The sequence below is a fragment of the Lepidothrix coronata genome, unplaced genomic scaffold (assembly GCF_001604755.1).
Source record: "Lepidothrix coronata isolate B3197 unplaced genomic scaffold, Lepidothrix_coronata-1.0 Scaffold25, whole genome shotgun sequence".
NCBI classification, from domain to species: domain Eukaryota; kingdom Metazoa; phylum Chordata; class Aves; order Passeriformes; family Pipridae; genus Lepidothrix; species Lepidothrix coronata.
In genome coordinates, this window is record NW_016690205.1 from 1,296,324 (window position 1) to 1,359,010 (window position 62,687).

The 62,687-nt window shown below is 44.5% G+C and overlaps 2 protein-coding genes across 3 annotated transcripts; one reads left to right on the plus strand and one right to left on the minus strand.

Annotated features, from left to right (window-relative positions):
* The first annotated feature begins 20,204 nt into the window (after nt 1–20,204).
* On the plus strand, nt 20,205–20,990 carry NANOS1 (nanos C2HC-type zinc finger 1). The gene has a single exon (XM_017809158.1). It carries the CDS (start codon nt 20,215–20,217, stop codon nt 20,986–20,988), a length of 774 nt encoding a protein of 257 aa, XP_017664647.1. The 5' UTR covers nt 20,205–20,214; the 3' UTR covers nt 20,989–20,990.
* Nucleotides 20,991–27,742: 6,752 nt separating this feature from the next.
* On the minus strand, nt 27,743–60,682 carry EIF3A (eukaryotic translation initiation factor 3 subunit A). Of its 2 annotated transcripts, XM_017809274.1 has the most exons (22): nt 60,497–60,634; nt 60,159–60,295; nt 57,616–57,779; nt 54,166–54,365; nt 52,773–52,981; nt 51,632–51,803; nt 50,543–50,647; nt 49,672–49,770; nt 48,860–48,976; nt 47,712–47,897; nt 44,702–45,049; nt 44,007–44,111; nt 42,107–42,220; nt 41,733–41,855; nt 40,599–40,752; nt 39,409–39,593; nt 37,629–37,717; nt 32,718–33,355; nt 32,439–32,687; nt 30,952–31,126; nt 30,343–30,512; nt 27,743–29,013 (listed from the first exon to the last, which is right to left on the minus strand). In XM_017809274.1, the coding sequence occupies exons 1-22, from the start codon at nt 60,632–60,634 to the stop codon at nt 28,772–28,774; spliced, it is 4,119 nt and encodes a 1,372-aa protein (XP_017664763.1). In that variant the 3' UTR covers nt 27,743–28,771. The 2 variants fall into 2 exon arrangements, with proteins under 2 accessions (XP_017664763.1, XP_017664762.1); XM_017809273.1 differs by having other exon boundaries at nt 32,439–33,355; nt 60,497–60,682.
* Between the last annotated feature and the right edge of the window lie 2,005 nt (nt 60,683–62,687).

Consider the following 62,687-nt stretch of genomic DNA (forward strand, 5'->3'; position numbering starts at 1 on the left):
TGTCCTACACAGTCACCTAGACCCCTCCTGTGGCAATCCTACTGCCTTTATGACTAGCAGAACAAACCAAGACTTCTGAGGTGCAGTTCTCTTGCACTTTTGGCAGCATTGGATCTAAGCAGTCCATGTGGATCTGCAGCTGTTATAAAGCAGAAGATGACAAGCTTACAGCTCAAATACTGCTGTATTTGACTAAACAGCAGGGCCCTGGGAGATCACTTCTCTGCAATTAGAATTCCATCTGAGGCAGGATCTGACCATGAGCAAGTGCCATTTTCCTCCTTGAGCTTCTGGAAGCTTCACCAGTAACACTTCCTTTATGTTTCCCTCTCTGCTGGATCCTGGAGAGCATACTCTATTTCCTGATTTACATTTAGAATCCCTGGGTTAAAGTTGCTTTGGGATTCAAGCTACTTTGTTCTTTATGTTTAAGAGCAGCAAGCATAATATTGTATGAAGATGAACAGTTTTTTAATCAGCAACACCAATACCTAAAACCACTAAAAGTCTTTCTACCTAAACTCAACTCGTAAGGACTCAAATCAAACAGCAAAAGACCACTGGGCTGAGACATGAACATGAAAAAACTTCTTTCCTAAAAGCAATACTAGTAAAATTGAAAACAAACTAATGTGGACACAGCTCGTGCAATGCATCACTGATCAAATGCTACGACCCTCTTTGAGAAGCTGCCTGTCTTGCCACATGTGTCCATTCCCTTCTGAACTTCATTAAGGTCTAGTAAAAAATAAATAAGATAAATATCATTTGCATTTATTATACGAATTAGAAGAGCTGGCCAGATGGGGGGCTCTCCTCCAGCAGGGCTGTTGTTTTCCAGGAGAGAAAAGCACGAGCACTACCCAGCTGTTTGGGGCCTGTGATGTTCCCACTCCTAGAAAACCATGGCCCCTGGCTTCTCCCTGTAATTAGTTAGTGCTAATACCCTTGGCTAGTCTGTGGAAAAGTCACATTCTGAAAGATCACCCCCGTGAACAGCTGTACTCATGAGACAACACGTCACCACTCCAAGCTGTCAGACAATTCATCTCCAGCGGAAGGCAACCGGGCCATAAATTGGGAGTTCTTTATCTCAGGACAGCAGACCGAGCAGGGTTTAATTGCTGAGCTATGCTAATGAGCCTTGTTTGTGACACAAGGTGCTTCGCGGTGGCTCTGTTTGAAAACACGGTGTTGTAACCCCCCCGAGGGCACGTACAATCAGCTTAAAAACGGGGCTGTCTGGATACAGAAAAGAAATCATGTAACGGTGGCACCTTATCAAAGGCATCGTTAACAGCTGCTTCGTGGAGTGGCAGGAGGCTCTCCTGGGTCAGCTGAGTTCACTTCCCTCTTATTCTTTCCTCCCCTCTCGTTTTTTTCTGAATCATGAGTTCTGCAAACCTCTCTGTCAAATCATCTGCGGGGGGGGGGAAACAAAAAGATATCAAGAATTTAGTCTTTCCTCGCAGATAAGAGCTGTGTTTGTTTTTAAAAGGAATTAAAACAAGACAAAACATACCCAAAGCAAACAGATAAAAGAATAGCAAAAAGTCTTTCTTTCTGACTTTTGAGTCAAACCCTACTGCAGCCTGGATTTCACTTTGTTCCTTTTGGGTTAGGGGCTGCATCAATGAAGACAGTTATTTTAACATTCACAGTTCAGAAAATCACCAAAGAATCATTGAATGGTTTGGGTTGGCAGGGGCCTTAAAGACCATCTAGTATCAACCCCACTGCCATGGGCAGAGAACCTTCTGCTGGACCAGGTTACTCAGAGACCCACCCAGCCTGGCCTTGAACACATTCAGGGATGGGTAATACTCAACATCCCTGGCCAAAACAATAGCCTAGGTGGACACAAGGCTACACATTTCCTTGTCCAGAGATCACACACTGGTTTGTTGCCCTAATAACAATAAGACCCACAATAATCCCAAGACACGTTTCTGTGGGTAGGGCCGGTGCTCAGCATCCTTAAAAATCATTACTACTTAAATGTGGCATTATTATGCTTCTGGTAGTACCCAGGGAGGGGTGACAGGCCTTGCAGCCCCCATGTGTTAGACACTCCACAAATCTCTATTTCCCCAGTCTCTGCGATCTTTTAACCCGGGGGCCCGACCTTGCATGTGCTGACACACTCCAGTAACCACCATGGCCCTCCTCAAATCAACACAACTGATGAATGGAATGAAATCAGTAATTACCCATGTGCTTAATTATTTGCAGAACTGGGGGCTAAGTGCTTCATTTTTAGCTTTATGCTTGAAAATATTAGTTCTAATCCGGTGTGCCTCCCTTTGCACTCAATCCCACGAGGAGCGGCGTGGTCTGGCCTAATTAAGCAAAAGCATTTAACGAAGTGTTTAAGCATGTGAACAAACCCATTGACTGAACACTGTGTTGCTTGGGTTGGCACGCTCAGCCCCTGGCAGGATGGGACCCTTTAACCCAGGTATTAGAGGCTGGGGATGAGGACCACGACTCAAATCCCAGACCTGTCCGAGGTCGTGTGTGCAGTGTGGTGGGTGAGCCAGGAGCTCTGACAGAGCTGAGGATCCACCAGTGGGTCCCTGGTTCCCCTCCTGGATGGCATCCAAGTCTGCCCGTGGAAGAGGGTGCAAAGAGGCAGTGCTGGGATTTAAAGAGCGGCTGCAAATGTTCGCTGTAATTAACTGACTGAAAGTCTTCACGCTCAAAAGCACACTCCTCATTTAACATTGGCCACGGCTCCCCCTCTGCAGCCACAGCCTGGGCCAGGGAAAGCAGAAAAAGAGCCCTGCTGCAGCTGCTCCCTGGGGACCAGAGCACAGTGGACCTCCCTCGCTGCCAGACTGGAGAAGCACAGGACAGGGATGGGGACATGCAGCCAGAACCTCTCTGCACCTCTGTTTCCATCTCTTTTTTTTGCCAGGCTGAGGAGTACCTGGAACGGAGCATGTGCATGACAAGACCCAGCTCTGCTGAGACCTGGGCTGCCTGGGATGAAGCCTCCAACAGAGGCTTGCTTCCTGCAAGCCCTAATTTTAGGCCCTTTAGGACACAAAATAATGATAACACACTCCCTGGAAAAAAAAATCCCCTTGGGCCAGTGTAAAATTAGCAGTGTGCTGACTGTCCCACTTTCACTCCTGCTATGTGGGGCAGCCTGGCTTATTAATACACTGGGCTCATTTCAAGATCCTTTGCTTTCCCCCTTGCAAAGGGAGCCCAGAGACAGCCAGACTCCTTCTCCCAGCAGTGCTGAGGATGCCCCTCTCACCCTGACAGACAAAACCTGCTGCGCTCCACCTGGGAAGGTAATGGGAGAGGACAGAGCAACGTGGAGAAGCTGCAGAATGCCCTGGCTGCTGCAGGGGAGGAAGAGGAGGGATGTGCCCTTTGTTGGCACAAGAGACCCCCAGCAGTGAGGCTGCAGGGTGGGGGACAGCTTGGGCTCTATGAGGGAGGGAAGATAAACCACACATTCCCTCCACCCTTTGCAGCCTCTGGGAGAAGTCTGGCAAGGCACCAGGGACTTCAATGCCACTTCTGGAAAGGGCTATCCCTTTATCCTACACACGCAGAAACCCACACCTGGAAACAAAGCACAGCTTTAACAGGAAAATTCCTCCAAAATGGCATCATTGCCATAATCCAATAGCAGTACAAAATACAACCCTACTCAGGAGCTCAGAGGAGATCAGTCCCCTGAGACCTGTTGTCTGCCCAGGTGAAAACCTCCTGAAAGGACTCCCCAGGGCAAGGGAATGTCAGAGCTGCTGTGAGATTTCTTCCAGTGTGAAAGAAAAATCCCAGCAAAACTGCAATGTCCAAGGAGGAACCTGGGGAGAAGAGAAAAGGGAAGGTGACCCCCAAAGACATCTACAAGTGATGTGGCTGCACAGGTTAGAGCAATTCAAGGAGAGGGAACCCCAGCTAAAAGAACAAAGATCTCAGAAATAAGCTTTTTCATAATGTCACACAGCCTGTGCTTTCCTCCAAACTACATACAATCTGCTCCAACACTGTTTGATCTCACACTGCTCACAATGAGTGCTGTGGGATTCTGATCCTGACCCAGCTTCCATTCAAAATACTGATTTAACCCCAACTCAAACAAAACCTCAGAAAAATAGTACTAGATTTGACTCAGATGTGAAACACAACAAAGGATGAAGATAGAGAGAAAAGGAAAGGTCTGGGGGGAAAAGATGCTGTGTACCTTAAACAAGAGGAGTATATAAACTGCCCTTGCCCCTCACAGCCCCAAGAAACAAACATATTTCAGTAAACAAAAATCTAATGGAATGGCACTGTTTTCTCTGTGTAGTTTTTTTTTTTCCTCCCATGGGGATGGCAAGTAGTGGTGCTTTCTTTTTTTTTTCCTTTCCACGAGGTACATTATTCCATTTAAGTGCTTGTGCATGTTTATTAATAGAGCAAAAACGAGTGGATGAGGAGCTGCTCTGGGGAGGCTGAAAGCCTGCACTGGAGCACTGAATCAGAGGCGCAGATCCACCTAGGAAAATGCTCATTTTAAGACATGTTCCTTTCACATCTGAGTTATTTTCCTCTATGCCCCAAACATCATCAGACTCCCGGTGCTATCACTGCTGTGTAGTACATGCAAGACAGGAGATACTGAGATGATTCTGGCCCTCTGTGTCCTGTGTCCACAGGTGAGCCCCAGGGCTGTGAAGACCTCCTGGACTGATGGGGGCAGTTCATAGCTCCTCTGCAGAGGCACAGGTTGCCATCACCAGAGCAGGGACGCAGCCCCACTGTGCCCAGTGCTGCTGACAAACCCAGGGGAAAGGCAGAGGAAGAAATGCACGCACAAACACAGACACAAACGTGGGCACAATTCCCAAAGCAGTGGAAAACCAGGTCCTCTCAGCTGGCCTTGAAGAGAGAGTCAGAAGAAAGTGAGGTACACCAGGAAGATGGGCTGGCAAAGGGCACCAGAGAGGGAATAAACACGTTGCTCACTTGCTAATGAAAGGAGTTCAGTAATGTGAGAAGAAATATTTCAAGACCAGCTCATCACTTATTATAAACACTTTGTCAGTGACACCTGAACTCCAGCTACCTGGGGGCCACAAAGCTCCCTGAGGACACCAAAGGTCAAATGTGTTTTATTCATTTGCTGTTTCCAAAGGGCATTGTTATTTACTGGCTGTCAGTAGCTGTGTGCTCGGCACTTTCAGCTCTCTCTTGGCTCTGCTAAAATAGTTTCCCAGCCAGTGGGAGGCTGCTGCTGGCTTCAGCAGAGCCAGGACAGCGTGTGATGTGGCCGCATCCCCCGGCACACCCCGAGCACCAAACCCCTGTGTTTGCAGTCTCGCCGCTTCCATGTTCCCTCAAACGAGATTAGCTGACTGCAGACAGTGCCTAATGAAAGCTGAGTTTTTCCATGCCAGCATTCGCCTTTCCAGCCTGCAAACACAGGGCTGGAAGAGTGGCCTGGCACTCAGTCTGCAGCATGTGACTGTTTAATGAGGGAGGTCTATGAACTGCAGGACTAATGCACACAGCGCAAAAGCAGCTACAGGACGTGACTTGCTTCACTGGAGTGGAAGGATTTCTTTTTTTTTTTGTGATTAAGGCCCACCATGGGGAAACAAACCTATTCTTGGCACTTTCACAGCCCTAGCAGGTGACTGTGAACAAATTCTATAACCCTGTTCTACCTTAGGAGTCCCCCACCATAAAAACGAGATCAAAATTCACTTTCTCACAGGAGGATGCAGCAGGTTCAGGTATTAGTGGGATGAATGTCACAGCAACACTTGCAAAATGTGAAGACTAAAATTGGAGCAAGCCCTGCAGTGTTAGCTTTAAAAGCCTGTGTGGAATCACTGGATCACAGTGGTCTTTTGGGTCTCAACAGCACCTGCAGCAAACGAGGCTTCATTGCTTCCCTGTGCCCTGCCATCCCACCCAACAGCAGTCTGCTTGGGAAACATCAGGAGGGAGAAGCCAGTAAGTGGAGAAGCTGTGACAGGCATAGCATGGCTGGGTGTCAGTGAGCATTTCATGCCCATACAGGGCACCAAGGGGCAGATGTTCCCTCGCTCCCACCCTCGGGCACCACAGCCTGGGCTGTGGCTTCTCCTGCACAGGGGCAGAGGGCACTGAGCCCCTGAGCCCCTTGCCCAGGCTGGGCAGGGCTGGGGGATATCCAGAGGTCCCTTCCAGCCACTCAGTGACTCCCATTTTCTCCTGAACCTCGGTGACTTGCCCCTTATTCCGTGAATGTCCAGCAAGGCTGTGTTCTTGAAAGACCATGGTGAAAATGAAATTACAGCCTTGGAAGGAGACAGGAAGTCACAGTGCTCCATGACCCATCCCAGGCCAAGCAGATCAGGAATTCTTCACTCCAGCAGGTTGGATGCCCTGGAATTGTGTGTCCATCTTTGATCTCTTTCCCCACCTTAAAAAGCAAGGAGGAAATAAATTGAAGAGACAGAGATGCTCAGGCATCAAGTGCCTGAGACACAGGAAAAGTGTCTTTTTTCCCATTTTTCTTTAGTATTTGCATACTTATGCCAACAGACATTGCAGCTAGACCTAAAGGTGCTGCATTGCCCCAAGACTGAAGGTATTCCCTGCAGCAACAGGTATTTCCTTCATACAGACCATGTCAAACCCTTTCATCCCAGCAATGAGAAGTGTCAGGCACCACTCAATCCATTGGACACTTCCAACAGTTCCTGTCGCCTTTATCTAATTTGCTTCTGAAAGAAACAGTGAAATAACATTTTCCCTCAGTGTTGCCAGGAAAAAGCCACAAACAAACAAGAAGAGTAAGCAAGTCACTAAGTAGAAATCAGTAAAGCTGGAGCTGCCCTGAGGGGCTGAGGAGGAGATGCCCTGCTGCAACCTCAGCCCGTGAGCAGACTGTGTTACCTCAGTGAAACCAATACAAAATCAACTTTGTCTGGTCCACATTAAATGTCACAGCGTGCCAAGTGACACTTTTGAACAGAAGTTTTTGCTGTTCTCCCATCATTCTGATGCAGAAATATTGTCCTATCTGCTTTAAATTGCTTCAGACTGGTGGGTTTTTTTGTTCTGGCTCGTTGCTACATCTCTCTCCTCCTTGTTTATGAGCGTTATCTCCTGGTTTTCCACAGAGCGAGTAGAAGCCAACCCAGATTTTCATATTTCACACACTTTTTTTTTTCCCTTAAATGAACCACTTCAGGACTCCCACTGTCCTGGGATTAGCCTGGCTCTTTTTGTTTTTTTGTTTTTTTTTTTTTTTTTTGCGGCCACAGAACAAAAATATTATGGTTACATACAAAAACAGGGCTTTCTGTGGGCCAGGAGCCACGGGAAAGGGAGGAGGGCAGGGTTGGGCCACGGTCACAGCCGGCGCTGCCGACGTGCCTCGAACCACGCTTGAGCCACTACCAACGTGGGCACCTCTGGGGCTGCAGCCACAGGAACTTAACAGTGAAGTTATGGCTGCAGAAGAATTGCCTGAATGCTGACAGGCTGTTATGGAATGGTCACTGGAAAGGGGAGAGGGGCACCTGCCCCAGAGCGGCGGGAGCAGCACGGCTGGACGGGCAGCCAGAATTCCCGACTCTGCTCCTTGTCCCAAAATGCAGGTGGATTTCTGACCTTAAACTGTTTGACAGGCTTTCCCTGGAGCATCCAGCGTGGTTTCCATGGAAGTATCCTCTTTACAATGAGACAAAAATATGTCTGATCTCTTCCTAACCTGCTAGCAGTCGGGGAAGGAAAACAACAGAAGCCTCCATGGGAAAATATTTTTGCAGTTTTGCAAAGACATAGAAATCAGTGATACATAAAATGCTACATGAAACATCTTAAAGATCCAACCCACCACCTCTTTTCTCATTATGAAGAATATTTTACAAAACAAACAACCTCCTTCAAGTAGGTGCAGCTGTCTGCATCTAGCAAGCAAGGGGTACAAAGCTTGCCCTCAGACAACATTTCAGGTAACATTTAATAAAAACCTCAGAGATTTGGGTGCTGTTTTCCACGCCATACAGTGTTTCCAGGAGTGGATCTCTCCGAACAGCAGATTAAAGATGGGATGGGTTTTTTTAAACATCTCTGTCCTGTTTTAAAAGGCTTGAAGTGCTGAAAGCGTGGTTATGTTTTATCTGACGTGAGCCTGGAAGGAAAAGGGGAGAAGGGCAGCGATGGAGTGAGCCAGTAAGAAGCACAGTAAAAACCAGTCACCACCACCTAGACAGTCCAGAATGGATTAGAGAGTTCAGCTGTGGATTTATACATTAAAATATTAGCATGGTGTCACTGGCAAAATTGAGTCATGGTAAGTCAAAGACACCATAGCTGCCTCCGTGTGAGTCTCAGAATTTAAGAACCATTCATTTTATTTCTATTTGTTCCATTTAATAGTAACTTTGGCCCTCACATATCATTATATTACAAAGCACGTTGAACATCTTTGAATTCCAGTGAGGTTTTGTGAACAATGAAGTGGCTCTGTCTGCTGTCTTAAGTGGTCATGGTTCAAAAGAAGGGCTCCTGGTACTTGATAAAATTCCACTAATAAGAAGTAACCCTGTTCTGGGAAGGATTTCACCTCTGCTTTCACTTGCAGATGAACGAAACCCTCTCTCGTTCCTGGTCCCTCTTTTGCAGGCACTGTCATTGCACCAACATTCCTCCACCACAGCCACGGCCACAGCCAAAATAACCCCCTGAATGAAGCCATCTGGGTCCTGCACAGGCAAATTTATGCTGGGAGGTTTTCAGGAACAACAGCACAATGTACCTAGAGATGGGTGAAGCTTGGCATGTGCCAAAATAAAACAGTGACACTTCTAAAATGTCTCAAAATTCCTGGGAAAAAATCAGAAATGGTAAAATGAGCGGGTTTAGATGTTTTATTTCAGCAAGGCCGAGACACTCGAGGGTTCTGACAGCTATGGTTGCTGAAACAACACTAAGAAGCATTTTGAACCAACCATAAGGTTTTGAAACTGTTGTTCAAATACTGATGAATTCCACGTGTGTGGAATACTTCCACTTCGGTAAAAGCTTACAAATATATAGTTTTCAAAGGGTACATTTTGGTTCCAACACACATGTAACTCATATCTAGGCTCTCAGAAGCATCATAAATTTAAAGAAAAATCCAACTAAATCATAGCACTGTTTAATTTTTATTATCATTGTATTATTGATGCCATCAGTCGCTATTTTTTTAACCTTGCATAAAATCAGTTTGATAATATTGGCTTTCAGTAGCATGCACCTTCAATTTTTATAAAATCTGGGTGTTAAACTTAGAGAAAAGTAGTTTATTAGTTTAAGAAATGATGGTGTTTATTTGCATTCTCTTTATTCCAAAAGGGAAGAGCATTCATATTCCTCCAGAAAGCAACGATAATTTGGTACCAGGACAAAACTGCAGAGGAAATCAAAGATGATCCCTCCAGAATCTCACAACTGAACATGCTTATGAACAGATATTTTTGCTTTTGTCAGCTGCTCAAACAAAAATCTGAGTGCCCAGAATTGGTAAATTATCAGAAAAAAAAAAAAAAGGCTACAAATGGATACAATACTTATACCAAAAAAGAAACCAAATCCCCAAATTAATAAAATCCTAGGGGAGGTTCCCCACCCTGGGGGTTCCCACCTTCCTTTCATACACCAGGGGAAAAAAGGCACAACTTGGGGGCATGTCATTCACCCTCCCCTGGCAGTGGGAAGAAATGACTGTGATTTTTGCTCTTTTTGCCCAAGCAACAAGACAAGAAAAGTGGAATATGTTGTCACTATGGCTCTTTGTGTCTCAATTATCTCGATAATATGATTACAATAAATGAATAAAGAAGAATAAAAGTAGCAGGAGCCTTCTCATTAATTTCAGCAAGACCAGAATGTCATGAGCTTGTCTTTTCAAAGGATCAAGATGCAGGGGGACATACTGTAAATCTGCAATTACAATTGTGCATGTGCATTTACATCTGAGTGGCCTATAGCATCAATTCTTTTGCTATTCAGAAAACGGGATTTAAATGTTTTAAGATGGGTTTTTTCTCTGTGTCTCATCTCTACGTTCTCTGCGTCCCCACCTGTCTCTGTTCTCACTTTCAGGTCCTTAAAACAATGGCTTTTCTGATCTCCTTCCCCAGCAGTAGAACACATTCCATTATCACCAGTCTTTCCCACCACTAGCAAGTATGTCTTTGACTATCTGCATGCCAGCAATGGCTTGAAATGCAAACATATCCATTTCTCCCTCCAGCACTGGCTCTCTCCTTGGAAAGCTTGCTTTTTCCATGGAAGTTTCATAAACAAAATTCCATGGCACTGAATTATACCTCGTTTTAAGTAATCTGCTGCTGGAGTGGCTCAAAATGCCCACCCTTTCCTTCTCCCAGCAGCCTGAGGGCTGTAGTGAGACAACAGTGCCTAAAGATGAAGTGTCCAAGGCCAGGCTGGACAGGGCTCAGAGCAGCCTGGGCTAGTGGAAGGTGTCCCTGCCTGTGGCAGTGTGGTTGGAATAAGATGATCTTTAAGGACCCTTCCAACCCAAACCATTCTATGACTGAAACACAAGGCCTGTGTCCACAGCAAGCACGTTCTCCTGAGCTGGCTTGGTGTCTGCTGGCTGTGAGGTGAAGTGTGTTGGCATGTGTGCTGACACTGATGCCACAAAGTGCTGCACAACACCCAACCCAACAGACTGCACTGACTGAGAACCTGCAACGGCACAGAACCAACCTGGTGCACAGCTTCTAACCTGCAAAGGGGCTGACAAAGCTCCAAGTGCAACTGTAAACAAGGAATCATCAGCCAGGAGTTTCCAAGAAGCTCCATGGTGATCTATTCTCAGCTATGTGACACCCTCCCTGGAAGAAAACATGAAATCATGTTCTAGTAGGGCTGCAGGTGACACAACACGGCAGAGCAATCTCTGAGGGAGAGGATTGTCACTGCCAAGGGGTTGGCCAAGGGGAGGCAAGGAAGTCCCTCACACTTCAGTGGGGCCGAGCTGTGCTCCCCAGCTCCACGCTCACAGGAGGCAGGGATGTGTCCTGGGAGTCAGAGATGCTCCAACAGGTTTGGGGATGGTGGTGGTTCGTTGGAAGCTGACAGATGGGGAGGCCGGGCTCCCCAGCACCAAGGACACTGCAGGAGCTGCTTCCCTGGCACCCAGGCAGCTGCTGTCAGAGCTCAGCAGTGCATGCAGAGCCCCAGGTCTGCACTTCGGGGGTGCCAGCCCCTGGCAGTGCAGCAGGCCCATCAGTCATGGCCAGCCATCCTGCTGAGGAGCAGCAGGACGTGTCCTCCTGTCCCCACGGAGCAGGGACACGCTGTCCTTGTGTCTGGACCGTGGTGCTCGCCCTGCCTTCTCAGGGCCCTGCTGTGATTTAAAAATATCCCTTCCCAGACTCTCAGCAAAGACACAAATCTTCTGGTTTGCAGTTTAACTCCTAGGGCAGCACTTGATACAACTGCTGAAAAGCTACAGGCGTAACAGACCATTTAGACACCAAAAACGTATGAACACCCAAGGCTTTGCGTGGAATTTCACATTGTATCTTTATTTTTAAAAGATAAGGGGAAAGCTATGCAGGGAAATACCACCCTTCAGTATCCACCCACTACAAGCTACTGTCAGAAACAGAACGCTGAGCTAGATCAACCTTTGGTCTGAAACTATTTTTATGCTCCTGTTCAGTTGTACACAGTGTCTGAGGGTAGTACTGTAGGAAAGGATGCAAAGCTTTCTGTGCTTCTGGTATTACTGGTGTAATTCCCACTGGAGGGCCAGTACATTTAGAGCCCACAATTCATAAAGGATGTTGACAAGTTGCAGAGAGTTCAGAGAGGAATATGAAGGATGAAAAAACAGCCTTTACAGCTACATATCCAGGAGCTCGATCTATTTTGCTTTTGAAGAGAGGAGGTTAAGGGGTGACTTGGTTAAAGACTATCAGTGAGAATGAAATGTTGAGATCAGGGCCCTCAATTAGCAGAGGAAAACCCTGACACCAAAAACAGACAAGTTCTGACTGGAAAGATGGGGCACATGTTTACCAGTGCAAATAATGAATTTATTACCAAAGCCAGAGCTGAAGCAGATAGGATGACTCTTCATTATAGGGTTTTTTTGAATAACATTTGGATGCTTTTTTCCTGAAGAGACATGCTGAAACTCAAACAAGTGCAAACAGAAGCAGCCTTATACCTCTATCATCCAAGGCAACAAACAGTAGTGCTTCCCTTTTTTTAAAATTGACAGCCTTCTCTCCCTTCTATCAGCAGTCCTGGCAGCAATTCCAAGTGTGTAACAGGTGAGAGTTAGTTCTGATCACAGATCCTCCTGGCAGATCTGGTCTGTGTTTGTGCCAGCACCAAGCAGATCTCTTATCTCTCTGCTGAGAGCCTCTCGCCTGCACGTGCCTTGAGCCACAGTGACACTGGTGCTCCATCTCCTCACCACTGAAGCCAGGAGCACTGCACAGTCCACCTCCACCAGTGCCTCCCCCACCTCCTCCTGGTGCCTGCCAGCAGCAGAGACTCCTCTGACGCACTCTGGTCCAAGCAATCCCAACCAGTCCTTAGTTACCCACCCTCGTTTCCCCGATACCCAATGTCAGCCGCCCTCACTGTGCTTTAAGCCCATTCCTCTGTGTCCTATCCAACAGGATCATGGAGAACAGATTATCCCCTCCTTTGAAGGCATTTAAGACCATTTTCATGCCTCACTACAGTCTCGTCCTGACTCGACAGCACCAATTCTTTCTCCCTTTCCTGGGAGGCCCCAGCTCTCATTAGTTTGCTGCTGGACTCCTTCCAAGGGCGCCTCCTCTTGCTTGAAATGCCACTGCCCAAACTCTACATGGGGCTACAGGCATTCCACAAACACACACCAAAACCCCAGGGTCTGTCATGTGTGTCTGAGAGCAGGACTTTGCCCTCTTTTAATCCCATCTCGTCTCTCAGCAATATAGCATTTTGCACATTATCGCCCCAATTATAAAGGCTCGTAGGTGATAATGAGATTGCACTGGATAGATTCCAGCAAAGCACATTCTAGGTTTTACTAACTTCATTAACCAAGAAAAGCTGGTTAATGGCTGAAAAGTGCAATGATGCACATAATCACACCAGTTGCTTTGCTCCTACAATTATATTATTAAGATGGATCTTTGAGGTACAATTTTCATGTATAATTAGTGGTTTATCCCTCCAGGAAAAAAAAAAAATAACTAATTCAAAAGCACCCAAAGATTTGAACAAAACAGTTCTTACTGCAAACACAAATGAAGTCATGCTCTCAGGGTCAGACTGCAAATGGGATTTGTGAGAAAACAGGAGTGCAAGAATTTAGAAGCTTAGCACAGGCTCCTCAGGGATGTGAAATGCCAGAGTGCAGGTTGCAACCCACTGCACACTGGGAGCACCCAATCTCACGTGGTATCCGTAGGTATCCATTCCCAGGGCTCCCAGGGGTAAGGAATGAGCCAGATACACCCCAAGCTCTGTGCAGGAGGGACCCCACAGCCCAGAAAGCCTTGGGGGCAGATGGTGTTTGTGTCCCAGCCTGAGCTGTGAGCACAGGCACGAGCTGGGGTGGGAGGAGGGCAGCCAAGGAACAACTGTGGCTTCTGAGAAGAATTTGATCCCAGACTGTACCAGAAATGTAAAACATTTAGGCTGATTCAAAATTATTTCCTGCTGCTTTCTTGACTTCAGTGTTCTTCAGTATTTTATTTTCTTGGTCATCACTGTTCTTCCCAATAGAGGCAACTGCAATTTCAGATTAAGAAAGTCAGCACCACCAAGCAGGCAGGGCATTGAAGAATCCTCTGTTTACTCCTTTCACCAAATAACAAAACATAAAACCAGTGCAAATTTTCACACATAGTTTTTAAGTACAAGCCTGATTTTGCCCAATTCCTTTTCTCTTTCAGCTAAGTTGCACTTATCAGCTTGACAAAAAATGCAATGACTGTTTTTCACTAGGAATTTTTTACAAATTTAATCAAGCTGTCAGAAGAAATGCTATTATCCTCACCGTGTGAAACTAATATATCAGGAACTTATCTACTGTCTTGCATGTGTGTATGACATTTATATGGATCAACTAACATATATATCTTCTGCTCAGTAAAATTTCACACAATAAAAAAATCTTCAGAACTGAATTTGTGGTTGTCTTAAAAGTCCTTAATATGGCTGGCTCTGCCTAGGAGCTTAGTGGGAGACTTTGCTGGATTTAATCAGCCAGGCAGGCCTCAGAAATTCTGCTGGAATTCTTGTTGCTATTAGAAATATGCACTAGTGTTTGCTAACTCAGGTTCAGAACTGATTCAGAAACTAAAAGCAATAAATCCTCGTGCAAGTATCAAACTCTCTCAAGTATATCCTGCAGCAGTCATTTTTGGAGGGGAGGAATACATAAAGGAATGTAGAGTGTCTAGCCAAAATTTCATTTGAAATACTCTTTTCAATGAACCCAAAGATTTGTCCAAAACCGAAAGCCTCTGATTTTTCCCAAACGCTTTGTCTTGGCCTTCCACTTCCATGACCCTAAGCACTAGACCAAGTTGCTTAGAGCCTCATCCAGCCTGGCCTTGGACACTTAGAGGGATATCCAGAGATATTCAGTAATAAGAAAGTTCAGTGATACAGAGTTGATTTGATTCAGTACCAAACTGTAAAGCCAGCACATTTTCTGTGACATTTCAGGTTCACAGGATCTTCGCAGAAGAACCTGGTTTGCAGTTTCAGCATGAGTCTGATTTGCTGTAAGAAGGAAACCTCACTTGATATTTAGAAACTGAAGTGCTTATAGCATTTCTTACATTTCCCTGATGTATTTATACAATGCATAAACACAAATTGTTCCTAAGCAAAAAAAAGAAAAACTTTCGGTTTTCAGAAAAAACTGTTTGATTTTCTCATAAACAGCATGTATGAATTTCTATGCCACTTTGACATTCCTCTCCATGAGTTACTATATCCTCAGGAAAAATATGCTTCTGCTGATAAACATTTGGCTCTTGGCTTGTACTTGTGTTCTGCAGTAGTTTGGATGGGCAAGTCAAAACCCTGGCTGGTTGTCTACGACCTTTGCATTCTCCTTTAAATTCCAAGCATTTGCAAGAGGTGATGGAAGAGCTGATAGTGTCTACTGTTTATCAGCCACGATAATTCAAGTGGGTACATTTTCGATTGTAAAAATAGTCTTGTAATGGATTTTTTTTTTTTAACAGCTATTTCCAACACTCTCAGCAGCGCTCTGCATTTGAAGATTTAAAAAGGTCTGTGTCCAGAAAGCACTTTGCCTCCTGATAACCAGCTCAGCTTCAGCTGAAAAACTTTTTTGGAGGAGAGGAAATTGAGTTTCTCTTCTGTCTGCACTGTCAGCCCCCAGAGCATGAAGTCTGTTCTGCCCCTGATTGCTGTGCCCTGGAGAGGGCTCAGCGGTGTCCTTGGACCCCCACACACCCCTGTGCACTTCCATGGCTACAGCCACAGCCAGGCTGGTGCTGCCAGGGGGCAGCTCTGGCTCTGCTGAATGCCCAGGTTCAGCTGCTCTGGGTTCAAGTTGCCACTGCTGGAGATAAAACAAAACAGGGAAAATGATGGCATTTTGCTGGAAAATCAAGCACTCAACAGTCAAGCAGAGAAGTATTGAGGTTGCCCATATAATTTCTGCTGTGGTGGCCACATTACTTACTCAATGCCAGTGTTGTGCTCCTGTGAGCACCTTTATTTTCTCCTCTCACCTCTTTCCAGTTGTCTGCATGCAACGAGGTGGAGCAGTAGTTCTTAGAGAGCTGGCTGCTGCTGTGTGCTGGCCTGCATTTTCAGTGGCTGAATCAAATTAAGAGACGGCTACAAATACACAACTTCCCCCACCAGCTCTGTGTGCCTGGGTAACCATTTGCTGCAGTTGCCTGAGGACTGTCATGTAACTCTCGGGTTGAGGATGACTGATCTGGACAGTCTCTCCTGCCTCCAGCAGGAGCATGGAAGCTGTGGTCTGCAGCATGGAGGAGTTTAATACCCTGGTACAGAAACACCTAATGTGCTCAGTTATGCAGAAATAGCCCACTGTGCTCAGCACAGATTACAGGAAGGCAGACCATCACTGCCCCCTTTGCAGTCCGCCTCCTGTGTGGCTGCTTCCACACAACAAAAGAAAAAGTACATCTTCAGTGAAACATTCCCACAACCAAAGTCATTTTTCATGGCTGGTTTTACATCCCTAATCCTCCATCCCAGTGAGGTTTTGCCAGTAAAAAGGGCTTTACCTTTCTTACCAACACCCTCATGCCAGCTCGAGCCCTCCTTTCCTGAAGCCTGGGAGCCACTGTGCCTGGGGTCCTCACACCAGTGGCCTGGAGCAGGGGTTTCTTCCCCAGACCACCCACCAGTACAGCCACCCCACATCCACTTATGGCACAAGCCTTGTGCCCCTCTCCCCTTCCAGAGGGAAAACACCAGGGAAAGCACTTCTCCCAGGGGCACAGTGAACGTGGGTGCTGGAGCCTCTCAGCAGACTCCAGGCTGAAGCTCTGCTTCCATGGCTTGTGTTTGTATCCACTGAAACCTAACTCACCCCTGTTAGTCCTGCCAGCTGCTTCCAATCTTCTAAACAGAAGGATCTCTCTGTGCTATAAACTTCAGCTTTCCAAACACAAGCATCATCTGTTAAGCCAAAAGCTTTAGAAAGGATCCCTGAACACCAGGCTGAGTCCAACCAGCACAGGGTATATCTTCCCTGTGTCAGCAGACACCTAATGTATTTTTAGTGCTGTCAGAAACAAACCACTCCTTGATACTCCAGAGGGGGGGGGGGGAAATCATGCAGAAGTGGCGGTGAAGCCAATATTTTAAAAGACCCTTTCGAGAACTTGCCAGCCTCCTGGGGGAGCTTGTCAACATCTCCCACGTTAAATGAAAATCACTTTAAAATCCACAGGGGTTTTAAAGAAAAGCTGGAACATATCAAAGCTGCTGGGATGGCAAGCTTCATAACGTGCACAGTACATCAACACTTACAGACACTAAATCCTCCCCGGCCTCAAGGGAGCTCACAGCCCCCTGGAGCAAACCCTTTCCTAATGTATCTCTCAAATGAACTGCTAATCTCCTCTCTAAACTTGACAGCTGTCCTGCATGCTCTCAAACCCCCCTGTGCGTAAATCCTTCTATAGTTCTTGTTAAATCACTTGCTGGATCATTTTTCCTTTAATATGAGGAAAGAAATCTTTCCTCCAACCCCATACAAAGACCTCCCTCGCTGGCTGTTGTATATATTCCCAGGGGCCATCTTGGGCTTTACAGACTCCTCTGGCCAGTGGGATGTCCTACCCCAGTCCCCCCAGGCAGATTGCTCCCTCCCAGCAGTTCTGATGGGAGCTGATCCCGTGCTCAGATCAGCTTGAATCGCTGACACGGTTTCTCACTTCTCTGAGGGAGCAGAAAACTTTCCCCTTTGCTGGGCAGAGTTTGGCCTGTGGTGTTGAATCCACAGTGCCAACAGCTATTTGTCTCTTCTGCTCCAGATGATAGTTTTCCAGGGTTGCTGTGCAGCCTTGCCACAAGAACTCATATGAGACACCACCAAGACATCTGTGGTCTTACAAGTCCCAACTGGGGTTGCTGAAAGGGTAGTTTGGGATAGGGTCAGAAATAATCCCAATTTCCATCTGAGGACAAAGCAGTAGTTTTTCATGCAGTCCTCAACGTTTCCAATGAAAAACATTACAAATGAAAAACATTTCAAAGAACTCCAAAGCACCAGTGCTGTATCCTTCCTAGAAACAGCTACTTGTCCATTAGCTGTTCTTGACCACATATTTTGTTTACTGCTTGAAACTGGTAAAGAGCTTCACTGAGACATTGATTTGTTCCAATGTCAATAGTGGCATTCCCTACTCTTGCACCCAACAAACCAGATTTTTTGTGACATGACACCCAACAAGTTGGCACAAGGTTGGTGCAAGGCTGATGATCCCCAACAGAGGTTGGTCTCTGCAGAGACCTAATGCCTGACTGAGCTGTTGAGTCTTTGCTCAACACCTGGAATGCGAGGGGCCATTGGCAAAAATCTGGACAGAGAAAACATCAAAATAACTTTTGCAACATATCTTGTACACTTGGATTGGCAACACACACGAGCTCTGCCAAGAGCTGTCAGAGGGTGCTGTTACTGCAGTGTTGGTGATGAGTGTCTATCCTTCACAGTGTTTTTCTATGAGGATATTTTTTGTTTTGCTCCATGTTCTTCATCCCTCCCTGCATTAGCAGTGAGGGGAACAGGGCTGTTTACCTCTCTGCCTGTGCTACTGACACTGCTACAGCATGATTTGAAATTACTGCCTCTCCAATATTGTCTCTTAAAATGTCCACAGAAGAAGATGAGCCACAACAATTGCCCCAGGATGTGATGCTCCACCACTCTGACCGATCACCCCGCACTGTTTCACCCAGTTGTTACCTCTGTTTTATTGTATTCAAAGGCAATGGCCCCAATGGACCAGCCACAAAATGCTCCACTGAAGAGAGGAGAGGTGTGTCACATAACTGCACCTCAGAGACTGAGCTCTGGGCTGAGCCTGACACCACACAACTGTGAAATGTCCCTGCGGTCACCTGGTGCAGAACCGTGTCCCACCGTGAGCACGGTCTGGAACAGGATTTCCTTTGCAAATGTTTTCAGTACTGAAGCAAGTCCCATTTTCCAACCAAAGAATTCACACTCCAGCCAGCTCTATTCCCTGCAGCCATCTGCATTGTTCCTTGGTCCTTGATACACCCACTTCCCAGGCATTTCGCATGGCTGGAGAAGCATATCAAACCCTGGAGAGGTGTTTCTGATATCTGAGCTCATGAAACCTGCCGATTTCAGGTGCAAATAAAAGCACACTGTGAAGTTGCTCTACCTGCCAGAGGAGCACCTGTTAGATCGACTTATCAGGGCCTTGCACAGGGGAGACAGATTCCCCTCTGACAAAGCTCCACCGGCCGTGTTCAGCCCAGCAGCTCTTACTGGGGGCTGGAAATCAATAGGATCTTTACCTGTGGCTGCATTGCCAACTCTTCTTGCCCAAATGGAAGAGCACACGTGTGATGCTTCCCAAAGGAGGATCTGTTTCCTGGGTGGCCAGACTGGATGGGAATCATCAGGGTCAGCGAAGGGGGGACTTGCCTGTCCCCACCGCGGCCCCTCGTCCAGCAGCACGGCAGCTGCTCTGCGAGCACCGTCAGCGAGGGGAGGGCTGGGCCACCCGCACTCACCAGGCTCGGGGGGGTGCTGCAGGACACCCGTGCCCACCCTGCTGCCCAGGGTCCCTCCACATCCACCCACTGCACGCAGTGCCCTCACAACCTCAGTGTAGGTCAGGCCTGGCCCTTTTTTGGGCTGAATATTCCAGATTGGTTCCCCACACCTTAGCAGCACTCCAGTGAGTGCAATGTCCCTCCACATACCTGAGACACCATCCAAACCTTTTATTAGCTTTAAGTAAAAACAATCAAACCCGCTGACTAAGAGGGGTCCGAAGAGGAGATCCCCTCTGCCCCACACAGCTCACTGGCACCTACGGGGAGGCACCTGCTGCCCTTCTCCAGCTGAGGAGGCACGAACCGCTTCCCACTTGGGCGGCATTGAACTTGTTCTGTGCCCGCACATCGCTCTGCTGTGGGTGGAGCGGGTTGGTTTCGTACCGCGCTGCGCCGTCAGTGCGACGGTACCGGGCTGGGAGCGGTGTCACGGCACCGGCACGGCAGCGGGGCCGCGGGAGCATCCGGGACCGGCCCGTGTGGTCCGGACCCGGCACCCGATCCTGGGCCCGCTCCCCATCCCAGTCCCAGTCCCGATCCCGGTCCCGATCCCGGTCCCGATCCCGATCTCGATCCCGCTCCCAGTCCGGATCCCGGTCCCGACTCCGCTCAGCGGCCGCACCTGCGGGGCTGACGCGCGCCCCCAGGGCCGCTTGGCCACGCCTCCCTCTACCCCTCAGCCAATGAGCGGGAGGGGGCTCTGTCCGGTGGCCAATGGGAGCGCGGCGGGCGCGCCCCCGCCCCCTATTTGAGGCGCCGAGCGCGGCCGCGCGCTCGCAGAGGCGGCGGCGGAGCGGGCGGAGGGAGCGGGGCCGGGAGCGGGACCCGGAGCGGGAGCGGCCCCGGGAGCGGACGGTGCGCCCGGCGCTGCCCCGCACCGCGCTCGAGGGAGGGGCCGCTCCCATGGAGGCATTCCCCGGCGCCAAGCTGGAGCAGCACCGGCACCTCCCGCCCGTGGAGTGCCTGCCCGGCGCCCGCTACGGCGGCCGGAGCCACAGCGCCTGCGGGAACGTCTTCAACTCCTGGAACGACTACCTGGGGCTGGCCACGCTCATCACCAAGGCCGTGCGCCCCGGCAAGGGCTTCGGCGCAGAGCCCCCCTCGGTGGTGGTGGCGGCCGCCGTGCCGCCGGCCGAGGAGGAGGAGGAAGAGGAGGAGGAGGAGGAGGAAGAGGCGGCGGGGCCGTACTTCGAGGGCGCGCTGGACTTGCACGACCTGGACCTGTGCGGGCATCACCATCACCACCACCACGGCGAGGGGCTGCTGGAGGAGCGCTTCGCCGACTTCAGCCCGTTCCCCGGGCGCGGCGGCCCCGCCGCCGTGGTGTTCGACTGCTCGGGGGAGCACCCGGGCCGGGAGGGCTCTGCCTGGGGCGGCGTGGTGGTGGCGGGGCGGCTGCCGGCGCACCCGCGGGCCGCCTCCCGCCTGCTCAAGCCCGAGCTGCAGGTCTGCGTCTTCTGCCGGAACAACAAGGAGGCGGTGGCCCTCTACACCACGCACATCCTCAAGGGACCCGACGGCCGCGTCCTCTGCCCGGTGCTGCGGCGCTACACCTGCCCCCTCTGCGGCGCCAGCGGCGACAATGCCCACACCATCAAGTACTGCCCCCTCTCCAAAGTGCCGGCGGCCCGGCAGCTCCGGCACGCCCGGACGGCGCTGGGCAGGAAGGGCCGCTGACCCCCGGGACCGTCCCCCGGCCCGGTGACACTGCCCCGGCCGGTGCGCGCTGGCCCGCGCCGAGCCCGGCGGGGACTGCGCGGCGGAGATGCGCTGTGTTTGTTTATTGTAAGAAAGAAAATATATCTATATGTGATTTTTACGGAGACGGCGAGATCTGACTTGCGGGGAGCGGGTTCGGAGGGTCGAAGCAGCCGCCGGGAGGGTCGCGGGGGTCTCAGGTCGCCCGAGGAGGGGCAGCGCCGCCTCCTGCCGCCCGGCCCGGAGCGCATCCCAGACCGGGATCCTGCGGGGCTGCACCGCGGGGGGCGGGCCGGAGAGCTCTTCTTAATTGCCACTTAATAGCAGGGTGTTTAATTAGGGTATAACACTACGCCTTTCGGGTCTTAAAGCAAACATCCCATCAGTTTCCTTTGCCACTCTTAAAACCGGTGTGCAAATCGCGATCAAACCTGCCCTCAGTAGTTAACTCCTGCTTCCCGAAATCGCAGCGTCCTACCTGGAGCGGTGCCCCGCGGTCACTCGTGAGCCGTTCCACTCGTGAGCAGGGATGGCGCTGGCCTCGCAGGTCCCCGCATCTGATGCTCGGCTTTGGGGAGGGTCTGAGAGGAGAAAACACCGAAGTGCATGTTTGAAAACGTGATGACTCTGGGCCAGGATGCAAACGGAGTCCTTTCTGCTGACAGAAAGGCAGTTACAATGGCACAGAACAAGATTTGATGCAGCTGTGTTTGTAGTGGTGAAGGGGGAGGTGATGTGAAGCCTGGAGGAAAAAGACCTGGACAAAGCAGGAAGCCGTGACCATAGGATAATGGAAGAAAGGGAGGTTGTGTATTTTGAAGAGCTCAGAAAATGTGGCTTTAACTCATTGCAAGTAGAAGGGATCTACCCATGTGGTTAACAAATATCCTTAACACTACATAGACTGAACAAAGCATAAGAATTATATTGAAGATCTGGACTATCCTTGGTACTGAATATCAGCCAGGGGCTATGTTGTTTGTTATCCTCAAAAGACCAGAAATCACTTATTTTCTGACTCAGAGGAAGGAGAAGGAGCAGCAGCAGGCTTGTAGTTTGCTTAGGATTCCTCTGGAGCCAAAAGGCAGGTGCAGGAGTTTTCAGAGCAGAGTGTTTGTTACACTGCAGATGGCTTTGTGACACCTGGGATGAGGAGGGGTGCTCTGTCCAGGGAGGATGCCCTAATGAAAGCAGGGAGGTGAAGAGGGCCTTGTGGAGGAACTGCTGGGGCATCACCAGGACCCTGAGAAAGGAGATGGGTCCTGACAGGAAAAGGGAACCAGGAAAGTGAGGGGTGATTCACACTTGTGCAGTTTCCTTTTGAAAAGCTACTCAGCAGGGTGGGAGATGGGATCGAGAGAAGAGGGGGAGAGCAGGACAGTCAAGAATGGGCTCGTCGAAACATGTGTGGGATGGGCTGGGGATGAGGGTTCCGGGTTCATTATTCATCGCAGCTGTTGGCTCACAGCCACAGCAATTAGGAGGGAGAACCTGATTTTGTGTGGAAGTGTTCCTTTAAGTCTCCATCAGATGACTCCAAAGATGGTGTCAGCTCTAATTACCAAATGCAGTGGGGCTTGCATTAAATAACACTCAGTGGCTGCAGTTACCCTTGTGGCAGCCTCTCTCCTTGTGCTATATACCATTACTTATTGTCTCCTGCTCCATGGGGTGTGCACCACTGGCTCTTCTAAGCTGTTAGAAGTTAGATGTGTTTGGTTTTGTGATTCCTGGTCCACGTAGGTTTAATCTGTGTCCACCTCACATTAGAATCAAGCTCGTGTGATGCTGTGGGAAGAGTTTTCTTCTGTATTTTTGTTTCCTTGTGGGAAGTTTTGAAGATCCGTATATACATTTCAATGCAGTTGACTGTTACTGGACACAAAAGCAAGAAAGATCTAAGTAAATCTGTCTCGGGTGTTTTCTGAGGGTTGACTGGCCGGGCTGGATTGGAGTTGCTCCTTGCAGGGTTTGCCATGTCCCTGCCCCACCTCTCTGCTCTTTCCATTAAGCTGCTGTGCAGTACCAGCCCTGGAAATGCATCAGGATACCAGCAGATCCCCTGCCTCGGATGGCACTGGCCTAGAGCAGCACCTGTGCGAGAGGGAAAGGGTTGTATTGATGGCCTGGGCTCTGTTTCCCCTGCTTCCTCTCTCATCCCACATGTGCACAGCCTGGCTGTGGGAAGGCCAAGAGCTGCCTGTCATCGCTGGCACGTGGCATGAGGCATCTGATCAGAGTCTTAACAGGTAAAGTGGGAGAGTAACAGCTTCAAAAGACCAGCTGGGAGTGGGGAGAAATAAAACAACAGACTGTTCCAGAGAGGAGATGATGAGATTCAGCATCGGCAACAGAGAGCCTGAGAGCAAGGCTCTTCAGCTACTTTACATGATCATTCAACAGGACAATTTCCCCTTCTAAGTTTTACAAGTAAGAGTCTAACAAAGACTAAACCTTTAAGGATATTTTGATTGGTCTTTTTAAAGTAAGCTCCTGTGATTTCTGGTGCACCAGCACACTCCTTGTGGCACTGAGTAAGCAGGAGCATGCTTGTTCTTGGTCAGTCTGAAAAGCTTACTACAATTCATAGTGTTTGTAGAGCTACTTTGATTCCTTAAATACTGGGAACCACTTACATTAGTAATTTAAATCCTAGGAACAGCAAAAAGCTGAATCTGAAAGCAGGTCAGTTTAGAGCTGTTATATGCTCTGCAGAAGAGGTCTATGAAAAGTGAGATATTATTTCACTTTTCTACAGGCATCTGCAAATCAAAATATTATGGCCACGTGTTTAAACCAAATACTATATCTTCAGAGAATTGCTTTATTACAGGGAAATATTCCTATGCATGTTAGTGATGGAATCTTTTCCATAGCAATGTTCTGGCAAGAGAAGCAAACACAATATTGGATAATCATCCTCAGCTGATACTAGTCTTGGCAAAAAGCAAGCTGCTCCTAATTAAAACTACTTTCAGATGTATAGATAACTTGATCCAGCTGAAGTCAGGTAAGTCTGTGCCCTTGTTTAGTGGAAATCCTGTCGGGACAGGTTGCTCTCAGGTAACTGCCACAGGAGTAAACCACAATGGCTATAAAATGTCCTTCCCTCCTAGAGTGGCAGCTTCACCCACACTGGAGGTAGTTTGCCAACAGTTGCGTGGGGAAGAAGATGATTAATTTTAATATGCCAGTTGTCTGGGCAAAACACAAGTGCTACACTAAATCCAGAAAGAGATGTAGCAAAGCCAGTAGGTTGTCCTGCCCAAGTGTAAAAGGGCTAAGAGCTTAAATTGCAGCAAGGGAGGTTTTGATTAGCAAAAACCCAGTGGAATAGCTTGTAGAATCTCCATCCTACCATAATTAAATGCCTTAATAATTCTATTTAAGAGGAGGATCAGAGAAAGTGTAGAGCATTTCAGTTCCAGCTGGTCCTGCCATGGCAAAATAGGAAGAATTGTGTTTTTGTTAAGCCACTTGTGTGCCTACTTCTTGCAGTGCTGCAGTAAACCACACAGGATGGGTACCAGTGCCCGAATCACAGGGAAATTTTGGATCTTGCATTTCACTGACCCAGCACCTTCTCTTTGTAGGCTCCCACCATTCAGCAGTACCTTTTAGTTAAAGGAGGAAAAGCTGCTTACATGTAGCAGTTCCTGTCAATGAGTGCAGCCCAAGGGCATTCAAACCACAAAGATGTTTCATTTACAAGGCAAACCTCCCAGTACTCTTGCTGTTTGAGGTGTCTCCTGGCTGCCCACCAGCCCACCCTGACATCCTCCTGGTCCTGCCCATGGCCACACTGAGGCCACCAAGGTCATGGCATGTCCTGGGGCTGTGCTTAGTCAGGAGCTGCACTCATTGCCCTGCCCTGCCAGTCCTCATAAATACTGATTTTGTGAAAAACTCCTATTAGTTTTTATAACAGAGGCACTCTAGAAAAAACTTATTTAAAATCCCTATTATGCCCTGCTTCTGCCGGGGACCCTGATGGTCCTCAGGCCTGCTCAAGGGCTGGGTCAGTCTGTGGGCTGCTCTGGGAGCAGCAAACAAACAGCCCTGTTCAGACCTGACCCCTGCCTTGCTCTGCTCCTGGAGATTCATTTCAATTGAGCAACACTTGAATCCATTTAAACAGCAGCAGCCTTAAGCTCTGCCTTCTAAATACAACCTGTGACAGTTTGTATTCTTCTAAGGTTCACTGAAAACTTTAGTTCTTCAACTGAATGTGATTCAATCAAACAAAGCAAAGGTTGACAGAGAACTCATTTGCCTTCCTCAGGTAATCAAACTTTGTGCTCATGTCTAATGATGGCAGTAGATGGAGGTTTGAGCTGTTGGATCTGGTCAGTAGTGGGTTTTGATCACTGTAGTTAGTATTGTGTCTAAAACCATCAAGCAGTAAAATAAACACACTGGCATGTCTGCAAAGCTCACATCTCCCAGATCTTTTCTCAAGCTGCCCAGTCCTTGGGAATTTTACATGTGTTGGCAACATTATCACAGTCTCAAATAATGGAAGTTAATAACATAGATGGGGGAACAGAGCTTTAGCTGGTGCAGTGATCACTGACATCCACTCCTGTGTAAAACTGTCTTTGTATGGATACTATTAAAACTATGTAACTGAGGGTATAACAATCACTTTTTACATATTACAATGGCTGGGGAGAGGCAAATGTACCTGTCTTTGAAAAAGACTGAAATGATCATCTGAAAAACTACAGGCCAGATGGTGTTGCTTCAGTCCCTGGGAAAATCACAGAGGAAGTCCTTTCAGAGCCTGTTTTTGGGCACATGCAGAAGTTGAAGATTGGGAACAGCCAGCAGGCATTTACTGAGGGCAAACCATGCCTGGCTAGCCTGCCTTCTACAACAAAATAACTCTGTGGCCAAGGGAAGGAGCAGTGGATGTTCTTCATCTCAACTGTAGCAAGGATGTCAGTGCTGTCACACAATATCCTGGCACCCAGGTGAGGATGTTGCAGCCCACACAACAGTGGGCACAAAAACTGGCTGGATGTTTGGGCTCAGCACGGAGGGCTGGGCTGCAGCAGGTGAGGGGCATCCAGGGGGCTGCCCTGGGACCAGCCCTCTCCAGGCTCTGGAGGCAGCCACGGGATGTGCCCTCAGCAGAGCTGTGGATGCCGCTGGAGTGGGAGGACCAGCCCACAGACCTGGGACAGGGCTGCTCTCCAGAGGGACCCACAGGCTGGGCAGGAGCCTGGTGAATTCAACGAGGAGAAGGGCAGGGTCCTGCCCAGCCAAGGAAGAAGTCCTTGCAGTCATGGGCTGGGAGGTTCAAATGCCCCTCGGAAAAAGGGGAGCACGAGGCAGCAGATCCCAGGCTGTTTGAACTGGACCACAGCCTGTAGAAGGGGAGAATCTCAGCACTCAGCAGATCCATCCTGGCCCCTGTGTGCCCTCTGGGGTTCCATGCCCCCCATACAAGGACATTGCCAAATCTGAGTTCAGCAGAGGGCTGACAGGATAGTCAGGGCTGGAGCACACACCTGGGAGGAAATGCTGAGGGAACAGGGCTGGTTCAGCCTGGAAAACAGGAAGGTTTTAGGGAGACCTCACAGCAGTCCTACCACTTCCTACCAGTACCTGGAACATTCAGGCTTTTCACAGCAGTGCACAGGCAGGGAGACACAGGGTAGAAGCCAAAAAGAGAGAGGGTTAAGCTTTTTGAGGGTCACAGAAATGAACAGAAGGCTGGAGCACCTTCCTATGAGGAAAGGCTGAGAGAGTTGGGGTTGTTCAGCCTGGGGAACAGAAGGCTCCAAGGAGACCTTATTGTGGCCTTTCAGCACTTAAAGGGAACCTATAAGAAGGATGGAGACAGATTTTTTGGCAGGACCTGTTACAATAGGACAAAGGGGAATAGCTTTAAACTGAAGGATGGTCAATTTAGATCAGATAAAAGGAAGTTTTTTTGCAATGAGGGTGGAAAACACTAGCACAGGTTGCCCAGAAAGAGGGTGGATGCTCCATCCTTGAAAACATTCAAGCTCTGACTGTGATCTGGTTGAAGATATCTGTTCTCATTGCAGGGGGATTGGAGTAGATGACCTTTAAAGGTCCCCCTCAACCCTGTGATTTTGATTTTTCAGTCTGGTGCCAGTCAAGCACTGGAAGAGACTGCCCATAACAGCTGTGCACTCCACATCCCAAGACCACACTGGAGAAGCACAGTTCTAAGTAACACAACAATTTCACAGCCAGCAGTGAAGAGAGCTCCTGGGTCCCTTTTAACAGGACTGACCCTGTGATCCTGTGACTGAGAATGCAAGGACAGCAACAGGTGGCTGAACAACAGCAGCAGCCACTGCTCCAGATCTATGTGCTGTTCCCGGATAAAATAACCAAAAACCATGGTGTCTTTTTATGCTTAGAAAACACTACTCCTCTGAAGGAGTTCTGTGACTCAAGAAATCACGTGACAGGCTCCAAAGACACAAAAATCAAGCCCTCAGATGTCTGTGAGAGCAAGTGTTTCCCAAGATACCTGCTGGTCCTGGATAACTCAGAAGAAGGCAGGAAAAGGACAAGAGGAGTATTACGGACTTCTGGTCACACACCAGCTTTCTCAGGGAGAAATTATCCCAGGTGTTCTCACATTCTCCTTCAGCTGCTACAGAACAGGTATGAGAACAGAAAAGGGTTGTTCAACAGCTGTTCTGCATGAACACACACTGCAGGGAGCTACTAAAAAGTCAAAACACAGCAGTTAATTCCTTAAGTCGTTTATTTATCATTGAAGAAACACACAGCAGCAAGTTCTGTGTTGGCTTCAGTGTGATCAGATCCCTAATCGTTGTTACTGCACCCCAGGTTTGAAGTCAACACAGCCATTACTACAAATCACTTTTCTGGAAAGGGAAAGAATTGACCCTGAAGACAAAGAATTGGGGGAAAATTGAACAATTTCTCCAAAACCACACATTTTAAATATGACAGTATTTAAAAACCCTTGAAAGGCATGAATTATCCAGTAATGGAAAAAGCAGTTGTGATGTTGGCGACAGAAAGTACATAGCCATATGCTTACCAAAACACTGAAATGGTGAAAGCTGCAAGTTGGATTGTACACTGCAGCAGTGTATACATTACTGGAACTATGACTGCAAAATGGCCTCAGAGGTGTGATGGATTCAAGTAACTCTACAGAAAATATCCCAGTGTAGCTAATGCTCATAATGTTTATTGTATTTAATTCAAATTTAAACAACTTACTGAATTTAGATAGTGATAAAATAAGTCTCAGAAACCGCCTGCCCTCCAAGATACCTATGTAAAAGAGGGCTTTCCTATTTTTTTTGGCTAATTATGCAAATTAATTTAGCTCTGCTTTTTCAATAATTCCACTCTGTGAACAGAGGTGTTTTCAAATGCGTGTTCTGTGATGATAATACCCCATTCCAAACTAAGAAAAGACTCAAAATAAAAAGGGCAGCCTCTTCTGGTGCGAGATAGAAGCCGTACTGAAGACAGCTGTTGGGCTTGCTTCTTTTTATTTTAGCAACAAATGACCCATGAAATAAGCATCATTTGAAATTTCAAAAACTGGCGTTTCCATTTCCAACCTTCTGCTGTGAGTTTTGTGCATGATCAATCTATATGAGTAAGTGATTCATGCTTTCATGTTACCTCAAAACATTGGTTAAAGAATTCCAATTGAGAATGTTTATAAGCACAAATATAATCTGGATTCCATCAAATCAAAGCTAAAACATTGGTTAAACTCTGTGATTCCCACTTAACGTCGTACAGTGGTCCACCCTTCCTCATCTGTCTCGTTTTTAGTACGGCGCACGGGCTCACGCTCCTTCTCCGTTTTCCAGGAGCCCTTCTCCTTCTCCCCGTCTCTTTCCCGCTCTTTGGATGCTGGTGGGGGAGCAGCAGCTGGAGGAGCAGCGGGAGCAGGGGCTGATCTCCGGACTGGCTCCCGCTCCTCTCCCCGTTCCTCTCTCCTGTCCTCAGCGCGGCGCCAGGAGCTCGCTGCAACAAAGACAAAACGACAGCTCTGTCATGCTCCACCAGCACCTGCAGGAGTTTAAACGAGCAGGCCCACCCTGGCACTCTGATTTACTGACTCTCAGCCTTGCCAAGAGGTCATACAATGAGGATGGCCAAATACATGGTTTAGTTTTACAGGGAAGTAATGACAGGAATTACTCAAGCCCCTTTTCAGTTTTGGGGTGTGGTGAGCAAGCCCAGTGTCATCTTTAAAACACAACTGCAGTAAGAATGTTCTATTGATGTACATGGTTTTATGATGTAAAAATATATTCTTATATTATTAGCAGAATTAAAAGCACAAAAGTGTCTCCTTAGAAATGGTTGAACCCTGAAAACAGAAAAATCCTTACTTAAAAACACTTGTGGAAAATGTTTAGGTGTTCGCTGCACTAAAAGGCAGGAAATTACTCTTCAGCCTCCTAGAAATTAGAGGTACTGAATTACATGACTCTACTGGTAACGGCATCTACCACCCTTTACTACAAGAAGAACTGTTCATGTCCACCAAAAGGATGTTAAATGTTCTACCCCAGCTGTGTGTGAACAAAGCTGGGGCATACACCAAACAGACGAACACCAAAACTTCTTGACACATTAAAAAACCCCAAAAATCTCCCCACTGAGAACACTCTGCCCTTCTGCCAGCAGCAGTCCCCTGTTTGATCCCACGTTCTGTTCCAGCCTGATCCCACGTGCCGGAACACCCACACGTGGGGCAGAGACAAAGAGATTCTGAACATTAGAATGCCAGAACTGGAAGATGTGGTGGTGTCTCCAGGCTAAATGTATCTGCTGTTGCTGTATTTGTAGAACACAGTGAAGGATTAATAAATATACAAAAATAAAACAGGGTAATGTCTGTAATCGAAATTGATTAGTCATCAAAATTACTACCATTAATAGTGTGAAACCCATAAGGCCTCATTTGGAAATACTACCCTCACATTTTAATGGTTTTAAGAAAAGGGACAGAAATTACTTCCTGGGATGTCTGTCTCGATAGTCTCAGTACAAAGAATTCATTCACCCAGAACACAATCCTGCTATGAAAAGTGCACACTTGAAATGTTAATCCTCTACTGTAGATGTGAAATGCTACTATGAGAGAAAAAAATAAAACTACAAATAGTTAAGATTCTCTGAAAAATCCTCAATTACACAAAAGCTGCTTTTTATCACTTTGTTTATACAAAGGGAGTTTAAATGGCCAAAAATATCTTATTCCCCTTTGACCCCACGCTAGCAGTGTCAGTAACAGGAAGGCTCTGCAATGAATGTGGCACTTCAGGAACAGTAAAATAAACCTACGTTCTTCCCGGTCTGATCTGAGGGGGGGCCCTCTCCTGAGGGGTGGCTCTCTGTCATCGCTGCGCCGATCCCTCATGTCACGGCCACCTCTGTCCCATTCCTCACGGCGACCTGAATCTCTCCAGCTAGAAGTTTCCTCAGCTGGGCCTCTTCTCCAACCAGCATCATCCCTTTGGCCGTTCAAAACAGAAGACTAAATGTTAATATTTTATCTTTGCTATGGATGAAGTGATAATAAAGCACAGCACAGATATTTTCACACCCGGTTGTGGTGAAATAGAACTTAACACACTAACATACTTCCAAAATTGTGTTTTTCTGGAGCCTAACATGGAATTCTCTTGAAAATGGGTTAAAAAAAAATAATAACTATAAGCAGTAAAGCATTTTGAGATCCCTTCTGTCAACAAATAACGTCGTCTTAAAAATAACAAGCCAACAGGGCCCCAAAACACCACCATCCATTTGCTGCCTGAAGTGCTTAATTTCACCCAAACCAACCCCTGCTTCTTTCACTTGGCAATTCCACATTTTTTCATTATCAGCAGGGCATGTCTTTTTTTACTTTGGCAGAAACATTCTACAAGTATTTAAACAGAGAAGGCAAACCTGGGGCGCCTGAAACGATCGTCTCGATCGAAATCTCTCTCTCTGTCGAATTCCCGGTCCTTCTCGCTTTCATCCCGATCTTTGTCTCTGTCCCACTCACGGTCTCCTGAAGGTCTGGAGTCTCGTGGAGGGCCCCAGCTGTCCTCACGGGCCTTCTCTCTTTCTCTCCATCCCCCTGTAAGAAAGAAACACAGTCAAAGGAATTTGTGACTGACCTCTGCTCTCTCTGTAGACAAAGAATCCTTTACTTCCCTCACGGAAACTGGTTCTTCAAGTTTTGACCCCTGAGGATCCAACTCGAGATGCTTGTAAAAAGTGTGCACATTGAGAGGGAGCCACAGAAAAAACACTCTACAAACTGCTTAATGTAAAGCCAGCAATCCACACCTGGTGTCAGGCCTGCCTGTAACAGCTCAGCAGTGCTGATCACACCCTGCCGTTCTCAGTCAGGAACTATAAACTCCACAAGGATCTTGTGCAAAACAAGTGCAAGAAGTAAAGGGAGTAGTTTAGACAGTGGGTTCCTTTGTGAAAATCCACAAGTGAGATATTATTTTTCAAGAACTTACTGCTTTTTAAAGCACTACTTTAAAATATGGCTGTTACCATCTATTTAACACAGCGCACTCTGCAATATCACTCAGTTATTTGGAAATGGGAGTTCTTTATTGTGCAGCCTGCTTTGGCTTTAAATAGGAAAAAATGGAGTACAAGTTTTGACGTTTATAACTTTTCTACAGGTTTGGATTACAGAATTAGTGTCTATAAAAGCTGATGTGGTGCCTGCAAATACATAAATAAAAAGAACCAGGAAATCCAAATCATATAGAGCATTTAAATGTAATTGACAGTTCTGAAAAAAATCAGAAACAGTTTTTCTAGTCACCATCAACAAGACTTAAGGCTAGAAATAAATGATCTAAGAATAGGATAATTCAGACTTTAAGGGACCTCAGACGGTCTTCTAGTCAAAACTCCACTCCAAGCAGGACTTTAAAGAAGGGTCAAAACAAAACCAGAAAAGGAATGTTAAAACCAGGAATATCTCTGTACACATAAAGAGGGATTATTAAAACCAGACCCACTTGAATGAGGTACCAAAATCCTCCTTTGAAGGAGGTTCATTTCAGACATATAGAAGAGGTAGGGTAAGAGTCCAACATGTGCTAATCTAGTGAAAATGTTTCTCTCCCATCAGAGCATCCAACTTATTTTGGTTTTGCACACAGGGAAGTGATCAGCATTATTCTGGGACCTTTAGGTATCTTCCAGACAAGCAACAGACACTGCTATTTGTTTGGTTTTTTTTTAATTCAACCAAATGAAAAAGTTTAATTATACTAAGTAAAGGAGTATCCCCTTTAGCCAAACTAATCCAGATGTTTTCAGAGCTGATTCTCCCACCTCTGCACCAAGCACATTACATCCATTATCTACCAGGCTAACACACACTTCGGAGGGAAGGTTACTCTATTGCTGTATTTTACCTGGTTTACCAAATGGCCTCCAAGGACCTGGCCTTGAATCATCACCACCACGCCATGGACCCCTGTCATCGTCTCTCCTGGAGAGCCTGTCATCGTCAGCGTTACGCCACGGCCCCCTGTCGTCATCCAACCCTCGCCTGGGCCCTCTGTCGTCATCCATCCCACGCCTGGGCCCTCTGTCGTCATCCATGCCACGCCTGGGCCCTCTGTCATCATCCAGCCCTCGCCGGGGACCCCTGTCATCATCCAGCCCGCGCCGAGGCCCTCTGTCATCATCCATCCCGCGCCGGGGACCCCTGTCATCATCCGCAGCTCTCCAGCTGCCCCTGTCATCATCCAGCCCACGCCTGGGTGGCCTGTCATCATCCAGAGCCCGTCTGGGTGGCCTGTCATCATCCATTCCACGCCGCGGCCCTCTGTCGTCGTCCGCGGCTCGCCAGCTCCCTCTGTCATCGTCCAAGCCGCGCCGGGGTGGCCTGTCGTCGTCCAGCCCGCGCCGGGGACCCCTGTCGTCATCCAAAGCACGTCTGGGTGGCCTGTCATCATCCATTCCACGCCTGGGACCCCTGTCATCATCCATAGCACGTCTGGGCGGCCTGTCGTCATCCATTCCACGCCTGGGACCCCTGTCGTCATCCGCAGCTCGCCAGCTCCCTCTGTCATCATCCAAGGCACGCCTGGGCGGCCTGTCATCATCCAATCCTCGTCTGGGCGGCCTGTCCTCTTCCCCTTCCCGCCTAGGAGGCCTGTCCTCGTCCCCTTCTCGCCTCGGTGGCCTGTCCTCCGCTGATTCGGTGGAAGGACGTTCCTTTTCCTCCGCAGGACCACGTCGGGGCAGGTCATCCCCCCGCCGAGGCAGATCATCCCCTCGCCGGAAAGGTCTTTCATCATCCCTTGGCTCTCCTCGACGCCAATCTCTATAAAACCAGAGAACAAGGAAAAAGTAGAAGCTGATATCCAGGAAAGCTTTACATCAACAGTATCAACCCCCTCAAAGCCATTCCTGACTGCGCGTGCTTGATGAGCGGCTGCAAACACATCTACAGAGTGTGCAGTTTCCAAGCGCACTCTGTAATTGCCTTCACTGTTATGGGAAGGCAGTAGGTCACCACCCCTCCTGTAAAGACTGAGCAGTTTACTATCTCCTTCAAAACTACAGTTTGAAGGGGATAACTGCAGTCCCCTGTTGGTTATTTGCTGCAACACCGAGCCTAATCTGACAAACTCAAGCTAAGTCTCAAAGAATGAGTATTAAAAACCCAACAACCATCAATTAAGTTTCTTCTCCTTCATGACATACCAACCCCACAGTCCAATCCCTGCTTTCTCATGCTTGGGCACAGTTCCAGCCCAACGGATTGGCAATACTTTCACTGACAAGGCTCCACAACTAGGCAGGACAACGCAGTGAACTCGGGAGTGAATCCACGGCTACTGCCTGATAGCAAGCAGGGTGCCCCAGGCCCTGGCAGGCTGGCAGTGCTTCCAGGGGCTCTCCTTACTGGGATGTATGGGGGAAGTACAGAATCAGTGAGCATTTTCCCTGGGCTGTGGAGCCATCAGTTCATCTTTGAAATACGTTTGGACTTGTAACACTGAAAAGATCAGACACAGCTGAACAGTTAGGACCTCTCACTCTTGTCACTTCCCTGGACACACCATTTAGTTTACTGTCTACAGGATTTTACACATACATTTATCCTTGGTTTTGTCACCAGATTAATTTATTTCTGGAAATTAACCTCCCTCAGCAATAAAAAGAAACAAGGAATAGTACATCACAGAAACGTACTGCTAGGTTTTTCTTGGCAGGAGAAGAGAAGCTGCACTGGAGTTGAACCTCATGGATTTAAAAAAAATAAAATCAAACCCAAAACACAAGGAAAAAACACCCCCATGTTTAGAAATTCACTATGCTACTAGAATGTAAACAAAAGAACAGCAATGACTTGCTACAAAACAACAGATGTAGGACTGGAAGAGGTGAGAACAAAGAGGCAACAGTTTGTGACAACTCTGCCTCTCAAGAATTTTGAGCAACAGCAAGCAGTGCATCTCCTAGTTTCGGAAGAATAAGGGGGAATGCAATTACCATTGATCTGTGAGATAAAAGCCAAGCCATGGAAATTGTTAATTTCCATTTAGACTCAAATTGGATAATCTTCTCCTTTGAAAAGTCTTATTATTTTGCCATAAAAGACATACAGAGTTATCAGTTTCATCAAATGAACAAGTATTTAATTCATTCAGGTATTGTTTCAGGGTTTTAGGATTTTTAAATCGCTACTGCTACTCTAATTTTTAAACTATTACTCGCAGGTGAAATTATGTCTCTGTTGTTTTTACTGTTTTTTTTCTCATTTGACAACTTCAGTGTTCGTTTCAGCTTTCGCCCTTCTTTCCCTCTTATAAATCAAACCAGTCTCTCTCATATAACCCATTTTTAAATAACCTCTAAAAACCCCACACACAGATCTACAAGAGCTGAAGCATGCAGACAGCTTTACCCAATAAAGCAGAAACCTGCTGGCAAAGTTCACACTACAGCGTCTACCACTGTTACAGGTTTGTAATTTTGTTTTGCTCAGTTCAGGCAGACAGCAAACAGAGGTCAACTCCCCTTTTCTGTGTATTTTTTCTTTCTAGGATTTCTTGACTACAAGCACGTGAGTATTTGTTGATCCTCTGGGACTGCAATCTGTGGCACAGTAACTGATGAGCTGTGCCAAGGATGCCCTGCCCCTTTTAGTGAGTCTGTATCAGTTGCCATTTCATTGTTTCAATGGGTCTACTTCCTGAGGGTATTTTACGGGTTTTCTGTCAACTAGAGAAAGAACAAGAGGTACCACCATAAAATGACTTTTTCTACTAAATCAGCTGGCTTTTAGTTTAACTCCTACACAGCACTTCTACGTCAACCTTTCTTCTCCTCTGTACAAAATTTTACTACGTCGTTAGTTTTGTTTTCCTCTTTTAGTTTTTATAACTAAGCTACCTTTCCTGCACAGGGGAGGAACAAATACTGGCAGCCTAATCATAACTCTGAATAAAGCTGCTCCCTGTCCAAGAGACAGACAGCCCTTGCTGGACTCTTCTGACTGTAATTTCTTTCTTCTTGCACCTGGAGCCACGCCTGGAAAAGACTGAGAACACTGGAACACGCTGATCACCTGGAATTCAGCACTCTGGGGACTGTGCTGTAGTACAGTTGCTTGCTCTGTGACTGTAAGGATGTGTGTGCCAATATGGCACATTTGACCAGGACTGTGCCATTTCCATCACAAATTGCCCGTCACACAAATTTTAGAGCTTTTCTCCTTGCATCAGCATCCATAAGGACTTTTTAAGGAATATATATCCAATAGCTGCACTTACAGCTAGATACATGCTGCAAATTAAATCTGATGCTCTGTCATCTGTGTTACTGCCTTTATCACTTGATCCAGAAATTCATGTTGGCATTACTTTACTCAGTTAGGTTTGCAGTGCTGTCTTTGTATCCAACACATTTTCCCTTTAGGGTTAAAATCCAACTGAAGGCAGACTAGGGACTACTAAAGAGTGCACCTTTCTGCTGCAATTATGACTGAGCATCATCACTTTGATATTTCCTAAATTCAGCAAATAGAAAATAACTGAGAAACATTCCTTTACTTAAAATTATGTAGAGATATGGATTTTTACTTTTATCAATATATCCTTTCACTATTCCTCAGTATATTCATTTTAGTAAAAGGAAAGAGGAAAGTTTTACCAAACTTGCTACATAATAATGCAAAATATTCCTAATTTTAACTCCTCGGCAATCACTTGGCTCCCTTTCTACAGAAGTTAAATGAGAAATGACTAAGACAACCTGTATCATTTTATGTGAAAAGAAATTGCATTGAGGCATATAAATAGATGCATTAAACACTTCACAGAATCACAGACTGGTCTGGGTTGGAAACGACCCTAAAGATCATCTCATTCCAACCCCCTGCCATGGGCAAGGACACCTTCCACTAGACCAAGTTGCTCAGAGCCCCGTCCAACCTGGCCTTGGACACTTCCAGGGATGGGGCAGCCACAACTTACACAGCATGTGAGTAGTTAAAGGCTTCACCCAGGAGTTTCATCCAATTTTTACATTTTGCAGATGAAGGGAAAGTGGATCCCTACCAGGAATGGCAACACAGCTTTTAGGGAAAGATGGAATGCTATTGTTTATTGAGAGATCATACTTTTCCAACTCATTAAAAAAAATTACTAGAGAGAGTAGGAGTAAATTAATTTGCTTCCACTGGAGTCACAGGAAGCACTAATGGATTTAAATTGCTGCACTGGAAATTAGGGTAAGGCATTTATAAAAATCTATCTACCTGGAAGGCTAATGAAGCCATAAAACATATTGCCAATGAGAACCAGCAGTGCTATCTCCACTAGCAAAGGCTTTTAAGGATAACTAGATGTGCACCACCAGAAAAATTTTTAGCTACAGTTCATCCTGATGTGGAGCAGAGAAATGGACATATGTTAAAAATCTTATTTTCTACAACCATATAAACAGTTTTCACTATTAGTGAACATATCCAAAATCCCCAGAATACACAGATGTAAACAAGCAAGGATTTCTTTTTTTTTATAGTGCAAAGTACTTCAGAAATTTGCTCTTCTCTGTTCAATACAGTCCTTCAGAACTTTGTTTAATCTACAGCATGTATTTTCTCCCCTGTGACTCACTGTGGGACTTGCACAGGTTAAGACTCCGAATTTTGACTTTACTATTCTTATACATTACTGTCAGTTTTCTAAATGGAAAATCTCAAAGAGTTTCATCATCCTGGAGCCCTGCATTTGCTTGTCATCCTTCCCCATTCTGTATTTATACAACTGACACCAATGTTTGAGTGGGGGAGGAATTTTTAATTTAAAAAGGAAACCAAGTAAGCAAGTTATCACACACAGAAGGTGTCTGGTAGCTTCATATATCTCAGCTAAATAAACCAGGAATGTTATCTGAATGCAGTTCCACGATAAAACCTCTCTCTCTTTTCGAGATCCTTATAAAAGCAACTTTTTAATACAAGGCAACTTTCAGAGATGTAAAGGCAAGAGATATTACTCAGTTATTGCAGTTTTAGCAGTGGTATAACATAGCCTACATACTTTGAGCCCAACACAACTGGTGCTTAGTAACCCCCTGCTTACCTTTCCACTGGTGCTCGGCGCCATTCGGATTCTGGCTCCCCTCCTCTCCTCCAGGAGCTTTCAGACTCCCTGTCACCCCAACGAGACTCCTGTGTGTCCAAAGAAATTAGGAACATTCTCTCTGAGTACTTTAAAAATGAAGATTTTCCACATATAATTTACTTTCAGAGCATACAATGTCATTAAAAACTCACTAGTCACGCTGTAGAGAATACTGTACTATCAGGAGACTGAAGAACTAAGTATGGTCTTAACTGACTGACTTGATTGTTTCTGGTGCAGTTTAACCAATAATGTGGTTCCCTCTGTGCCACATACCTCACCAGTAGGGTAGGATATTTGCAAATACACTAAGAAGTTTATGAACAAGTGTATGAACAATAGCTACAGTCAGCCATAGCTACCACCTGGTGACTAAAAGAGAGGTTCTAACACTTTCACTTTTCCTGGAGCTTCATCGTGGCAGGAATGAATTCAAGGAATGATTTGGTTTTGTGCTTTCTAATCTGATCAGGAAATATGACTAAATACACTGAGAGCTCTCTATGACAGGGACCATTTTGTTCCCAGTATGCACAGAACAGGTGAGGTATTAGTGATTCTCACTGGGCAGGGCAATAATTGAACTGTATTTTTTTAAAATGAAGTTAAAATTACCCTCTCCATTGCTGGATAAAGACAAACCACTTAAACTATTTCTAACACAGCTGTTTATTCCTTAATTCCACACAATAAACTAATTAGGTGAACCACCTAAAATACCTGGTTTCACATAATCACACAACCTCTTCACAGTTTTCAATCCTTCTCTGGAAAATATTTTTATTGTCAATATGGGGAAATACACAGGTTACCCAAGATCTTGCAGATCCACTCTCTGTGGTTGTCTCCTTAAATGCTTTTGAAGTGACCCCAACCAACAGCAGTGAGCAAAGAATCCCAGAACTGCAAACGGAATTTCTGAAGTGGTACAGATATCTCTCTTGGAACCTGAGCCAGCTTTTCCACACAATCAAGTGCCCATGGCTAGGAGACCTCTTATGTGAAAAATACCCCTAATGATTATTTACCTGACAGACTATCAAAACTAGTTACACAAGCTCTGATAACTTATCTTTGTGGTGTTAATGAAGTATGTATTAAACAAAGAGAAAGGCTGTGGAGGATGAAATTTTAAACTAGTTCTCTTGAATGACAAGTTCTGAAAAAGTGGAGTGTAGAAGGCTTATGGTACTTAGTTACATTCTTTTAAATCATTAAACATTCATTTGCAATTAACTTTTGCTTTGTTTCCTGTTGGATTGAGATAACATTTCTCCCAATCCAACTTATATTTGTAAACAGAAAGTTCCACACACCTCTTGTTTTATGTTATTGCGTGTTTCTTTTCTTTTAAAATATAAAACTATGAGTTTATGTTTAATCTGGAATTTTCCTTCAATATCTACTTTAATTTCTGACTTTGTCATGAGTTACTGCACTTGCTTCTAATATAGTTTTCCTTCTCTTGTGTTAAAGAAAATGTTACCCAATACTCATTTTAGCCTTTAATTGTTTAGTTTTTAAGCAGCTTGGAGCTCTTAGTAGTTTCTTTATTTTACACTAACACTAAGCTCCAGATTCCAGATCCTGATAGTGAGTGACAGTAATTTAACTATTGAACTAGCCACTCACACAACCTAAAAGCCAAAAACCCCAGTTCTGCAATGCTAACATCATCCTCCAAATAATCTAGAGGAGGAGCAGCCAGAAAGAAAACAAACCAGCAGGTATTACCCACCTTCCTTGAAAATGGGTCATCCAGGCCCCTCCTCTCCTCTTCCCGACGTCGCTCCCTTTCCTCTATCTCCATTTCCCTCTGACGTTTCTTCTTCTCCAGTTCCTCCAGCTTCTTGACCCTCTCCTGGTATTCCCGCTGCTCCTGCTCGCGCTTCTCGCGCTCGATGCGCTCCTTCTCCTCGCGCTCTGCCCAGTGGGAAACACAGCTAAAGCTCACCAAGACAAACTCCAGTACTGTGCTCTACCCACAGAACAGTCACAAAATACAGTTTGACTCCTTAGAAAAGAACAAATCCAAGCATTTCACACGATGAGTTTAACAAACCATAGAACCTGTTCTCTGAAAGTATCTTAACTCCAAAGCAATAGGAGAAGGAGCCCTGATACATCCATTAATGAGACACCTTGAACAGCTAGCAAGGAAGAAAAAGTTCCAGTACCCTTATGTTAATTCCATGTAGAGACCACAAATGTGCCAGCTACAATAGAAGTAATTATACAACCATGGTGGAGGATCCCTTCCTTAGGTAAGGCCAAACAAAAAAAACCAGCTACCAGTGTCAAATTTGATACTCATGACTGCTTTGGTTTTCGTTTGTTTTTTAAATACCACATGATTATGATCTTTGATACATGAAATCTTAATCCTCCAAGTGATAAACAGGACAGAAATTCACCTTACAGGATGCCAATCACCTCTTCTCTTCTAAAGCCCTGAAATGGGCTATCAGACAAAGCATTTCACAAAGAAAGGTGTGCAAGTTGCTTACAGCTCTGCAGTTCTTGATATGACACCTACATTCCCTTTCTTTTCTCCTTAAGATGTGCACAGACAAGTGGCCAGAGCTCAAACTAAAGGCTAAAATCAAAGACTCAATTTTTCACTAGCCTCCCCTACTTTATCACCTCCTTTATTCATGGCTGGGAGAAGGGCAGGGCAGGAAGCATTGATATGCTTTCATTTTCCCTCCCTGCTACCAGACTTCACCTTCACCTCTGTGCTGCACAGGTAAGCGTTCAGGAGGTGTGCCAGGTAACATGTAAAGGCACCGTATCTAACAGCAATGAACAGTCTGCTCCACTGACTGGAGGCTGAAAAGATTTCCTCCAAACTGTGAAACAGGGACACCAGACACTAGCTGTAATGGGTCAAGGGTGCAAAGGATAAAATAATAATGTTCTCAGTCACACCTTTAAGCAGCTGCTCTTCTCGTAACCTTTGCTCCTCCTCCTCCTTCTCTCTGTAGTAAGTGATCCGTCTCTCCTCTTTGCGCTGTTTCTTGCGCTCCTCCAGGCGATTCCGCCTCTCTTCTGCCAACCGCTCCTGGAACTGCTTGAGCTTATCCTGAAACACCAACACCACACCTGAGAACACCACAAGGGCCTTGTCTAAGACAGCAACAGGACAGCAGCTGGAGAGCTAAATAAAGCTACAGAGAAACACAATCCAGCTGCAACATTTTAACACTGCTCCACTGAAAAACAACTACCTGTTTGCCATTTCAACCTCTTCTGCAATTCATTTAAAGAGAATATACCCCAACTTAGAAGACAATCAAATCGTCATATACAATTTTATTCTTTTATCTGCTTTTTCTGAACAGGAATTGCCTAAACAATATTCTACCTGTGTCTAAAATATTTTACTTAGTATCATATGCAGTTACTACTTTATTTTAACAAAATACCTTTTCCACTTCTTTGTGGTAAAGCCAATTCTTACAGCAACACAGTCAAATATTCAAAGCTATAAATAGTCTCAGAAAACGTGAAATTTTAAAATGTAGAGCAAGAAACAGAGGAACAGCTCTTTCCCTGACCTTGTGATCTCATTAGTTTTTAAATTTTGCAATCACAAAATAAACATAGCTTGAACAAAAAAAAAACTTGAACTGTCAAAATAATTTCCAGATTCAAACACACAAATTAAAAACCATAGAGAAGAATTTCCACCTGTTTCTCAGTTTCAGTGTTATTGTCACTACTATGCCATCAGCACAGTAAGTCCAAGTAGTTGTGCAGATACAGCTGGCTGTCTTTATGTCACTAATGATCAGTTACAAATAGCTGTATTGAAACCAATGATTTACCATCTTTTCCATATAAGCTATTTCAGAAATTGTCAAAAACCGTAAATGATAATGTCTAGGAATGGGTGCACGGAATTTCCTTTTTTTAAACAGTCAAAGCAGAAAATAAACAACTCCACAGTTCTGAGCCATTTTAGATACTAATTTGTTTCTAGTTTCATGAAGAATCACTTGGTCACAGTGTTAGTTCCTCACTTTAGGGGAATACTTTGTTACAGTGCCATGTCTAATGTACCTCATAAACTGTTCTTCGGGATGCTTTGAGCCTGGCTTCAAATAAATCTCTATCCTCCAACATCCTGGAGAGTCTGCTCTTGTGCTCAAGGGCTTTCTCACGCTCCAACTGCAGGGTGGTGATCTAAAAATAGAAAATACAGAAAGTATAACTTTACTCTGCATTTGGATTCAATCAACCTCAGCCACTAGAAAGAGAAATTATCTTTTCCTCTTTCAGAGCCAAGACAGAAGATATTGCTGTCCCAGCACAATCCAGTCCTGAAGCCAACACTTCATTCTTTCTTCTCTTGGAATGAGCTGGGGAAAAAAAAAGACAGTGCAAAACCCACTATTTTTCATTCATTGCTAAAAATCTGAACAAGAAATTCTTACCCTTTCTTCTTCCTGTTGCTCCCACAGCTCCATATCATGCACTCTTTGTTCCTCATATGCAGTCTTTATTAAAGGAATTTCTTCTAAGCGCTTCGCTCTTTCAAAATAGTCAATCTAAATAAAGATAACACACCTTTAGCATGTCATAATACAAACCCCAAATCAGCATCCCTCAAAGAAAACCCTACTATCTGGAGGCTTTTCCAATACATCTGATATATTATGGCTACATAACAACCACGCTGGACCACATCAAAGGCCCACTTAACCAAAAACCTGCCTCTAGCACCAGCAACTAAGTGCTCCCCTAGGCAAGGATGCAGGAATAGAGACAGGCACATTTACAATACTCTCTCAGCATCAGCTCCCAGCATTTCCTGTGTTGGAAGCTTTTTTATATTTTAAGCATCAGTGGATTTCTCCTCCTGTCCTTCTGAACTCAAAGAAGCTTTTCATATACAACAATGTCCTTTGGAAAGGACTCCTGTGTGTCTGTGGCTCACAGCATGAAGATTCACCCTCTACTACAAACAGCTCTGAACATGACTCCTGCTGCTTCCTTTGATGCTTCCTACTCCACTACACCTTGTAGTCAGTGCAAGAACAACTGCTCCCACCATCAGCTCTTACAACAGGGACACTCCTACAGACTGACACCACATCCTCTCCTGAGAAATGTTTCAGACAGAGGGGTACCCTTTTACATGGACATTTCTCACACAGAAGCCAATCCACACCATGGATAATTCTTGTTGGCCTCCTGCCTTATTTCCAGTTGAACTGCATCCTTTTAGAGACAGAGACCAGAGCTGCAGACAGTGCTCCAAATGCAGAAGAACCAAGTCCTTACTGCTGGCTAAGACTGTTAAGTTTGGAGCCCATCATCTAACATTCCAAGCTAATGACTGGGGGATTTTTTTCTTCCTGCTTTCCCTACATAAAGTTTTATAACTATTGAACCAGAACATCTTCAAGGGCATTTCCTTTTGTACCACAGCTGATAAATGTTTTTTTGGTGAAGAACTCTGCGAAAAGCTTTCTGGAAATCCAGCTTAGTTACACCCATCAGATCACCCTAACTCATGTTTGTTTTGACAGCTTCAGAGAACTCCAAGAGGAAGTCCTGGCTTACAATTCTTTTACAGAAGCTGTGTGCCTTTCCAGGCAGAGGTAGATCATATTTACACAGGTGACCACTAACTGTACTGTTTCATGTATTTTCTGCTGTTTTGCCCAGAATGAGCAACAGGTTTACAGGCCTGCAGTGTAAAAGATCCTCACTGGAACCCTTCTAACTAACCTGCCACTTTCTGCTATCGAGCCAGTTTTAAGTGACCCAAGTCACCAAATGTATCATATAACCCCTGTTTCATTCTTGAATACAGCAGGAAGTCCTGGGTGAGTCTCACCTTGCCCAGGTCACGTGTTTCTATTTCCCATGACACATTTCTCACACCTTTATAGCCATCCACATTTCAGACAGATGCTTTTCTGCCATCTAGAAGGGCTCTAGCAGTGGAATTCCTTCTGTTTCAGTGAGGACTAACACAGTTAATGAATTTAGTTTCTCCACAATGACCTCTCAATCTCCAAACATTTAATCTTCCCTGAACATTTTCCAATTGCAAGTCTTCCCACCTAAGACTTGGTTCACATACAGCTTAAGGGTCCTGTTTTAAATCAACTCCACTAATTAGAAAAGACTTTTGCACTGAAACTGGAGGCTCAGAGGGTTTATAATACATTTATCCTTTTTTAGTTTCAAACAATAATATTTCCAACATCAGTATTTTATATATATGTATATATGCATATATATATATGCACATATGTATATCAACACAGTTCACATTCACTAAATTGTGAATGGACATGGGTTTGTACCCTTCCTACTTTGTACCTTTTTCTCCTGATTCTTCAGACGTTCCTGAAGTTCCTTCTTTTCTTTTTCTAGCTGTTCAACTTGTTTAGCCATAATGAAGTCAGGATCCAATTCTTCAAGATCCTACAATCAAGTAAAGTTATCAATACAAAATAAAGCAAACATTTTTTCTGTTGCAAACGTGATTTGTTTGTTTACTTATTTATTTAAGCTTCTCTGCAGTTTTCCCCTTTAACTTTTAAAATAATTTGCTTCAGGAACATTCTGTTTCTTTTCCTCTCTTCTGGGCAACTTGTATTTTATTTTTAAGAAGCTCTATAAAGCATTTAATGTTGATTTTTAATTGAGACACAGTCCAGATACTACAAAATTGGATGTGGAGGTCTATTTTGTATTTCAGATACCATTTAAGCTACAGGGGAGAGGGAAACAAAACAAAACACTCAAAATTAACCTCCCCCAAACAAACAAATAAAAAGGGACAACAAAAAACAAACCAACCAACCAACCAAGCCGGATTTTATTCCCGCAGGTAAAAAAGATCCCATCTAAACCCAGAATTCAGGTTTACTTACACTGTCTCACTTTCAAGAGAGGCTGTTTTTAAGACCAGTTACAGTATAAAGCCAGAAAACCGCATGAAATTCAGGCAGCCCAGCAATGTAACACCGAAAGGGTAAGAAAATAACTCGACAGTGCAACAAGTCACTCACCTCAATATCAATATCTTTAAAGGCTTTGGCTCCCAGTTCAGTTTTCTTGATCTGCTCCAGGCGCTCCCGAACAGTCTTCTTTTTGATCTGCTCATGCTCCTGCAGGATCCGCTCCTTCTCCCTCTCCTTGGCCTCCTGGCGCAGCCTCTCCTCTTCAGCTTTCCGGACTTTCTGCAGCTCTGCCTCCCGTTGTTCCAGCTCTTCCTTCTCCCGCTGGATGTTCAGACTCTCCAGGCGCTCTTTTCTCTCCTCTATGGTCTGACGACGCGCCAGAATGCGCTGATGCTCCTTCCGTGAGTTTTTCAAGAAGGCGGTGACTGCCAGCTGATGTTGTTCTTCCTTCTCTTGCTGAATTTAAATTAAAAAGAAGACAATGATGCATGCTGCAGCTCTTTAAAAAGGCACAAAAGACAGCAAACGCTTCTCAAAGAAAACTCGAAGCTCATTGTATTCTCCAAACTTGCCAACTGCACGGTGTGATGGCAAATCTAACCCCTCATGCAAGTGGCATCCAAGGTAGTGTCAACTGACTGGAACCCTGTGGTCTGTAAAAGACAATATTCTGCAACATGGCTCAGGTGTAATGGTTTACATTTTTCCACCCAAAAATATTGCACACCCAGATGTTACTGAGAGTGAAATTCCTAACTGGAAGGGGCGTGGGGGTCAATCCTGATCGACTCTGCATGTGTTTGCAAGCATACCACCACATGGACTGTATTTCACCAAAGCTCCTTTGTTTTTAGAGTTTTGTTATTTTCCAGACACACTAATATAAGAGGAAAATATCCTAATTGACACGAAGCACTGTCTGTGAGATGATAAAAAAATGAGTCACCAATTTAGATATAAACATTGCATATAAACCCATTGTAATGACCTTATAAAAAGCACTAGGCTTCTAGATATTAGCATGTAGACTATTCTTTCAGCAGCCTTCTCAGAGTACCCACACAGTTCTTTGTGGAGATTCATGCTGTACACATGAGGAGGTGTAATTGTGCCAGCTCCATCAAGCAGCAAAACACTGCAGCCCAATCAGCTCTCTACACTCCCCCAGTCATGCTGATCATGAAATGCAGTCGTGAAACGTGAGCTCCTTCAGAGGTATTTTTAGTAATCTGTCACTTCTAGGGCATTCAACAAAAACACTCAAACATCCATGCTTTGTGGCAGATCTGCAAACATTTAAAGATAAATGGAGGTGCCAGAAATGCAAAAGTGAAAAGCTTTAGATGAATTTAACGATTTTGTAAATTATAACAAATCTGACAAATTAAAAGTTCTTAAGCACTTGAAAAGACTGAAAAGTTTTGATCTGAATGATGAAGGAAAAAAGGATATCAACTTGTTCTGTAGCTTCTCTAACTGAACAGATTCATATTAAACTTGATACTGTTCCCCAATTTTACAGGCATAATGACCAGCACTTATGTCATTTATGTCATTCAGCTTCCTGTACCAACATACCAAGTGTGAGATTGTCATTTCTATCCATGAATGTACAGATAAAAGCATGGTTTTTTCCTTCAAAATGACCATCTGACTAATACTGATCACTAGTTAAATCTTTTTAGGAGAAAACCTACATGGAAGTATTTTTTATCTTAAACACTATAAAACAGGTAATGCATGTTCAAACTAACACAAGTAAGTCAGCATTAGGTGTCATGATACAGTTCTACTTTGTGTGTTTATATTTTAAGAAGATCACTAAGTATTTCAACCTGTATAAAGAATCTAACATGGACATCTTGCAATCAGCCTTTTTTTCCCATATGGAAAAAATATTTGATATGTTTGCTACGAAATCTTTCATAAACACAAAGCAAAAGAAAAAATTACCACTGCTCTTGTAAGAGAAGTGAAGGTTTAACTTGCCACGACCAAAGCATGCTGGAAATCCGAGGCTGATTTACACCTTGCTGCTACAGGGCTCTGGAGAACCTGAAATGTGAGTCCAACCTTGAAGCCAAGAGCCCCAGGGAGGAGAACAGGGAGTGACAAGGACAGGGCAGTTCTTGTGCTGGGGGATCTTTTGTTCGTGTTTTTAGACTCCACTCTTAAAGTCACATTCCAGGTTCTTCAAAACAGCAGTTTCTCCAGGAGGAATAAAGGAAGCAGGCTCTTGGATTTTCAAATATGCATGCAAAATTTTAAACAAATCCTAGCTCTGTAGGCTCACCTGTGGGAAAGTTATTATTTGGTATATCCTAAGCCTGATACATGCAAGACTGGCAATTCATGATTTTAATTATAACCAAACACTAACTAGATGAGTTTTTTTAAGAATGACTTTGTTACAAGCACAAATAACTGATTACCACTAGGCTGAAAAAAATGAAAGTAAAATGAACATCTAATCTGAGAAAACATATTCATTAAAATATAAGCTTTAAGTGTTGAGTTATTAGCTTATGTTTCTACTTAATCCACAAAGAGGCAAATGCAGCCCATCATTACTGTCAAATTAGATCAGAGATCATTACCAAAATGCTCTGAAAAACAGAGCAGTACACTTCTGAAAATAAAACAAATGTACAAGAGCACCTCCTCAAATCCCTGCAATGTCACGCTAACTTAATCGTTTAGAGAGCTCACTGCCATTCCTGTGCCAAGGAAAGATAAACTAAGGAACTCCTTCAAGTATGATCTCACAACTTCAAGACAAGCTTGCCTTGCTAAACCAGAAAAGCTGTTAGAGCTCTGTTAGAACAGGTGAGCATGTAGCAGATGCAGAAGGATACTTTATCACTAATAAATTCAGGAATGTGACAACACGTGTATGTATGAACACCTCAAGGATCAACTGTTTGTTCTGAAGGGATGGGACAGCAGAACAACACTGTTTACCACTGCACTGACAACAGATTACTGGAAGGAACAGTTGATCAGACAAGCAAAAACTTAACAAAAAGCTGGATAAAAGGCAGCAGAGGAACATCACACAGTGCACACAGGGAAAATGTCAGATTTTGTCAACATTCTCATAACACTTTAAACAACTTACCATTAAGTGAGGAGGCTTAATGACTGCAAGAGCCTTAGCCAGAGCTGAGGACATAGCAGTCAACTGGTTTCTAATCTGCTCAGAAGGCATGCTTTGGAGCTGAGGGCCTAGTGGGGCATCTTCTCTAGTACAGTAATTCAAATCTGAACCAAAACTCAGTGTCCGGGTGGTGTGATCAAGGCGAACCTTTGCCAAAAAAAAAAAGGGAAGGAAATGATTGTATTAATTAATTGTTGCTCTGCCTATGACCAATATGAGTCAACAGAAGCCATAAGCAGAAATTACTCTAAAAATAAATTAGCTACACCATTCTATGAGAAATGCCAAATTAGTAGGAGAAATATAGCACTGTGAATAAAAGACTGTTTTATTTCTATGGTTTATACAGGAAAAAACCCCAACCAACCAACCAAAAAAAAAAAAATTCTTCTTCCTGGAAGAGGCTGAAATTCCAATGATTCTATGAAATTCTTTCATAGACAAGACAAACCACTCTTGCCTCTTCCTCCACATCAGCAATACACAAAACAAGAACCCTAACTTTAGTGCAGGGAACTGCAACACATCTGAAATATAAACTCAGGTTGTGTGTTAACCTAAGTGAATTAACTCAGTCTCATCTAAAAACCTAAATGGATAATTACTAAGCAACCTCAACTAAAAACTACCTGCACCTCGTTGTTGTTCTCCCAACAGAGACACTTTACCAGTGCACGCCTCAGACACTGGTGCTTCACTTCAGTCCCTTGGTGAGACACAAACCAACGTCAGCAACTGCTGGCTTTTCAGTCTTGCACAACTAATGCAGCACAGGCAGCAATTCACATCCCTGTTTGTTAAACTTGCTTCAGGATATGCTGGACTAAATGACTGGGGCTAACAAAGCAAATTTCCACAAATTTTATTTTCAACTTCTAGTTCTACTGGACTTACATTAATGGCTGTTGACCTAAATCAAAAATACACACCAGAATGCAAATAATCTTCAGTTCTTAATATAGCATCACGTGCATCTTTTACTCTAGCTTATCTCCACCTATCAGAATCAATTCTTTTCCTTGGGTTACACGTCAGCCAGCTCATTTGCATCCCATGTAATTCACGTGAGCCCATTCACAACTTCTCATGAGTCTTTTTACAGCACCTACTTGTAAGTCACAGTGCCTGGCAGCATCCACGATGCAACGCTCCAGCGTGAAAGCATCCACGAAAGGAACCAGGGTACACAGGCGAGCAAACTCAATGCTTTGATAAATCTGGGCCACCTGAGTGTGAACAGAATGATCAGGCATTTTTTCTCAATAAAAAGAAATCAGAAACGTAAGTTGTTGTGCAGGCCTTAGAGTTAATTTACCAAACTGTCAACAAATGAATGTACACATAATAATACAATTGTAAATGCTCTTTCAGGATTTCTGTACTGTATTCAAACTTAACCTAAGATTAAATGCCATTCCTGCATGGCTGCTTTGTATGAAGGAGACTGGCAGCAGTAACTACACACAGCTATGCTGCTAATTAGCCTTCAACTCTTTCTTTAGCACACCAGAAATAACACTGCTCTCACTTGTAATGAAAGCAGGTCAATGAAATGTGCATCCTGTAAAACACTTAGATACAAAAAAAATCAAAATAAACCAAAAACCAAAGCAAAATACCCCCCCCAGACCTTACTCCAAAGCAAAGTTTTAAGAAACTAGGTAAGCAACGAAGAAAAAATAGGCAAGGGATTACACCACTGTACCCCAGTATTGAGTACAGCTACTATGGCTGTACCTAAACAACACACAAACTGAAGATACAGGTTATATACCAGGGAAAAGAAAATCTCAAAATCATAATGGTCTTCTATTTGATGGCAAAAAAAATTACTTCAGCATGAAAGTTTCCAATTTCCTCTCCTTCCAAAGCATTTACTAACTTATGTATACTTGGGAACATACATTTTCTTTACTCGTACCTGCTGCAGAAGGCGAAGAATGGTATTGTTTTGCAGGTGAGGAACATACAGCTGCAGTTCAGGTTCCTTTTCAGCTTGGTCTTTCACCCAGTTGAGAACCTACCAAAAGTCTGAAAAGTTACTCCATCTGCATCGACCCGTACAGACTTCACCATTAAAGTACAAAGCATGGCTCATAAATATTTCTGGTTTACACCCTATGAAACAACAGCACTTCTGCCCAGAGAGTGCAGTGTTTTACTGAAGTGCATCTGATAGAACACTCATTTATAATGGATAGCTAACAGGTTTTGTATGAAGGCGACTGACAGTACTGGCAACGTTTACCACACTGCTAATTTACCTTCAAGTTCTTTTTAGCACCTCAATTATCTTTGTTCCCACTGTTGAAGAAAAAGAACATGATGTGCTTCATCAATTGCAAAATTTGCACTAACCTAATCAACAGCTCTCACGTTATTCTACCTCCCAAGCCTCTGTATTTTAACAGTGAAAAGTCACTGGTATATCTTTCCACTTTGCACACAACCCACTCGCCTGCACGTGCGTGCACACAGCTTTCTCACTTTCCATATTTAAACAGAATTAACTGACTATCACCTCCACCAAAAAAACCTTCTGATGCATTCCCAAAACTCTGCATCTTTATGGGACCCTCTGAAGAGCACCCTAGAGACCTGAGTGAATTTTCATTCTGTTTCAATAACATGATGCAACTCGTGTATCACATCATCAACAGAACCTGACCAAATCAAGCCTACTTTTGAAAAATCTGGCAATAGAAGATGCCAGTTGATATTTACTACAAATCAATATTCAAATAACAGACTATTAGTCAAGACCAGTTACCACACAGAGCTGCAAAACCCACCTTGCTGACACGGGCGCTTAACTTGAGCGGGTGAAAGTCTACTTCAAGCCAGTTGTAAAGTTCTTTCACTTCTGGGACAACATATTGCACTACGTTGAACCTGACCTACAGTCAACAAAAAAAATCCAAAGATCTCAAAATAAATGCAATATTAACCAACAGTTATGCTTTAAGACTTCCATATTCAAGAAGTTAAACAGGCACCACATGTACATTTTAATACAGATTACTTCTCATTGCAACATTCTGAACTGCAGTGACAGTAACTCTACATTACATCACTTAAATGTACTTAAAAATGGAAAAGGAGACATAAAACATATAAACAAGGTAAACAAACTAGAGCACCATCCTCAACTTAGCTATTTCCAAGACACAAGGCCTAACACACTTGTAGGCCCACAACCTAAAATCCTAGCCCAAACTAAAATCACACACCTCTATTCATGATTAAATTTATGAAGCCTTAAGTTGTGGTTTTGAGGCAAACTGGAGAGGTACTGAAGAAGAATTAACTTACACTGCAAAATGAGCTTTGAATGTATGTTTCAGACATGCATGTGAAGGACTGCAAAAAATTCAACCATTCTCTGAAAATACCTATGATGATGTCTGATTTGTTTACGAGTATCTGGGGGGGGTCTGAGGATAGATCAATCCAGCCTTCCTTGAAAACAAAGAAGTTTTCATAATCACTTAGATTTGCATGGTCTGCCATTTGATATATGACCTGTGCTTATCCAAAATACATTTAAAAAAGAAACATTTGGTTCAGTTAATAACACACCTTAGAGCAGGGAAAAAAACCCCCAAAGTTCTAGCTCACAACTCATTTCAGACCCCTCAGAATTTCAAAACGACATTTGTTGCTTGGGTGACATAAAGGACAATATGGAATCTGACTCTTTAGTGCACACAAGAATTCACTGTCACTGCCATTTCCAAACAGTCCCTGTGAATCTGCAGGTTTAACGCTGCACCATAAGTCACACAACGAACCACACTGCTGTCCCCCAGCCAGGCACAGTGCTCCAGAAGGAAAACAGGACACAGTGTTATAAAGCTGCTCCCCTGGCCAGCACCACCTACCATATCATTGATGAGACTGGCACGTGTGGGGGGGGCCTGCAGCCCCAGCAGAGTTGCCAGGCGCCGCTGTTTCTCCACGATGATGCCATCCATGTCCAGGAGGCGAGCGATATCCGTCCTCTCAGGAGTTATAGGGATTGACAGAGTGGCCAAAAGGACTCGAGTAGACATCCTGTTGACAAAGCAGAAGCACAAGAGATGAACTGCAAGAGAACACTTAATAATTCCTGTTCATGTACGTGCCAATTCAAGAGAGGAACGAGTAGCATTTACGATGCAAAACCCAAGATGCCACCTGCACCATGAGAGGACAGAATGCAGTGTTCCTCAGGAACAAGAGGAAAGAGTTTTGTAACTTTGATATGTATGTACATATGTATATATACAAAGAAATTATAAAGAAATTTAAGCTGCTTCTGTAAATACCAAAACACTATAAAGTAATGAAAACGGCACAAAGCAGCACCTTTAAAAACTTTTAGATGCAAATCCATCCCAGTCATTTTGAATGAATTTATTTTTAAAATTTACAGTGTAAGACAGATGTACTTTTTGATGTAACAGAACAAGTGGCATTAAATGCTTAAATTCTGGTCTTAGTACCCAAGTGAACAGGAATGTAAGAATTTCTATCAAGTATATATTACAACCAGATTCTTATTCTATAAAGGCCTGTAGATGAACTTCAGAGGTTAAAGCAGTCAATGATTCTGCACACCTCAAAAGCCTTGCCAGTTCATCCCTATTTCCAAAAAATTAAAGGCCCTTTGCCCATGCAGATTTTTATACATTAAGAAGTTTACATTAGCTACCATGAAATCTTGTGAAATAAATCCCACCACTCAGAAGAGAAAAAGGAAACAAAAAACCCAGATACTCATTGACTTGCTTAGCTTCCAAGGCAGTAAGAGAAGGAAGCTTAACTAAGGTGATCCTGGTGTTCACAATACTTACACTGTAGCTCTGTAAAACATCCTTCTTGCTCTAGATTTCTTTTGAGGTAATTAGTAGTGGCCAATTGAGGCAGAGCTGCTCATAGGTCATGCCTGTCATCTGCTTCTTTTGGGGTACATTTTAGTTTATTTTTGAACCTAGGGGGTTAAAATTAGAATCTAAGATCACATTATGTATCCTTCCCCACCTCTGCATCTCCTCTTGTGTGAGATTCTTTCGCATTTCTCTTGACAAGTGATAAAGTCGGTGAAGGGTGGATGCATGAAAGAGAGCATTTCCTGATTTCCAGAAGACAGTGGAAACTTTGTGATAGTAATTTGCCATCAGTTGTGGTTTGGGTGGTTTCTTAGACAGTGCAAATAGTCCATGAATATCTTCCACTGCTTTGAAAGCTTCCTAAAGAGAAAAAAAAACAAATACACTTTTAGGAAGTTTTTTGCAACACCCAAAAAAAAAAAAGAAAAATATGAATTCATTAAAGGTTATAAGACTTCAGTTTTGCCAGCTACCTGAAATTACATACTCCTTTCCTAATAAAGAAATCATTTGGACATACTGCAACTCCATTAACTATATGCTTAGAATTTAATGATTAGTTTGTGTAATTTTTCAAAAACTTCTTTCTTTCAGATTTTCAAGCTACAAACCAAAAGGAGAAAAAAAAACAAAAATGAAATAACAAAAGTTCTACTATTTTACTACTATATCAATTGTACTATTTATTGGCTTTAGCATTTTTCATAAAAATAGTTTTTGTGATCAAAAAAGGGTATAGTTTCCCTAAAACACAGGAAAACTTGGAAATGCCTTAGATGTAATTACCTAAACCCCTAAAATGGAAACAGCACAACAGAGAAAGTTCTCCTAATTCACAACCCCAAAAAACTACAGCCTTGGCTTTTAAAGGAATTTCTTGGCTTTTTAAGGAATTTGATGTTAGAAATGCTGGCAGAGGTGAAGGTGTCATCACAGAATCAGAGAATCAGCTGGGTTGGAAGGGACCTCTGAGATCATCAAGTCCAACCCCTGATCCAACCCCACTGTGGTTCCCAGCCCATGGCACTGATGCCACATCCAGTCTCTTCTTAAAAACCTCCAGGGACAGAGAATCCACCACTTTCCTGGGCAGCCCATTCAAATGCCTGATTGCCCTCTCTGGAAAGAATTCCTTCCTAATATCTAACCTAAACCTCCCCTGGCAGAGCCTGCCCTCTTGTCTTACTGATCATTGCCTGGGAGAAGAGACCAACTCCCACCTGGCTACACCCTCCTGTCAGGGAGTTGGAGAGTGAGGAGGTCTCCCCTGAGCCTCCTCTTCTCCAGGCTCCTCACTGTCACAACTCCAAGTGACTTCAGCTACTCTACCATTTACTGCTCCCAGCAAAGCTTGCTTTGAAACACAGGACCATCAGACTAAGCATTCAACATGCAAGCAGCACCATGTTCTAGACATTAAAACTTCATTCTTTAGCTATCATCCTTTCTCCACCTTGCTACATGTACCATGGACCGTGAACTGCACAGAGCAGGTTCTGGCAAGGCCGGAGGGCACAGCGTGATGGGGAGAGTCCTGTGCATACCTGCCACAGCTCCATGCTGATGGCACTGTCGAGCTGCACAAGCCTGGTCTCCAGGTGCATGGACTGGCTGTCGGGATTGTTGAGGTTGATGGCTGTGCTTTGGTTGTGGTGGCGCTGGATCTGCCCCAGGTGCATCCGCAGGTTGTCGCAGAGCTTACGGAACTCGGCCTTGCGCGTGTACTGCAGGCAGAACTTGAAAGCTGCAGCAATGAACAGCACAAATTAAGGACGTGCACTAATGGTGACTTCATGGTAGTTCTAAACGGGATTCAAATATGTAAACCAGCACATTTAAAGAACCTTCATTTGCAGTCAAAAGATATGTCAAACATGATATAATCTGTCACACACAATGAATAAGTGACACTGCAGAGCACTTCCATCTTGACCTCAAAAAATAAAGATGTTTCTACACAATTAAGCCTAATGAGCATAGGAAACACTTAAGAGTCTCTTTAAAAATGTTGTAATTTATGCACTGATTCTATCTTTTATTTTGAACTAAGAGTAAATGAAATCCTGTGTACGGCATGAATTCAAGTTTGGGCTTTGTAAAATGTAAAATTCTCAAGTCATCTAAATATGGTAAAGTTAAAGAAAGCTTTCAAATGACTGGAAATGACACAGAAAAAAAAATTGCCTTTGATCCCATAGTTCCTCTCAAAAATCAGTTTTTGCTCTGCCACTGTCAGTCTGGAAATTCTAGAATGTCTCTACTAAAACAGACACAAAAGGAAGCCTTGACACTGTAGCACAAAGGCTTAAATACACCGAAGCACCTAGAATTCACCTGACAGTCATCTTTCCTGAGGTACTTGCACAATTTGGATCCAGAGTTGCAAATCTAGCAGACTCTTTTTTCAGAAATACCGAGTCCTAAGTGATACATACAAACATTTGCAGAACCACAGTCTCGTAACTCTGACTTTCCGTATCCAACGAAGGAGTTGGAAGACAGCAAATGGATCTATTATTCTGATAAAGAGTCACTTGATGATGAGGTAACATTTCTGACCCCTAATTAAAACTGAAACCACAGACGATGGTCAGCGTTAGCAAACTGCTACTAAAATGGTGCCATATACAGTGACCAAGATATCAAAGTTCCAGAATAAGTATAGCAGCTGTGCACAGGATAAAAACATTTGGCATGATCCCGACAACAGAGAACCAGGGGAAGATGACTCTTTATCTCCTTCAATCCCATTTGAATCCACTGGACCTCAGGGTGGAGTGGGAAATCACACACAAAAAATGATCTCATCTGATCCAACCCAGGTGGCTGATTTGCAAGAGCGTTACAGTCACAGTCCAGGGGAGACTGAAATCCAGCAAGTGGAATCCTATAATACACATGTAATAATGGCCCAGACATTCAGATTCCAGTTGGTTCTCACCAGCAATTAATGAAATTTCTAATAGATATGGTGTGAGGCACTGGATCAGTAATTGTTGGGTTGGAACCACCTCGGGGGGGTGTGTGTGTGTGTGTGGAGGTGGGAAGGGATGGGTCGAACCTCAGGGAGGTACCTATCCCTCATGGCAGCCACTGGAACCCACAGGAGAAAGCCCTGGAGCAGCTGCCAGTTAAAAGCAGCCAGGAAGACTTCAACACACCACACCTCCTGGAGCCCCTAACCCAGCCTCAGATCGGCAGGGACAGTGAGAACACTTCTCTCTTCTTGCTCCCTCTGTTTTGGGCAGCTCAAAGCTGGAGGGATTGGATTTTGACTAAGTGTTGTGGATAAGTAAGTATGTGCTGGGTCAGTACTCTGGTGCAATGTTTTGCCTGGATTGTAGGATATCCTTTTGAACTTTTGCCATGTTCCCTTATATTCTCCCCTAAATTATCAGTTAGAGTACCTCTTGAGGAAAAGTCTGTGGCTTCTTCTCTCGGCAGTGCCCTCACTCCATGCGACACCTGCACTCCCTGATTCAAGGACTGCTGGTGTGTCACAGTGCTGGGTTTTGGCTGTGGTGTGAGATGGAATTTCTGAAGTTCTAGTTGATTTGGCCCCACTAAGAGTTGTGGTACCCGGTACTGCAAACCCTACAAGCAGCTAAATTTTGCAGAACTGGTAACTAAAACTCGGAGTGTCCCACTTGTGGATGGCAACTCTAGATGTAAAAGAAGTGGGTTTTATGATTCCACGCTGAGAATATGACAAGGCTCAACTGGCCATTACCTGTAAAGGAGGGCAATACACCTTCAGCAGACCCACACAGGGCTATAAACATTCACCCATGATTGCACATGCTGTGCTTGCCAAACTTTTACAGGTAGTTCCACTCCCTCCAGACACGAAATTATGTAATACTCTAATCACAATCCCCCCCAAAAAGGTGGCAAGTACTTCATGAAGCAGAAATAGAGATTCCGCCTGAGGAATGTCAAGGCCAAACTGGACCAGATGGACTAAAGAGATCTCTGTTATTCAGCCTGACTGCATTTAAAGAGACAAGACAGAGATGTTCCAAATGGGAAAAAAACTCTTGTCATCAGTCTGAGCGGTTAAACAACTTGAGCCACTAAGAGGTAACTTGTCCAGACAAACCCTCTCTCCCTTTCCCTCTCTCTCTTGTCTTCGCTTCCCTTTTCAATGGATCACCAAGTCCATACTGGTGTTTGAGCCACAGGGTGATGTAGAAGCCTAGAAGATAACAGAGCTAATGCATGTCTCAAACATGGACAGCTGGATAGCCGTGGAGACAACCCAGGATTGCTGGCAAAAACAACCCAGGATTGTTGGTAGTAACACACTGTGAGAAAGAACCAGGATGTGGCTGGAAAAGGGGCCATACAGGGGTAGGGCAGCACTTTTCTAGGACAAAGGTCCTTGTTCTGGCTCCTGGAGATAGCACAACACAGTAGAGTGCAGGCACAGGAATGAGGCTGAGAAGCAGGGATGGACTGTAGGGGGGCACCAAGACCACCCAAGACTCCCGAGGCCCTCCAACCCACTTCCAGAAAGGTCCAGAAGAATGGACTGGGCACGATAACTGATTTGCATACAAAGTGAGAAACTGATCTCCAGGGTGGGGAAAACTTACCTGTAAAAAGTTTCCCTCCCCCAAAGCCCAGGTGTGCATGCACCCCAGAACCCTGGACACCCCGTCAGCTGGGGTGACATTGGAGCCAGGATCGCTGATCTCTGTTTATTCCTTTATTCCTCTCTCCCCTTTTCAACTCCTCTCTCTCTGTCTTCTCTTTCACCCTATCCCTTTATCTGAAGTGCACAGCTGTGTGCTTACCCTGGGAGCTCAGGGACTAACACACCAATTTCCATGCCAAGTGTGTAATTTACTAATAAAACTTCATAAGCTTTTGGGGACCCTCTGACTTTTGTTGTTCCTTTCAACCACGAGCATCTGTGAATCTTGGATGCTCCCTTCCCCTTAAGGGTGGGACACCACATCATTACACTTTGAGTTTCCATCTTTTGGACCTACCTTGCTGTGCAATGTCATGGTACAGGCGTTCCACTCGAGAATTATTTCGGAGAAGATCCAGACACTGTCTGTAGGATTCCCATAGAAATTTAACCCAGGGTGTCAAAAGCAGTCGGTCAGTACGATCCTGAGTGTCTTCTCCACTTACAGCACTCAGAAGAACACTGTAGTCAGGGCAGGGGGGAAGGAAAAACAAAAAAACAAAAGTGGGTTACTCCCTACAATTCTCATCAATTTTTCTGGACAAATCTGAACAGAAAATTGCTGCTGAACAGTCTATTGCTTATTTTCAAACTGGTCCCTCAGACGGCTCCCTTTCCCTTTAAAGGATGTAGGTAATGTCCTTGCTTTTAAGTTTCAAAATCTAGCCCCTGCATATACAACTGACATGTCCAAGCTCCAGAGGTAACAGACTTCAGAAACCTCTGTATCCTTCCCGAGTAAGCCAAGGAAATGAATCCCAGAATTTTCACCTTCCCTTTTCTACCAGGGAGCTGTGCACTGGGCCTCTGCTAGAGTGAGGTATCACTGTCAACACAGACACTTTCGTACTTGCTCAGAGCTCTTTTTTAGCCACCAGCAACACTGCCAGAGTTCACTTCTTGTTGACACGTGACACAGAGGCACTGTGTGCCTTACAATCTACAGACATCGAAAACCAGAACACTTAAAATATCAAATCCTTTAAAAATTTTGATATGAAAAAGACGCTTAAATAAATGTCAAAAGCAAGATGTGATAATCTTGTGTTTAGTGGCCATAACTTCATTCCCTCATCAGAGAAATACAAGATTGGTTCCTGAGACACTGAGACCAATTCAGTGCTATGTCTCACGTGGTCCCTTTATGCTGAACAGTCCACCCACCATGACAAACTGACAAAGAATCACCTTCCCTAAGCCTTCATTTTTAAAATTCTTTTTGAACTATGCTTCTAATATAAACTCTCAACTCCTGTAGCTCTTTTCTACTACACCATTTCCAGTTCTAATTTGCTTCCCTGAGCACCAGTACTATGTGCAATATTAAACACATCACCAGTGGCTTCTCCAACAGATCGAGTGGTGAATTCAGCAAAAAAGTATGAGAAGATTAGAAAACAGGACCTAGAGAACAATAAAGAAACTGTGCTTGTTCAGATAAAGAATTGTGATTGAAAACACACATTCTCTAGTCCTCAGTCATAGAAAGGAGAACAAGGAAAAGAGCAGGCAGTCCATCTTCACTGTTTAACTATTAGTGGGATTCCTCTGTAACAATTTCAGGCTCTGGAAAAAACATGAATGGCACTGCCATCCTGGAACAACTACTGCAGACAGGTCTGGAACCCTTTTTTTTTTTTTTTGCAACCAACTTCTCCCAGAGAGCTCTGCTGTCAACATATAAATCCACAGCCTTCTACTCCAGGTCTTTATCAGTATTACTTGACTACTATACTTCTATTCCTACACAGGACAAATAACCTCTACTTCAATAATTTCTTCCCATTTTCTATCATCAGAAGATAAAACTTTTATTTTTTTAGTTCCTGCGCAAAGATTTTAATTGAAAGAATTCCCACTAACTTCCTTCTTGCTTCCTGTCTCCTTTTGTCAGTACATGTCATCAGTCTTTCACTGGGCAATGTCTTAGTCCCCTTCCAATTCAGCTGCCAACATCCCTTCTGGTAGGGATCAATAGCTTCACCTTTCCCCAGATTCAATGTCTGGCCTCTTCCAAACTCAGCTGGAATGCTTTAAAACATGTCTTCACCCCTGCCTTGTTACCCCTTTTCCACAGCTGTCACCCACACATCTCTGTCCTCTGAGTTAACATGAGCATTCCCTACATCAACAGGCTCTAGGAGCTAACATCACTTTGCCTGAAGCAGAATAGGAAGTTCTCCCACAAAACACACTGACTACACAATGACTTCTCAGAGCTGGAGACTTGTGTCACCCTAACCCAGCACTACTTGCCAGGGAAGGTCTACACGCACAACCTAAAGCAGATGTATTTACTGATCCTTTTTTCCATTCCTCTCTGTTGTCATTATCCATCCAATTAATTCTAACTCTGAACGTACTTTTTATGCCCTTTCTTCTATTATTTTATCAGTTACCCAAGCAATTATAAAATAACATTTGCTTTGGTTTGTTCATGCACAATGGGGAGAGAAAAACTGGAGGTTATCAGATACAGGAATTACATTGGTCTCACATCATTAACTGCATTTATACATCAACTGGTAATGAGAAGCTTTCCATAATAAACTTTCCAATACCACTACAGATGCAAATCAGAGCACACACTAGAAAGCAGTGACCCAACTCACAGAACCATTCCCACAAATTTTCTATTCTTTACTACTTACTTTCTTTACTTTTCTTTACTCTGACTTAGGATTTTGTTCAGTGCAAAATTCCTGCTTTCTCCCTACTTTGAAAACCTCTAGACCACCACTAGTATTCCATTTCAAATCCACCACATTTATATCTCAGCTTTGTGAATGAAAATAAGTATACTTTCTGTGAATTACTACATTTTAAAGACAGACTGCCCACCTTTCTGGAGTTTGAATATTATCCAAGTCTTCTATGTCCAGTACCATCTGCTGGGATTCCTCCTTAGCTGCTTCTGTTTTTTCTTCAGCTAATTTTAAATAGGCTCGAACAACATCCTCCAAAGACTTGATGTTAACCTACACCAAAGGCAAAAAAATGGGAAGATGTTTCCACCCACAACAGGCAGCAAATATTTAAAATGTAAACGCTACAAACCCAAGAGCATCTAAAAGGCAGATTAATTCTAACTCAAGACGATTCAGTTACTTTTAGATTGTATCAGCTGACAGATACCATGCTTGCTATAAATAAATAAAACAAAAAATCAGAAACCGTACCTGCTGGCAAATATTCTTGTACTGGTACAGTCCTTCTTTTGCCAGATGACTCTTGCGGAGATCCACACAGAGCTCCAGGTACTTCAGCATAATCGGCTCGTGGATTTTCTGCCATGTTCGGTGTTTCTTACTTTTCATAACATCATAGAGAACATCGAGGGCAGGCTGCTTTTTGCCAACCTCAAGGAATTCTGAAAGTAAAATCCCAGTTAGCAAAAGACTTGCACACCAGAAGATGCATTTTTTTTATGCTTAACACAAGAAACTTTCAGAATTTAATTAACTCTACCCAAAGCTCCTTGATGGTTTGTTTCAGTGCCAGTCGTTCAATGACACAAGTGGCAAACAAACCTCTCCGTTTACATGGAAACCTGAGGATAGGGGAGAGGTCTCTCCATTCATCCCGGTATGACTGAGCACTTCAAACAAAACAGTAAAATATACACATCCACTTGTTCAGCTGGTTTCAGAGTCAGGGAGGGAAGAGGGAGGGGAGTCAGGGAGGAAAAGGCACAAGGAAGAGAGGGAAGGAGGCAGGAAGGGAGGAAGGAATGGAGGGAAAGAGGGAGGAAACTAACTTCACTGGGGAAAGTTTTAGTGTTTGTGGGTTTGTTGGTTTTTTTTAACTCAGAGTGGTCTAGCACTTCTGTTTATATAAGGTACACCAAAAGCTGCTGCAGTTCAGCTGAAGGGTCAAACACTTTTTAAACCAGCCTTGCTGCTGGAACCAGTGGCCCATTTATTCATCCCTAAGCAGCTGCTCTTACTAACAGGAGCTCTCAGCACCACAGCAACTCCCACCCCTGACATCCCACACATTCTGCTCAGCACAAAACCCAGCAAACCACCCATGAGCAAACACCAAGGCAGCAACCCACATACACAGACCCCACACTAAATGTGCTCCTCACTGCAGCAAAGCAGGAGAAATGAAGGCTGAGAATGGGAAGCAAACAGGTTCAAAAGATAAGGGGAAGTGAAGTACAGCCAGTGGGAAACGTGTTTATTCTTAAAGGCTGAGGGGTGGAGCCAGTACTTCCCATTTAGTACTTTGGAAAGCACTACATTCCTAAGAAATAATGGCAGAAACAACTAAAGTAGGGGCCTGCTCAAGGTGCTCAGACATCAGACAGAGCTTCCCAGTTTTGGAATCTCAAAAGTGAAGTTAAAACACAGCAAAAGATGTAGTTTGAAAGCAGCAGTGTGGTTTTAATCTAAAAACCACCATAGCACGTATTCAGGGCTCAGTTTATGCGAAAAATGAGCTTGCATAAGATGAGCAAGTTCCTTTCTAGAAAAAGCACCCTGATACAGTTGAAGATAATTAAGGCTACGGTGTGGCAGTATCCAGCAGTACTTTTACTCACCGAGGGAATTTTAATAAAGCTGTCCTCCAACCCATAATTTACACTGCTATTCTATCTCAGTGCTGCTTTTCAGACAATTACTGCTCAGCTCTACATTTTATTTAAGAAAACACATTTGAAAGGCAAGTTTAATCCTGCAACAACACCAGGGCATTCCAACCACAGCTCTCAGGGGTCGATAGCCAACTGGGCAAAGCACAAAACTAATTCATATTGTTTTGAAACTTTTAATTAACTCCGGCCAAGCAGGTTCTTACCAGTAAGTCAAATAATTAAGGCTAATTTAAAAGACACTTCAGTAAAAGCACAAAGTGAACCTGAAGAGTCAAATACAGCACACACCACCATGCCTTGCAGAAGGAACTGTAAGTTATGGACACAGATCTGTAACACACAAATTGCAAAGCTCAGCCCATAAACAGCTGCCAGTTACATTTTTTCCATTTTTTTTTCTTTTATACCACTTAAAATGCTAAAAGGTAGCCAAAAGAGCAACTGAAGCTCTGAGTGGCCAAGAAGTAGCTGATACACATCAACAACTGACCTACTGCTAACCCAAAATCCTGAATTGAGCTCAGTTTTCAATGTGAAAAAAAATGTATGTCATTACAGGAGGTGACATGTCATTACAGGAGGTGACAAAGATGTCACGTGCTTTGCAGTATCTCTAACAGTGGGCAAGCTCAGTATCTGCCACAATAAAACGCTCCCCAAAGGTGATTCCATCCTTGACTACAAAGCAATGCCAGATGTTAACAAACACTGAGGGTTGACCTTGACCTACATTTACCATTTATTAGGAGAAAACTGCCTTTCTTACATAT

Bases quoted from the DNA above. Each gene is read 5' to 3' on its own strand.
- NANOS1 (XM_017809158.1), top strand. From the start codon at position 20,215: ATGGAGGCATTCCCCGGCGCCAAGCTGGAGCAGCACCGGCACCTCCCG.
- EIF3A (XM_017809273.1), bottom strand. From the start codon at position 60,634: ATGAAAAGTAAGAAACACCGAACATGGCAGAAAATCCACGAGCCGATT. The intron at 52,982-54,165 runs GTATGCACAGGA...TTTTCTCTTTAG, and splicing joins TCAGCATGGAGCTGTGGCAG to GAAGCTTTCAAAGCAGTGGA. The intron at 33,356-37,628 runs GTAAGCAGGGGG...CTGGTTTTATAG, and splicing joins CGCCGAGCACCAGTGGAAAG to AGATTGGCGTCGAGGAGAGC.